At 47.6% G+C, this 71,507-nt stretch overlaps 2 protein-coding genes across 2 annotated transcripts; both read left to right on the top strand.

The window, feature by feature from the left end:
- The first annotated feature begins 34,996 nt into the window (after positions 1-34,996).
- Positions 34,997-39,274, top strand: LOC144095332 (uncharacterized). Its single transcript, XM_077629128.1, has 2 exons — positions 34,997-35,431; positions 38,486-39,274. The coding sequence occupies exons 1-2, from the start codon at positions 35,402-35,404 to the stop codon at positions 39,272-39,274; spliced, it is 819 nt and encodes a 272-aa protein (XP_077485254.1). The 5' UTR covers positions 34,997-35,401.
- A 5,527-nt stretch (positions 39,275-44,801) lies between these two features.
- Positions 44,802-60,597, top strand: LOC144132792 (uncharacterized). Its single transcript, XM_077665451.1, has 6 exons — positions 44,802-45,318; positions 52,389-52,534; positions 54,833-54,887; positions 55,016-55,055; positions 55,580-55,678; positions 60,165-60,597. The coding sequence occupies exons 1-6, from the start codon at positions 44,880-44,882 to the stop codon at positions 60,271-60,273; spliced, it is 888 nt and encodes a 295-aa protein (XP_077521577.1). The 5' UTR covers positions 44,802-44,879; the 3' UTR covers positions 60,274-60,597.
- Positions 60,598-71,507: the final 10,910 nt, after the last annotated feature.

The following is a 71,507-nucleotide window of genomic DNA, read 5'->3' on the forward strand; positions in this document are numbered from 1 at the left end:
GGCTCGTGAGTTTGCCTCTCCGAAGACCAGCAGCCTGACGGCTTTGATCTTAACAAGTAACAGATACTCTACGGGGTCCGGACATTCGCTCCGTATCCTTTGCAGGACCGCATGTCGCCTCCATATATACCCGCCGGAAAGGTCACGCGAAGCACAAGCGACGACGCGCCCCTGTGCGCTCGACTTTTTTTCTACTTGGTTCCGTGGGGACGACTTTCGGCATTGAAAATTGGAGGGCACTGAAAGTGGAGGGCTCCGGAAAATTTCGACCACCTGGGGATCTGTAACGTGCATTGACATCGCACAGCACACGGGCGCCTTAGAGTTTTGCCATTTTATGGAGAAAAACGCTAAGGCGCCCGTGTGCAGTGCGGATGTCAGTGCACGTTAAAGATCCCCAAGTGGTCGAAACTATTCCAGAGCGCTTCACTACGGCACCTGTTTCTTCGTTTCTTCTTTAACTCCCCCTTATCTCTTCCCTTGCAACACCTTTCACGTGTCCGCGGATATATGAGACAGATACTGCGCCGTTTCCTTTTCCCAAAAACAGTTATTATTATTATTATTATTATTATTACAAATTGGTTTCTGGGGAAAATAAATGGTGCTGTTTGTGTATCTTATAACGGCGGACACAGAACCACACCGTAAGGTAAGGGATAAAGGAGGGAGTGAAAGAAGAAAGGAAGAGGTGCCGTAGTGGAGGGCTCCGGAGTAATTTCGACCACCTCGGGATCTTTAACATCCACTGACATCGCACAGCACATGGGCGCCTTCGCGTTTTGCCTCTATAATCCTCCCTAGATCCTCCATAGATCCTATCTACCGCAAGGAATTCGCAACGCAGTTCGATGCTTTCATGACTGAAAAAGTCATCTGAATTCGGGACGTGTGTCTTCTCTGCAGTGGACGACCCTACTATAGGGCGACCCTACTAAGTGCACAGGTGCTTCTGTGAAGGCATGACCGTAGGTGAATATTTTTTTCTTTTCTATATTGACGTAGAAAACGTTCTCTTAAAAGTCTGCGTGCACGCCCAGCACATATACGAGACGTACGGTCGGCTAAATCAAGCTTGTTGCTGCAGCTGCTCCGCTGTCCCATCCTCTAGAAGGCACAAAGGTGCGCTGGCTTCCAGCTTAACTACAAGGGGTACTTAAAATACACATATTACCCCGTTGACAGAAAAGAATCGCTTGTAAAAGAAGGCCTTAGTCTTCTAATGCAGAGGCTGGCAGAGAATCTCACAGCGAAACAAAATTATTATTGGCTGTTGCTTACGCAGTACTTTGAAGGCTGTCGTTTCACAGAGGCTCTATCTCTGTACAGATCGCGAGGCAGTAAAAACAAATGAAACTTGGTTTAGATGAAAGGAAATGGTGCATTAAATGTCTCACAAGTCTTTGTGGGCACACGAACCGCGCCATAAGAGAAGGGATAAAAGAGAGAGGAATAGGGGTAGTAGTGGTAACCCCCACCCACACTTGATACTTGATACCTCTTTTAGTATCTGCTGCGGGTCCTTGGCCCCAAGATATTAAATTTATTTTTGGAATATGGCGGAGTCCTTGGCTTGAAACTCGCTGCCACGGGTCTGCTCGGTATTGCAGTGCCTCCGGGATCGGCCCGGGCCATATTAGCGAGCGCCTTTTCTTTCTACCTTTGCTCTCCTCACGACCGGCTTTGTTGTAAAAAAGTTGGGCTGAGGCTTAGCTAAAGTGTTAAGCCTGGATACCGCGAAGCGAAAAAAGCGTTTAGAAAGGCGTACCTCTCGTGATTCTGGCGTTTCAGCAGCTTGCCTAGCCTTGCGGTTTTCATATCTTCGCTGATTTTGAGCCAACTCCTCCCACGCTACCACTTCTGGGTATTCTTCCCCTCCTTCCATGGAGTAATAAAGCCGGTCGTGGCTCTCCTATCTAACTCTCCTACATTCAGCACAAGGCTGCGAGCGTGGCTCGACTTGATCCAGTAGGCAGACCCGTGCACTTTCCTTTTCTTTCTTCCTATCAGCAACAGCAATAGCAGCAGTAGCTGTGAGAAAGAGAGAAAGGAGAGACTTAGAGAAGAAAGGAAGGAAGAGGGGCCGCAGTGGAGGGCTCCGGAATAAATTCGGCACCCTTTGGAGCTTTAACTGCACTGACATCGCACCGCACACGTGCGCAGCAGTCGAATTGGTCTGCAGTCTGCGAAGCAGGGTGGCTTGCGCTCGGCCGACGTCACGTGGGTAGGCGGGACACGCGTCTTGTCTCCTTGAAGAAGTTGATTTCCGCATATGATGGGGGCCTCGGCGAGAGCATACGTGTTCGTGGGGTCGGCTGCCCGGTTGGTTAGGCCTTGGGCTAAACCGTCCACTCCTTCGTTCCCAGAGTTCGCCGCCTGCGCAGGTACCCATATTAAGCTTACAGTGTGGTCGAGAGTGCAGGTGCGGAGGATGTGTGCGGCAGGGAGACCAATCGAGTTCGTTGAGAAATTTTGAATTGCTCGTTTAGAGTCACTAAGAATCGTGCGTGTGCGTGGATCTGCGATGGCGAGCGCGATCGCGAAGTTTTTGGCAGCGGTGGGGGAGTGAGTGCCCACTCTGACAGCGTTGATGACGGGTGTGGTTGGTGTGGCTACGCAGGCCACGTATGTGTTGGAGCCGCATTTCGCCGCGTCCACGTGCATGGCGTGTTGGTCACTGGAATACGTGTCGTCGTGAGTTGGGGCGCGTATCGTGGCGGCCGGACATGTTTGTGGCCATGGGACCGCATCTTCATATTTGCAGCCTAGGTGGTTGTAGGGAAATGCGTAGACAATCCTGCTAAGATTAAGGAAGGCTTGTGTGACGCGGCAGGGGTCGGTCTCCCGCATGCTTTGGCGGCGAGTGCCAATGCAGCGGATGAGGCTGTTGATCTGGTGGGCGGTGGTTCGGAGGCTTTGGATGGCTTCAGATTTCTGCATGTTGTTCTGCACCAGCATAACTAACACGCGGATGGTCTGCACGGGAGGTATGAGATGGGTTTCGATGTGGAGAGTAATCGGCTCTTGAAGCTCGGGGATGCGTCGGCGAACCCGGCTATCCCGGATGACTAACAGTTCGGATTTGGTAGGAGAGCTAACGAGGCCGTTTGCCTGCACCAAAGAGCTGACGGTGTCGATTGCCCGTTGGAGTGAATTTTGTATCTCCCTGTCCCAGCCGGGGTTGGTCCAAGGGGTGATATGGTCGGTGTATAGAGAGCATTTGATATGGGGTATGGTGTCCAGAATTGAGGGGAGGCCTCGCTTAGTGATCTTGAAGAGGAACGGGGACAAGACAGCTCTCTGTGGTGTGCCCCGGGTACCCGTGGTGATTTTGTCTCTGCAGAGATCTCCAATGTGGAGTTCTGGTGTGGGGTTGTGGAGAAAGTTGGGAATATAGTCGCAGGTAAGGGTGCCTACATTCATCTTGGAGAGGTTTGCCAGTGCATATACGTGGGACACGTTGACGCCGAGAATGGTGCGTGTGGCCCGGATGGGATCCGGGTAGAGAATGTCGTGTTGTATCTTCCACATGATGTCCTGTGTGGACCATTCATCCCGAAAACCAATCATGATGGGGGGTGGAGGACCTCATTGTCTACGTGTGTGTGAAGTGTGTGTAGAATTGTGAGCTCCATAACCTTCCCTGGGCAAGACGTGAGCGAGATGGGGCGGAGGTTGTTCAGCTCGAGTCGTTTGCCTCGTTTGGATGTGAAGATTACCTTGGCATGCTTCCATGAGTCTGGAAAGCGACCTTGATGCCAGTCTAGTTGAAAAGGTCCGCAAGTGTTTCGACCGAATGGTCGTCGAGGTTGCGAAGCATCTTGTTGGTGATGTGGTCGCCGCAGGCGGGCGCGGTAGTCCTGATGCGGTTCAGGGCGGCGCGGACTTCCGACGCCATGATGTCTCTGTCCATGTTAGGGTTCTGATATCCCATATATTCCAACGGGATTGGTATGTGTGTTGAGGTGTTGATGTATCGGTCTTTCAAGGTAACGAGGAGTCCCTCGTTGCTGCCTTCAAACGCGTGGATGACGCGGTTGAGATTCTTGACGGATGCAGACTGGGCGTGTATCAGATCTAGCAAGGGCTTGAGCAGAAACCACGTTTTCTTGCATCCCAAGTGCCCATTGAGGCGGTCGCAAAGTTTCGTGTCATTGCTCCTGACTGAGTTTGACAGAATAGGCTTCGATCTCTTGCTCGAGGTGAGGGGGCGAAGCTTGAAAAGGGGGTTGTGTTTGCATCGGAGCCAGCGAGCGTGGATCGAGACTGTGCTGAGGCTCCCACATCTGCATGAGTTTGGCGTCGGGGGTGGGGCCATACTCCTCCTGGGTGACCACAGAGGTGGCGTTGGCGGCGTCACGGAGCAGTTTCTCTCTCTACGTGTTTAGGTCGTTTATGGAGCTCTGCGGGTGCTGGGCTCACACGTACCGGAAAGTGTCCCAGTTGGTTTGTGAGACAGTGCGACGGACGGGTGGTGGGGGGGGGGGGGGGGGGGCTTGCTGTATGTGGCAGTAAAGGTAGTGCTGAGAACATAGTTACCGCTACCTATGTTCATACCGAGATTTTCCCAGCGCGCGTCTGGGATATTGCGGGCGAAAGTGAGTTCCGGACAGCTGTCTTGCGTTACGCTGTTGCCGAAACAGGTGGGTCGTGCGGGGTCGAGGAGTAGCGTGAGACCCAGTGTCTAGGCTGTCTGCAGAACTTGGCTTCTTTGCGACCACAAGCTCTGCGGGGGCAGCCCCACTCGGCGTGCGGTGCGTTAAAGTCGGCCACTGTAGCTAGCATCTCGCTGCGCGCGGCTGCACAGACCTTGCTAAGAATAGAGGCTATCTTATAGCTGTTGTCACTTGGAGGCTCTGCACATTTAAGATGTTAAGCGGGGATTCGGTTCGACTGCTGGGAAGGACCTGCACGAAAGTTTACGGTACTTCAGCGTAGTCAAGATTGAGCTGATTGGCTTTGCGATTGCGGTGTACCAGGATGCCTGTACTCGGGCGGAGATCCGGCGCAACCGGTTGGTTGTAGGCGGCATAGCTAGTGAGGTTGGTGTTAGTGTTTCGTTTCTTGGAGCGCGATACTGTGGGGTGTGTATGATTGGGCCTGTAGGGTATGCTCCGAGGCTCTCCGCTTTGCCTTGAAGTCCCTGCAGTTCCACTGCCACACCATTAAGGGCGCGCTAGCCATATCATTTCGTGTTGGGTTCGGAGCGCAGCGGAAGCGCTATGGTGGGTTTGAGGATACCGCCAGCACACGCGGGCCCGGCTGCACTCTTGGGCGCGGGTGTCGGACCAGGCGACTAAGTGGGCGTGCGAGGGGGGCGGTGAGGTCTACCATTTGCGGGGGGCCCGTAAGGCGGTCAAGACGGATGGTGAGGGTGTGGATATTGGCTGCCATGGCGGAACAGCCGTCAATGAGACGGTCAATGGTGTGGGTCAGCCATCGGAGGGCCTCCTCTATTTTTGAGATACGAGCGTCAAAGGCATCGAATTAGGCATCATAATCGGAGGTGGAGGGTGGGGGAGCCTTGTGCTTGGTGGATATGGGCTCGTCGGTGTCCATGTAGGAGTCATTTGTGTGAGCGGGGGTGGGATCGCTAGCGATCTGCGGCGGCTGCGGTTTTTGGTGCGCATGCGCGGACTCCACGCTGCGAATTTTGGCATTGGCCTGTGCCATCTGGAGCTGTAGTTGCTTGACCATGTGTGCCAGTTCTCTTACCTGCAGGTTGGCTGGCTGGCTTGTAGCTAGTGGAGGAGTCTTCCATCCGATCTGCTCTGCGGGCTTTATCTCCTGCCTAGTCTGGGAGTTAACCCACGGATGTCGAGAACGTGATGAGGAGCGGCTACGGCTATTGTAGCTGGAGTGGCTGCTTCGCAGTGGCGCGAAAGAGTCATCTCTTGGGTGTCGTTGTTGGTTGCCGCGGCATCGGTAACGGAACTGGCGGCCATGTGAAAAGGTTCTGGAATCAGTGACAGCATTCGAGGATGATTGGGATTATTTGGGCAGGTTGGTGGCCACGAAACGGTATTTGCAGCTCCTGCTGCCGGTGGGATGTGGGCCTTTGGACACGATGCACGTGGCTTGACAGGTGGATTTTTGGCCGGCTGGTTGGGGCTCATGGGCCACGACGCAGCGGCGGCAATTCTGTTGGCGTGGTTTAGGGCACACGTCTGCTCTGTGGCCCAGCTTGCAACAGTTAAGAACATTTACCCGATACATGGGGTACTTGGGCTTTACATTCGAGGCGCTCTCTTACAAGGGGCGCCCGGAGGCGTGTTTCGAACCCGGGAACTCCGGATCAGTAGCCGAATGTCCTAAACACTGAGCCACCACGGCGGATAGCAGAACCCACTTTCTTGAGCTGCGCATGCGATGCAGGCAGGTTCTTTCCCACTTGAGCGGAGGCCAAAATCATGGTCAAAGTCGATATAGGTGGCGTAAACGCCGCTGGTGTCTGTGCTGTATCTGACGTCATGTGTCGAACCTACCACCAGTTATGCTCAAGCACCGTCTATGGCTCAAGGTTTGACCTCTACCTGCATTCAAGGTGAAACTTGCGCCCCCGTTACCTCTAGCTACCTTCAAGGTAGCCGCATTTAATTCCAGCCTAAGTTGAGCTCATCTACGGATGGTATTTAAAATACACATTATGCCACAAGCTTAACGGAATTGCTCGAAAACAAACGCCTTAGTCTTGGTAAAAAGTACTGAAATGAAAAAAAAATATAGGCTGTTGGTTTCGCAGCACTTGGCAGCTTGATGTTTCACACAGGCTCCATCGCTGTCCATAGCCCGAGGAAGTGAAAAAAAATAATGTGTATTAGCTCAGCTTATCCAGGGTACACAAATCGAAACATGTCGGTGTTCACTCTGTTCATTGGCGTTGGCGTTGACAATTTTCTAGATGCTTGGCTTTGATCAAAGCAATTGTGCATAACTGGCTTCCTGGATATGCGGACGCCTCATTCGTGCTTTAATACATGAGATGTGGCCTGAATGCAATAGCGCTGACAGCGTTCTCGCTGACAGGCCACACTTCGGTAATAGCTAGGCCGCAGTGTTCATTTGGTGATTAATCTCTCGCGATCAACCATTAACTGCATGACACCTCCCAGGGTAGCAGGGAGGGCGCGCATCCTACCAAGTCTGCGGAACGCAATCAAGGCAGGCTTTTGCAGTTGGACTCCAACGCCACATACATGAAAGCGAGATAGAGGTCTCCTCTGAACCACGGAGACGTGCTCCAAGGCTCTGACAGTGCGGTCACAGTGCGCCGAAGCCGCCGAACACGTCGGCGGTCAAGTGCAGTTGCAGTGTAGAGGGCCTTGCTTTGACCATGAATAAAGGCGCATCTAGTGAATCCACTCTTCCGATGCAGAAGTCTCCGCGCTTTCGCTGCGTATATCCTGGCCTAACAGAGCTAGGCCATCAGCAATATTTTGTGTTATGGGGAGTAGGATTAAAAATGTAGACGTGCATGGTTGCCGTGACGTGCGAATGACCGTCGTGGGATTCGAGCGCACAACCTTCACGAGACACGAACCGACGACATTCACGTAACTCGAACCCACGACCTTCACGTGACTCAAAACCACGACCTTCACAGGACTTCAACCCATGATCTTTGCGGGACTCGAAACAACTACCTTCATGGGACACGAACCCACGATGATCACGGGACTTCAACTAACGATCTTTGCCGGACTAGGACCCACGTTCTTCATGGCAATTTGTTGGATTTCAATACGTGATATACGCGGGACTCGAGCTAACGATCTTTGCAGGACTTGAGCCCACGACCTTCACAGGACGCCAAGCCACAACCTTCACGGAACTAGAACTCACGGCATTTTCGTGACTCGAACCCCCCACCTTTGTGAGGCTCGAACCCACAGCCTACGTGGGAATGGTATCCACGACATTTTCGGGTCTCGAAACCCCGAACTTCATCGGATTCGATCTCGAGAACTTGACGGCACTCGCACCCACGACCTTTGCGGTACTCTAAGCCTCGATACTGTGGGACTCGAACCATCGGCGTTTGCAGCACTCGAGCTAATGAAAGTCACGGGACGTGAACCCGTGACCTTCACAAGACGAAAACCCACGAATATTTCGCTATCGCTATCGTCATCATTACTGTCATCGCCAATAACGTAACCACTATCATCATTGCTATCACCAACTATCACTATCGCTATTATGATTATATCATCATCATCGGTATCACCAACTATCAGTAAAGACATTAGTAACACAGGCATCATCCCTGCTTACACCTATTTCTAGCACTATCCCTATGATTTGCTATCATCTTAATCACTACCATTGCTATCACATCCTGTAACACTAACACTAAAATCGGATATCATTATCACTATCACTACCGTCACTACCACTCTGTATCTGTTGCACTAACTCTCACTATTAGTTGCTATAATTATCGCGAGAATAGATGGAAACAACTTTTATTAGAAAAAATGGAAAGTAATCTTTCAAGGTGGTCTCCTACTGGTCCAGGAGTCCACGGGCTTGTGCCTCACATATGGCCCGACCCACCAGCCATTTCCGGCCGGCGGGCAGAGCTGTCCGCAAAGCAGCCTCCCAGGAAGAATGAGTGGGATTGAGGAGGGTGTACCGCCTCTGGGGAAGGACATTCCCAAAGGTAGTGGAAAAGTGTGGATCTGGGCACGCCACAGGTGTTACAACGAGGAGGAAAGGTGGGATGAAAGCATGAGAGACGGTAGGGTGAAATAAAGCAGCCCGTCTGAAGCAGCCCGTCTGATAGCAGCCTGTCTGGTGAAATAAAGCAGCTCATGTGATTGGAAGTTCGCGCGAGTTGTTCCTCTTTATAAGTGTGGTATGAGAAATTCCGTTCAGAACTAGACCAGGTTCTTTGACTAGTATCCCCTGTAAAATTATGGAGCATGTAATACATAGCTGCGCCATTGATCTTTTAACCAAAAATAATCTATTAAGTCCCTGCCAGCATGAATTCAGGAAAGGTTTACCGTGCGATTCACAATTGGTAGACTTTGCCGACGATTTGGCCTTGGCAATTGATAAGCAGCAGGTTGTTGACTGTGTTTTCCTAGATTTTCGCAAAGTATTCGATATAGTTGCGCATAGCCTTCTCCTTACCGAATTAGAAGCGAATAAGCTTGACTATATTATTATTAAATGAATTGCCGAATATTTGTCATTACGGAGACAGGCTGTTGTTCCGAACGGTGCTTTTTCCCCCAAAAAAACAGTGACTTCGGGAGTTCCCCAGGGTTCTGTGTTGTGTCTACTGTTGTTTTTGTTATATATTAATGATATCTCAAATGGTATACAGCCTTCCTTTAGAATGTTCGATGATGATTGTGTTGTTTGTAGAGTAATTAGTGGAAATTCTGATTCACAATTCTTGCTAGATGTTTAGATACCATATAAGGTTGGTGTGCGCGTTGGGATATGTCATTATATATAAACAAAACTGTTCACGTCACCTTTACAATAAAACGCGCTTGCCATCCGTTTAGGAATAAAATTGGTGACATTACCTTAGGCACAAGTAAGGAATTTAAATATCTGGGAGTCTATTTTACATGACTTACGGTGGAGCAGGCACGTTAACTATATTCAAAATAAGATGGCATCAGTTTCGAGTTTTTTGAGGAGGAATTTGAGTCATCTTCCAAGTGGCTTAAACACCCAGCTCTACTTCAGCCACGTTCGACCAATACTTGAGTATGCGTGTGTTTGTTGGGATCCTCACACAGCTGAGCTTATAGACGAATTAAAAAAAATCTAGAAGAGGGCAGTCAGATTTGTCTTGGAAATTACAGCCGGAAACTTATCATGACACAAAGCAAACATGAACTTTAATGGCAAGAGCTAAAGGATCGTAGAACAAATGCTAGAATAAAATTTTTTTTCATCACATTTATTACACTAAAACAGGCCTCAACCGCGAAAAGTACATCCAGGCACCAAATTATAAATCGAAGCGACTGGACCATGATTTGAAGGTCAGAGAATTTTCTTGTAGGGGTGACGTCTTGGGTTACTTTCTTTTGTTAGAACTGTGCAAGAATGCAACCGTTTGCCATCAAGCCCTGTGCATATTTCGATGAACAATGCTTTTTACCAAAAAATAAACAAATAAATTAATAAAATTCGAAGAGTTACTTGCACTGGAGAGGTTGCTTTGCCTGCAAACTTCTCGATAGCGCATGCTTTTGTCGCAAAATCTGTTGGACCACAGCGCCGAGGGTAACCACGTTTTCGAAATTCTAAAAGCTGATATGGTTGTTACTTGCGGCGGGCTACACGCCTCTCAATAATTAAGGCAACTTACGGTAATCGTTAAAAAGTTAACTACTTTATATTTGTTAACCAGCCGGCGAGTTAGCTCATTTTAGCTATATTCTGATGTACTACACCAGATACAATGCTATGCTGAAAAAAGCGCTCTTCTAACTCAAACCTTAAATTATTAAGAATCGCGTAAAGTCTTATGTGAAACACCCTGCATAAAAAGATAGAAAAAATAGCCTCTCTGCAAATCCCTCAACGTGCTGTTCACAGATGCTGAACTATATAAAGAAACATACCTACCTAGGATTTGCAGATGGCAACAGCCTTCGGTTTTCCCAATTTGTTTTTCATTACTTATGTAATTATAAATTTTACCCTCAAGCTCATTAGCCTTTCAAGGGCAGATGGGTACTTCACAGGTGCAATACGACCAGCAAGAACACACAAACATGCAGCAATCACCACACAGTCAAAAATTCTCTTCAATAACTTTGCAAAATGCAGTTTGTACCTGATTTCAGCAAATGCCATGGCAAATGTGAATCCAACTGATGCAGCTTTTAAGAGTGAAAGAAACGCGGAAACATTTGGCATGAAAGGACGAGGCCCCGGATTTGTAACGGTTATCAGTGCTTCCTGAAATATACGATGGTGTTATTTGTAGCCTTTCTTTAGGATTGCACTTCCCATAGATATATGAGAAACACGTACTGAAGCTACAGAGCTGCGATCCGAAAGAAGCGGTGATGGTAAACTTGTTTTCAAGGGGCGCTGCACAACTGGTGAGGGGAAGTGTGGAGAGCTTCCGAAGCGGAAACCAGTGATTTTGGTGTCTGCGCTCCATACCACGTGCACCACATTCTCATTTCGAGCGGACCGGAGTTCTGCAAAGTAGCAGCCTTCAAGAACTTCCTGTGGGAGCAAAATATCTGCAGAAATTCGCAGACATGAGGATGGCGTTATTAATTCGAAAGCATTAGATTGCGCAGTCTCAAGGTCGTGTCCGCAAAATGTCTCGGGAAAATGTGGGGCCACACTATGGCTTCACAACTTGAATGAATGTGTGATTGTGCGTGAGTATGTAATTGAGTAATAAATTAATGAGCGATGTAATATGTCGTGATGAAGATTGATAACGTCATGTCGTTAATTGGTTAATGCTAATTCTGATAACAAATTTATGACAACAAAACTGAATTAAGGCCAATATGTTTAGGATGATAACGATGATGGAAGTGATGATGATGAAATGTGATGACGTCCTGCCAAATTCACGCGACAAGATGACGCAAAATTTCAACGCCGACGTCATACCAAAGCTACGGGACAAGATCACTTGCAAAAATTATAGATCACGTGACAAAGTAATGAATTATACTAGTCATGCGACAAGATGAAAAGAAAAATTTCTAGGCCACGTGACAAAGTGACAGAGAGATGACGTCATACGAAAGTCACGTGACAATATTACGCTAACAATTACGAAGTTACGTGACGCAGTCACGTAACAAAGTGATGACGCCATAGCAAAGTCACGTCACAAGATGACTTGCCGAAAAGAATTGTGAGAAAGTAGGTTGCAAGAGTTGAACTAAAACACACAACCCCTACATGGTACAACACTAGTAGCAGTGATCTGCGTGATTTCAATTTCGCACCCACATGCTTTCGCATGTCTCCAGTGCGGGTCGCCGCAGTGCTCTCAAACGTTTTTGACTTTACAATCAATGTGCGTTCCCACAACTGATTAGAGGAGATGTGAACGCCTCAACACTTATATGACGACACCGCTCACAGAAGAAATGTTGTCAATGCTTTAAGTAGAGGCCGCAGTAGACAGACGAAAGATGCTCAAATGCTTATACTAATTAATCTTTAGCATCATGTCGCACACATAATAGCAACCCAAAACCGCATAAAAAATTCTTAGGGCACGTCAGTCTGCTCACGTGCAGGAATGTGAAAGCATGGAATTTCTATAGAACGCTAGTTTTTTCCACGATGGCAGTACGCGTTGTATTTTTTATATTTTTTCGGCTGCTGTTTTTATTTTTATTTTCTATTTTTTATTTCATGTTTTTCTATTTTATTTTCTATTTTATTCCTTTTCTTTGGTTTTATTTTTATTTTCATTCAGTCGTAAGGTTTTTGCTTTTTATTATGTTTTATTTTGATGACGTGATCAGTTCGATTGACAGCTATACTGTGACACTTTTCTGCGAACATCCCCGCTGACGAGACATGGTCCTAAAAGGATTTTGCCTTAATGTAAGACTGAAGCAATGTGGGCTACCGCGGTGGCTCGAGAATAGTCTCGTGGTTTTCAAACCATGGCCAGGCAGACTCTTCCAAAGCAACATATACATTGTGGAGCTCGCGCTCGTCACTTCAGCCGTTGTACCGGGCGACCCGCTCGCAGGTCTCCAGCCAATCCTCAGCGTCTTCGAACACGTCACCGTGAAAAGATGGCGGTGTTCGCGGTGGGTGGCAAAGGATCGGCGCCAGGGGCTGGGTGTCAGTGACCATGGCAGTTGGACTCAACGGGCTAGGCTGGGTCGTCCTTGTTGGCGGGGGAAGGGGCCCAAATTCGGGCGACTCTCCGCGGATACGGCGACTGGGTCGCTGGTGGACAGGTGTGAGGTCCGTAGTGATGTTGGGAAGGGTACCCAGCACTGCTCCGCCAAATGTTACGAGTAATTCGAAGGACAACCTCCGGATGAGAGATGTAAAACTGCGGCGGTCCCGAAACGCGAGCGAGAGAGAGCCATCTTCTATCTCTACGAATGCAGGCGCTTCTACATCTTCTTCAGTGGCACATATCAGTGTATATATATATATATATATATATATATATATATATATATATATAGTATAGAAAGATAAACGTATTTGGTTGCTAGAGGCAAAAATTCAAAGTTGAAAACGCTTCATTTAGCCATAGATTTATTTTGAGTCGACGTTTCGGACAGAGCCTGTCCTTTCTCAAGACTTGAGAAAGGACAGGCTCTGTCCGAAACGTCGACTCAAAATAAATCTATGGCTAAATGAAGCGTTTTCAACATATATATATATATATATATATATATATATATATATATATATATATATATATATATATATGTGAAGTATATTAGTAAGATAAGAGATTAAATAAGATAACATGCCACAAAATTTTGCCTGAGAACTTGGGGAGACGAAAGCTGGATGCCAGGCTTTTGGCGCACTCCCTCACACAGGTCAAGGACACCCGGGCATGACTGAGCGCTAGTGTCCTCCCCGGGGCAGAGAAGGATGCTGAATTCGTCGACAGCATCGTTGTTGAAGGCGAAACATGGTGTTTTCAATACAATCATAAACCAGAGAAGCAAAGCGCCTAATGGCTGACCACAAGCTCTCCGGCGTCAAGACAGGTGCGGTGACAGAAGATCAAAACAAAGACTATCCTGATAACTCTTTTTCGATGCCACACGTGCCATACACCACAAATTCGTACCACAAGGGCAGGCGGTGAATCAGGAGTTTTATATTCGCGCGCTCCAAAACGTGCGTGACGCACTGCGACGCCGCCGCCCTGACTTATGGCCATGTGGACAATGGAGCCTTCTCCACGATAACGCAAGGCCGCACACTGCTCTCATCGTGACAGAAGTTCTCGGCAAGCACAGCATTACTGTACTTCTCCATCCGCCATCCTCGCCTGAAATCTCCCCGTGCGATATTTTCCGGTTTTATCGTGTGAACAGGGGCCTAAATGGTCGTTAGGAGGGGGGGGAGGGGGGGGGAGCGTGGAGGCCATTCAAGGCGCCCTGACAGCCCTGAAAAGAAGCGTTTTCCAACAGTTTTCATCACTTACGCCTAAGCGGTCAGGCCCGTCGGCCAGGAGATTCCCGGGCTGCGGCGCCGTTGACGACAGGGTGTTGATCTTCGGTGGTAAAGGCCTGAAATCCAGCGCAAGGTTCGAGCAGCAGATGGAGTCTGATATAGAGGAGACTTCTGCAGTGCTCGTAGAGGTGCTGACGGATATGCACGTGCTAGGCTTCCCTCCGACGTTGAAGACGATGTGCCTTATGTCTGTCATAGACGCACGCGTGCATGTCGGCCATATGCCGACGGCCATTAAAAAAGAGATCAGAGCCCTGACAAGCTACAGCAGCGCTTCGTTATCTTAGCCTGTGGGCTTAAGCTGCGCACAAGACTGACAGGACTCTTTCGATGAGGCCATAGACTGTGGTGACGGTGATTTACGCGACCGCTGTGCCGACACTCCAGCAAATAATAAAAAAATGCTTTCGAGGTAATCCCCAGGATTCTGGCCCATGCGTCTCGAAAAACCGGTCGCGCCATCTCGCGACAGCCGGCGGCGCGGCGGTGCGTAACTCAAGGGCGATGAAAAATAAAAATTAGTACCTCGTCGCGCATAAAAGTTAGAGATTAGCTCTCTCGCCTGGATGTTAAATGCTTCTTAAAGTTTTTTTTAGAAGAGTTTCACCAATGTAGCTTACATCCTGCGTTTACCATGCGCAATGGGCTACGATATAATGGGGCCTTTGGCGAAGTCCTGAAAAATACCCCACTTGACCTCACTTTAGTGCTCACCACAGCACTAATTTACAAAATATCGACAAGCTTTCGGAGCTTCTGGTACCGTAATGTCCTACCTTTAAAGAAATATAATGCATTTTACATTTTAATGAAGCAAAAGTTTTCCTGCACTGTTTTCCTATTGATCATGCATCTTCAGCATGGGCAAGACACGTGGGGCGCCCTCTCTCGGTGTGTTGGCAAGGCACACGTGCCTGCTCACGGCCACCTGGATGGGCGCGAGCGTGATCGAGGTGGCCGTGCCCTGCTACTGTGCCCCTGCTACAGTTCCCTGCTCTGGTAGGTTGCTTTGGGAGGTTGAGCCGAGCCATACGAGCGCGCACTTCTATCAAAGGTACCTAGTCCATCGGAGTGAGGCTATGACCATGGGCTGCTACATAAAATGGTACAAGAAAGCGCGCGCCTTCTATTAGGTATATAGAGTAAATTTTAAGTATAATCTTTGGCTTGACAAGTACATCTTTTATTAAGCGCGTAGTGACCACACGGGCATATCTGATAGTGGTATTACGTGCACATTAACAATGCGAAGCAATGAAACTGCCAGCTACTTTTGTTGAAGCAGTGAAATGCGTAATTCCCGGGCGCTAATAGTTAGAGCTCACTCACCAATACTTTTATATGGATTTTGCACTGTGCAATAAAAATATTAAAATCGTGTATTAATGACTACATTTTAACACTCATATGATTAGCCTTAATAACAGACCGCTCATCGAAAGTTTTGTCGATGTGGTGAAAGTTCAGCACGGATGAGTTGAAGTGAATGTTGTAAGTGCTGCACTATAAAAGGCAGCAAACCTGATGTTGCGTTTTATGGCACTAGGTGATTTGCCCAATGTACCAATTAGTAGTGTGGTAGTTCACAGCATTTTTTTTAAGGTTGGTAAAGTGCCGCTCTTGATTCGATCGTTCGCCGTCGATAAGGCTTTACCATTGCTGTAATCCATGCTAGTTTCGGCAATTATGTCAACGGTGTACGTAAACTACGAACCGCTAACGAAGACTTCATAGAATGGCATGCTGGGAACTATTCTGAAGAGTGCCATCTGTTACGTGGAGGGAAAGCTGGTGCCCCGTCTATGGGAGTTTGAGTGGAGCTTCATCGAGACCACCTCAGCCACCATGGGCGCTCTAAGTATCATGGGACGGAGAGCTACCGACGGCAGAACCACAACTTTTGGCCAAGAAATAATGAAAAAATAAACGTTGTTTGATAAAAAGAATGCATTAACATTCAGTATCCTGTCTGTAAATTGCAACAAACGAGAGGAAAAGCATGTGAATGAAAAGTTTGCCTAAAATAAGCGATCGCGAGCTCCCGTATTGGCCAAATATTGCAGACCACAAAAACTAATAATTCGTGCTTAACAGACGGATGTTTAAAAATAAATATATTTGCAAAAATGCTGTTGTTTGAACACTTTAGGAGGTTTTTTTAATGACACTTTGGAAACCAAAAACCTTTTATTGGCGTCGTGTGGTGCTCCGTTTTCCCTACTATGGCTTTTGCGCACTATGTTTGCGCCATAGTCGTCTGCGCCGTGGACGGAACGGGGCACCTCAGTAATGCCACTCTGTGTTCCTGAAAAAAACCGACTCTCCCACACAAAGTAGCTCAGCGCCCGGTGATGCTTTGCGCGCCCATGGAGGTTCAGGTGTAGCGCCGCCAGCTTTCCCCCTAGTTAATAGTAAGAAACTCTATGCGCCAAAGTCGTCTGCGCCATGTACGGAACGGGGCATCTCAGTAATGCCACTCTGTGTTCCTGAAAAAAAAAACGTCTGTGATGCTTTGCGTGCCCATGGAGGTTCAGGTGCAGCGCCGCCAGCTTTCCCTCTAGTTAATAGTAAAAACTTTATGCGCCAAAGTCGTCTGCGCCGTGAACGGAACGGAACATCTCAGTAACGCTACTCTGTGTTCAGGAAAAAAACCGACTGTCTCGCACCAAGAAGAACATCGCCCCATGACGCTTTGAGTGCCCATGGTGGCTGAGGTGCAGCGCCGCCAGCTTTCCCTCTAGTATACCCCTTGTTAATAGTAAGGAACTGTATTAATAGTAATAGTAGTAGTTAATAGTATGAAATTCTATGTCTGACAGTCAATCAGAGAGGGAACCCTGCGCCGATAGGCGAATGTGAATATCGAGAATAGGGCCCCAAACATGGAGGAAGGAAATGCCCCAAGCCTACGCATTGTGTAGGCACCTCTTATTTTAAAGGCCAACTGCGAGGTTTTTTGAACACTTTGAACAGATAACCTTAGCACATCCCTTGAGCCACCTGGCTCTGGTACAAAAATGCTCGACTGGTAGCCCAGTGTAGCTCTCGCTACAAAACCATTGTTGGATGGATGGATGGATGGATGGATGGATGGATGGATGGATAAGGCTTATCCCTTTAAATCGAGTTGTGGTTCAAGCCACCTAGCCATGACTTGTGAACTTTTACTCCAATTGTCTTGATTTTAGCCACCAATCAGATAACCTTCGCTCGGTTACTTCTACCCGCTTCAAATCTACTTTTTCTTCACTGTTTTCAACCCCAATGCTTTGAATAAATAGCCCCGCTGCTTTCCACTGAAGGGTGAAGCCCTTTACAGAAAACTATCAAGTGCCCAGCCGTTTCCCCCTCCTCTCTACAAGCCCCGCACAAGGTGCCTATCTCGTGGTCCGCAAAACTCCCAAACAACAAAGAGCTTCCCCTACAATTATCATAGATATTTTCTTTCTCGATTTCCTGCTTAAAGATCCTGTATGTTCTCAGTGTCGTTTTCATCAGCATCCCATTTTTCCACAGAGCTCTCACTGTTTCTTTAACTTTTTTCTTGTGTCTTCGGCTGACGGCACTCGTGGAGTTTTCCACGCACTCGTGCGGTGCCCCACGTTCGGCTGGATGCCACTCGTGCAGTGCCGTACGTTCGGCTGGGACGAGCACGGCTCGAGCGCGCGCCATCGTGGAGACTGATGCAGCAGCCGGTGAAACGCGGTGCAATACCGTCGTGCAGCGCGCGCTAGCAGAGGTCGCGGGCAGACGACGCTGTTGGCGCAGACAAATTCACTACACAGTGGCCGATGGGAAGCATCGACGATGAGAAAAAACAGACCAAGCTTCACAAGTGGGCATATTTGAAAGAAATGATGAATATTGTAGCAGCTGCAATGCATTTTATTTATTCACGCTGCAATCAAACAGCCTCAGGCCTGCGAGCCATATGTGCCTTTTTGCAGTATTTTTAGTACAGCGAACGGCGGATGCGGTTCATCCGGCATGCCTGCACTTCATGACATCGTACTTTTTGCCAACGTGAGCATAGGTTAAAGATATATATATATAAATACATCGACCATGTAGGGAGCTCTGATTGGATTGAGAATCGTAGGCGGATATTTTCGGAAGTTACTCTTGCTGCTCTGCAGCGTATGCATCGAAACCGGCAAGCATAACGCCGCGGTGTTGTGTCCGACAAACCTGCACAAGCACAATCGCAGCATTTCACGAGCATGCTCGTGGTTCCCGCATTTCCCACCGTTTCTATGAACGCCGGTCCTGCGCGCTGTTACTGAAGGAGTTGTTGGCAACCATACAAATTGCTTACTGTAGTCGTTGGCGTCGGCCGCTCGTAAGAATGGCCTCTGAGATATATAAAAGTCCCGGAAGCCACGGTGAACAGAGCGCAGAAAGAGCAACGGCACTCTGCGAATGTTTCGCACGCTCGGCTGAGATGCAAGTGGACGTGGCACTCGTGTAGTATTTGACGTCACTTCCTAAGCCCCGTCTTGAAGGCAATGGGGCTCGGCCGAAGACCCTATTAACCGCGCTGGATGGATGGATGAATGGATGGATGGATAGATGGATGGATGGATGGATGGATGGATGGATGGATGGATGGATGGATGGATGGATGGATGGATGGATGGATGGATGGATGGATGGATGGATGGATGGATGGATGGATGGATGGATGGGTGGATGGGTGGGTGAATGGATGGATGGATGGATGGATGGATGGATGGATGGATGGAAGGATGGATGGATGGATGGATGGATGGATGGATGGATGGATGGATGGATGGATGGATGGACGGACGGATGGATGGATGGATGGATGGACGGATGGATGGATGGATGGATGAATGGATGGATGGATGGATGGATGGATGGATGGATGGATGGATGGATGGATGGATGGGTGGATGGGTGGATCGATGGATGGTTGGATGGACGGATACGGCTGAACCCTTTAAATCGGGCGGTGGCTCAAGCCACCTAGCCATGACTTATGAAATTTTACTCTTGTCTTGATTTTAGCCACCAATCAGATAACCTTCGCTTGGTTATTTCTACCCGCTTAAAATCTACTTTCCCTTCACTGTCCTTATTAACCCCCAATGCCTTGGATAAATCAGTCCCGCTGCTTTCCACTGTAGGGCGAAGCCCTTTACAGAAAAGCATCAAGTGTTCAGCCGTTTCCTCTTCCTCTCCGCACGCAACGCACAACTATCAAAACTGCGTGCAGCGCCACCGCCCCACCGCCGCATGTACTAGGAGCGCGGACACCCATCTCCATAGGGAAGGCACTATAATAGGGAGGAGCACGGAGACGACAGGTATTGGGCAGGTATTGCGGCTAAATCCATTACATCTACATCTACCGCAAAGCGCGCGCGCGGTGGGAGTCGGGCCGTGTAATTTACTTGTGAGCTCAGGAATTCGTTGTCTCGTTTGCGCCGCACGCTTCTTCATGGTGAGCACCTTCTTCCATAATACAGTCGCAGTTACGCTGTCACGCCGGTTATACTGCAGAAGAGCAAGGTTCCAGGCTAGTTGGTAATGCATTGTACTGAGAAAGAACTTCCCATGGTGACAGCCAAAATGGCAAAGCCGATTACTAAAAGCAAAGCTCCCCCCGCCGATCACAATCACGAGGATGGATGGATGGATGGATGAATGAATGGATGGAAGGTAGGAGCGTCCCCTTTGAAACGGGGCAGTGGTTGTTTCCACTATGCTCAGTTTTTTTCCCTTTATTTTTGTTTACTCTGCTGTAAGTTGTTAATACAATTCGCCATTTCCTTTAAAAAAACGTCTTCTTGCACTTTAAAATCTATGTCACCTCTCTGCTTTTGTGCCACCAATCCTCTAATCGATTTTTGCTAATTTCCACCGCAGATTTATTTACATGACTATTGTTATCTCTAAACCCTAAGGCCTCAGGAAGAGTGACTGTGCCTGCGTCGACATCGGGATGGATACCATCGCATTTTAGGATGAGGTGCTCTATTGTTTCCTCAGATTTACCACACACAGCACATGTGTCATCTTCGTTAAATTTTTTTCAGTAGCTGCGCGTTCTAAGACACCCTGACCTAGCTTCAAAGAGGAGGGCACTGCCTCTTGAGTTATCATAAAACGTTTCTTTCCTGATCTGCCTTTTCCATCATCGATCTAGTTCTACACTCTGCTTCTTTTCTATTGAAGCTATCCAATTTTTACCTTCGACGTTTTTAACCTGTCGTTTAAAGCTCTTTCTTTCTCCTTCCTCGTTTCTGGCAAACTTACTGGCCAGCTTTCTAGTTCGTTTCCGCCACTGTGTGCCAAAGCTCTTTCTGTACAGGTATTTAAATACCTTAGCTGCCCACCTGTTATCATCCAATTTCCTCAGGCGTTCTTCGTATAGTACTTTACTCTGAGCTTCCCGTGCTTCGAACGTTGCCCAGCCCATATCCCCCTGTACTGCTTCATTTGTGGTTTTCCCGTGGGCACCTAGTGCTAATCTTCCGACAGTTCTCTGATTTACTTCTAATCGCGACTGAACTGCAGCCCTTAAGCATAGAACTGTATTCCCGGAAGTAAGCCCCGGCACCATTATTCCTTTCCAAATACCTCTGAGGACTTCATACTTGTTGTACCCCCACAATGCCCTATGTTTCATTATCCCAGCATCTCTTCGCCCTTTTGCTATGAGAGACTGTTCGTGCTTTTCCGTGTACATATGCCCGTTGTTTACCCATATCCCGAGATATTTGTATTAGGCCACTCGGGGTATTTCATGGCCTTCTATTGTAAGCTTCTGATCAGTTGTGCCGTTGAAAACCATCACACCTGACTTAGTTGCGCTAAATCTGAAGCCTAGACTGTCTCCTTCGTCACCACAGCAATTCACGAAAGCTTGCAAATCTTCCTGGCTTTCTGCTAACAGTACAATATTATTCGCATACATTAAACCCGGTAGTCGTTGCTCAACAACATTTCCGCCTAATGTGTATGACAGAACATAACCTAGATTTTTTCCTTGTAGCCTTCTTTCCATACTTATCATATAAAACATGAACAGCAGTGGTAATAGAGGACAACCTTGCCTTAATCCTTTGTGTATCTGGATATTTGTTGTACTCTTATTTCCTTTCCATGTTTTTTCAACTTCATTTTGTCGATATATTTCCTGTAGAAAATTAATTGCCTCATGACTGACACCTTCACCTTTTAATATGTTCCACAGGAGTTCCCTGTTCACGTTGTCGTATGCACCGCTTATGTCCAAGAAGGCTAAATACAGAGGTCTGTTTTCCGCCTTAGCTATTTCTATGCACTGGGTAAGCACGAACAGGCAATCATCTAAGCGCCTACCACTTCTGAACCCGTTTTGAAGTTCTCCGAGTATTCTATTACTCTTACCCATGACTGCATTTTTATTTTCACTGCCTGCATCGCCAGCCTGTATGTAACTGATGTTATCGTAATCGGTCGGAAGGATTTTATGTTCGTCTTATTGCCTTTTTCTTTATAAATAAAATTCATTTTACTCTATTTCCTGCTGGTCGGAATTTGCTGATTCGCTATGACTGCCTCCAATACTTTTATCAGGGTTTCCTTGCCTCTTGGGCCAAGTTCATTAATTAGCTTGATTGGAATTTCGTTGATCCCTGCTAACGTACATCTTGGAATATTTGCTTCGGCCTTTTTCCAGTTAAAATTCGTCAGTTCCACGCTGTTTTCTAATGTGCGTTCCTGTGTTGCTCCCTCATTTGGGGTGATTACTCTATCGTCTTTCTTAAATGACTCAGCTATAATTGATGAAATGTAGTTCACAGCGTCATCTCCCTCTAAACATTTTCCTTCCGCATCGTGAGTTTGTTCCTTCTTTCTGTGATTCGCTTTGCCCAGCCAGCTTATATGGTTCCATAATTTTCTTGGCCCCCATTTAGTTGCATCGCGAACTTCAGCCAGCCAGCGATCAGAGGACTGCTTTATTTTAGCCTGGACGAGGACCTGCACTTGCTGTTTCTTTTGTCGATAAGATTCCCATTTTCGGCCCATTTCCTCTTCAGATAACTGCGCCCTCTTTCCTTTTCTGTGTTCCCGTGATGCCAACCGTCGTTGTTCGATGGCCTCTCGAATTTCCTTATTCCACCAACTTCGTGGCTTCCTCTTTCCTCTCCAGCGGTTTACTCCTTTTACTTGTTTTTTTTTACTAATGAGGAGTTCTAACTTATTATAATCCCACTTTTCCATGGAATGTGTCTCTATTGCTTCCTCTATGCACGCCGCTATTTGCGCGATTTGTTCGTCATTTAATTTTCCGCACCCTTTTTGACTCCCCTTCATTTCTCTTTTGAACAGGGCTCCAAACTGTAGATTAATACGCTCATGATCACTACCGAGGCTGTACTTCCCCTCTTCGTCTTTTTCCATCATTGCGAGCTTGCTATACATCCCCTGCGAGATTAAGCACTAGCCAGTGGTCGTTTGCCTGTTAAGGGATTCCTACGTGATTTGTCCCTCACACTTAGTTTCTCTATTTACAATAACTAGGTTGCGTCGCTCACACAAGTCTAGCACCAACTTCCCGTTATAATCTGTGTATCCATCCAGATCCTCGATGTGGCCATTCATGTCCCCCAATAGAATAATATTGGCGCCTTCTCCAAACTGCTTTATATCGTCATTGAGACACAACTAGATCCGTGTTCTCTTGCCTGCATTTGTCCCCTGTCCCTAAATAAACAACTCCTAGCCATGTCTTTTTACCGGCAATTGTACCCGATACCCAGACATGTTCTTTGCAAGTTGACTTTATTCTTTGCCAATTTGTTCCTTGATGTATCAGCATACCTACTCCTCCTCCCTTCCTCTCCGTTGTTCTGTTGCTCCCTTCCCAGACGTAGGCGTCAATAAATAATGGGTCTACTAGATCCCTGAGATGTTTCTCGCATAGCGCGTATACACCTATTTCTTCGTCCTTCAACTGCTGTTCTATCTCTAACCACTTCGCTCTCTTTCTACCGCCTTGCATGTTTATGTACCTGATCCTAGTGTTAAATTTCTTTTTGGTAGCTTTCTTCCTGGGCCTGTTAGTGGCCATTTTATTGGCGTCAGCCTTCATTGCTACACTTTCTACTTTGCTTCTACCTACCCCTATGCCCTGAGCCGCAGTGGACCCCCTAGAAAAGCTACTGCCCGGCCTGCCAGGCGCCACCCGATATCGGCTCCTAGCCTTCTATTAAAGTGGATGGCATCTCGTGTAAAGCCTCCGACAAAGCCTGCTCTATGCAGTTCCCTGTTTATGTCTGCCACTTCAAAGCCTTTCTCCTGGCTTAACTTCCATATCTCCCGATTAACAGCCACAACGTCCTTGGAAATTTCTCAGTTCCGTCCTTGCACTTCCGGCACTGTGCACACCATGATCTGGACTTGCTGTGCTATCGCCCTTAAATCGTCAACTCCCTCCGCTAATCTTTCCACTACTTTTGCAGCTTCACCATTCAAGACATCATTTAGTCCCGCCGCTAGCACTACCAAATTGCGCTCTTCAACATTCTTAGAAAGTTCGTTTTTTGTTTCTCTCAGTACTGCGTCCATTTTCCTGCCTGGGAATGCCCCGAATGCTGCCCGCTTATCTCCCTTTACACGCTCCATTATAGTTCTTTTTCATCTACTCATATTTGAGTCACCACCGATAAGTACTTGGGCACTCGCTTCCTCCATCCTAACTTCCGGTTTATTATGCCGCCTCGTATCTGTGGCTGCGACCTCATTCTTGGAAGTTATCTTGTTCCCCTTCTCTCCATCTCCAACAGACTTCCTAGCTACCACGTGTACGTAGCTGTTCCTGTCTGAACCCGCCTGACCTAACTCCTTATCGCTGTCCATGCCTGCGCAGGGGCAGGCCCCATCATCGTGGCTGGCGCTGCATGCCCGCCAATGTCGCTTCGCTTGGCGGTGTCAGCCATTTTTGCGTTCAACAATTCACTAAGCTGCTCTTGGAGTTTGCGCTTCTCTGCTCTCTCTACCTGCAGCTCTTTTTCTAGGGCATCCATACGTAGCGCTAGGCTGGTGTTTGCTTCGTCAGCCCTGTCCAGGCGTGCACCTAATACGCAGCATTTGCACATAAAATCCGCGCCTTCGGCTTCCTCTACAGATTCGAACCGCGTTTCTTTCAGATTCACCAACGTCTCACACTCCTTGCATTTAACCTTCAGTTGTTTGACCATCTTAGCAGCACTCTATTATTTCTACCACAAAATGCTAGAAAACAAAACACTTGCAACCACGTGCTAAAATAAAATTCTGCCTACCGCTAAAGCCAATCACCTAGAAAGAAATACGAACTACCTGTCTTCTACTAACTAAAGGAATACTAACTACCTGGCTCACAAGTGAGCCCTGCAGATCTATAGCTGTCAGCCGGAAAAGGTCCGGCCGTTAGGTCACTGACCTGCTCTTTCGCGAGCACTTCACCTAACTAGCCCAGATCTAAACCTAGCCTAAACCTAAGCTCTCAAAATAATAAAGGAAATAACTCATCGACTTGTAGTCACGCGCTCTCGCAGTCGTCCGTCCGTCTGGTCCCGGTCACCACGCGTAATCCGAAGAGCACCGAGACAAGCGTCCGTACCGCACGGCTGTCAACTGTCAGGATTGTTAAAGCCCCTTGATAATTTGAAAGTAGCGACACTCTCCTCCGCGCCGCGCTTTCCTCGATTCTCCTCGCGCGGCAGCTGTGAGCTCTGCGCACGACACGCTTTTTCTCCTTGGCGCCCGCCGGCCGACCGCAGCAGTAAGCGAAGCGCGTTTTTTTTGGGCCAGGTCTGCGCTCCAGGAGTGCACAAAATCTTTGAAAAATTGCAAGAAAAACATTGAGAATGCCGAAAGTAACGTTCATGAAGAGAATGGTTTCTTCTTAGAACTGTGGAATGGAGAATACTGACGTAAACAAAGCCTTCAGGCGAGCTCGGTACTGCAGACATTTAAGTCACATGATGAGGTGTTTTAGTTTGTGCTCCTGGTTTAGTACTGCCTTTGACTTTTTCTGTGTTTGTTTTTTTTAGAGCGTGAACTCTGTCGCCGCAGTAAAACTTCGGAAAACGACCCGGGCTGGTGCTCTGAATTTCAAGATCAGAGAAGGTCAAAGCGGGACTTATTCTGTTTCGCTACTGTCAAGCTGTGAGTCTAGGCATAGTATATGTCACGTGGTAAACCGTCAGTTTGGATCACTGGTTAATTATATACTTATTATGACTAATTACTGCAAGCCAAATTAATTGAAATTTAGTAAATTGCAATTAAAACCCAAATTTGCGCTGCAGCATCGAGTCATATACAGTTGGAAAACTTAGGCCAACTGTAATGGTACCGTGCTAGTCAGCGATCCACATTAATCTGCGTTAATTAGTTAATTTGCTACAAAACCAAACAATGAGCTAGACGATGAAGTCGTATACCTTGCAACAGGAACAGCGCAGCACGAGACAAAGAAGGGACAGGAGAGACACGACGCTTTGTCTCGTGCTGCGCTGTTCCTGCCGCAAAATCATGCACCAACCAGCCCAACTTTCCACCTTGCTAAACTCATATACCGTTGGAAAGCTTAGGATGAATGCAAATGCTCTGACTTAGTTTACGATACATATTAATTAGCGTTATTGAGCTATATGCAATCAAAACCACTTTTTGCATTGTAGTATCGAGTCATATACCTTTCGAAAGCTTAGGTTCAGTTCAAATGAGGTGTGCTAGTTATCGACCCGAATTAATAGTGCTGAATATTTAACTGCAGTTAAATCCTAACTTTCCACTATAGATGCAAAACTAAGGGCAAGCGTAAATGCGTTATGCTAGCTGGCCAAACTTACAGAAAATCCTCACAAAAACAGAGCTAACGTTCTAACTAGGCGTAACACGAACTGGTTCGAAATGTTTTTCTTTGCTTTTGCATTTAATTGCGCACTTACAATGCGATCAAAGAGCGCGGACAACCATTCATCGAACATTATTAGGCACTGGTGCTAAGGAAGCATAAGAATATACTCGGTATACCTATGAGAGAACGCATTGTTATCTCTAGGCAAGATGAACGCCTCTCGATAATGTAATATTATACTTTGCACTGAAATTTTGTTCAAGTATGTAGTAGGGGATCTAAAGCTGGTATTTTGATTAGGCATCATCTAAAATGTATCATTAAAGAAAATTAGAGCATGGTCAGCAGGATGATTTATTTTCGCGCACGCAAAAGAACCTTGATTGACAAGATACACGTAACAGACAGCAGTATCACAGAATATTCAGCATCCACGCTAGTGTAGATATATGTGCTATGCAGTATTGATGAAAGTTGAGAAAAACATGCTCAAGGAAATACAACAGTGGTGTATGTCATAGCCCAAATCAACGTCACTTTGTACATCTATGCAGCAGTTTCATGCAAGCGAAAGTTAATGGACAATAGGATCTTAGGTTAAAAGACTGTCTGTTAAAAATTGCCTATTTGTTGTTAAAAAGACGACGCTACAGGTGCGAGAACTAGCTAGCATTTTTTGAGCCCAGTCGCTATTTCCAGAGAAGATGCAATGCGCGGTTGATTTAGAGATTCGTTCCGTTCTGGCCTCACATGAAAAATGACCTAAAAACGAAGCAGCAAACAACCCTCGAATGATGCCTTCCAACCAACGGTGTCAGCTATTTTTTATGACGTCGTGGTTAATCCTTAAAATGAGTTGCCGGGCGAGTTGGTATTTCATGCTTGCATTCACAGCGCAAAGACGAACACGGACACGAGGGGAGACACCACAAAGCACCGACCTCAACAACGTGAAAATCCCCCAACGAGAATATATATGGTATCATTAATACCGCATAACCATCATCAGGCCGCTTGCTGCTGTTGTACGAGGAACAGCACACCATAACGCTTGCACGTTGCAATAAAAGCACGGCGCTGTAATATTCACTCGCCGAGCGTAGGAAAAAATGGAGCGGAGGAAAAATTAAAACACAAGCAAAACACAGGACCCACGTGTTTCCAAGGGCAACGGCAGGGAGACCAATCGTCGCTCAGGAAATCGGGCGAAGAGCCGACCCTCAGGAAAGGGGGGAGATGGGGCGAGGAGAAGGCAAGGAGGTCGCGGGGCGGCGGAAAATTTCAATGGTTGGCGGTACTTTCATATTATATAGGGGTTTTAAGGATTGTGGCCTACTACCGCCCTCTCTTGACAACTTATAAAAGCGCAGAGAGCGACGACTTCATAAGTTTTTTTAATGCAGCGGCATGTGTCGATAGTGTTGCTTGTAGCAGAATGCGCAGGGCCATAGAGAAACATACTTACGCAAAGAGCGGACACTGCCGTAGGGCCCTGTGATCGAGCTACTACACTGCCGCCAGTGCCCCGAGCGGGTTGTCGGACCGCTAATTTTGTCCTCCGAGATTTTAGGCCCGTGCTTCAGCTCTGATTTAGTTTCCGTTTACATAGCTGTGCTTTTGATTCTGGTTTTTCCTTTGGCTATTAAAATATTCAACTACATCGCCTGAGTGGAGCACAAGGGCTTTAATATTTCATTTCTAAGCATGCCATACATATAGACGTAATGAATGCTAGGATAGCAGACTTTTACTGGAAATACCACCAAGCTTCTCGAGGAACCTACGCAAGCTGAATTAGTTCATGCAGGTTGGAATAATGCAATCAGAGCTGTCCTTGCTGTAATTTTGTGCCGTAATTACGCCGCCTCTTGCAGTTGCAAACATAGAAGGGAGTGGTTTCACACAAAGAGTTTATTTTTTCTTGTTTACAGTTTGAACTGTACAGAAAAAAAATACCTACTCGATCACACATACTTTATAGAATACATCATTATACAAAGAGCAACAAGAAACAAGTTATGGTAAAGCCGGCGGCACCATGCCACGAACAAAAAATATTGCACATACGTCAGCGGGTTTGTCATCTAAAACATCACCCGTGCGAACAACACAACAGGAGTTGTCAACAGCTAGACACAACTAAGGGGTTAAAAAGGCACGTATAGCACGCTCGATTCATGCGCATAAGGAGCTTTGAGTGATAGGTTCATAGCCTGTCCAGAAATACAAGCACAACATATTCAATACATCATTGTAACCCAATGGTAAGCTTGCACTTTTCATAAAAGTCGATTATTGCGATTTTTTGCCCAAGATGTAGACACCAAGCAAAAAAATGCACCTTTAGTGAGCTGACAATCCCAGCATCTTGTAGGCTGAACAGTAGGAATAGCCGTCCTCAGCGAAGTCATCCCGGGGTCCATGAAGTCATATGCGGTGAAATGGTCCCCGCAGATCCGGTACGCGACGTACAGCGGGGTCGGCGTCTTTTCTAAGAGGTCGCCCCCTCTTGGCATACTCGATCTAAGCCTTCGACCTGAAACAATTATGGCGCAGTATAACGAGTAATTATTCGCTTTACTGGCTGACTAAAAAAAAAACATGCGCATAGTAGCCCGTTCTAACAAGAGATTGCCAGAACTTTTATATTTTCTTTAAAGTACACAGAAAAGGCGTCCATAGCCTGCTGTCACAAGGAATGCGGAAGAACTTTGTCCCCGGCTTCCTTTGTCTTCGCCCGTTGTTCCCACACCATGAAACGCAGCAGTAGCTCCCGTAATTTAATCCACTCCGTGTTATTGTAGTGCGGACTTGCGTATGTACTGTAAAGATTGTTGCAGTCATCAAACGGCAAAGTGATATATATCGCAGCAAAAAAGATAGAAAAGAAACATAAACTCCCTAATGAGTTATAATATGTTTCCAGGCAAGCATGTTAACATGTCGTTCATGAAAAATGCTGTCTAACTAGCTTCAATCCCTTGCGGAAGCGAGCTGACGTAAACTGATTTTTTGTTTATAAAGCATTGATTGCTGTCAATGGTTGCCTCTGGTTTTCTTCCAGACCGTACCTATATGCGGTAAGGACCAGTGAAAAACTTTCAATTTAAAGTGATCGCACACTGTCGTAATAATTGCGTAGATCGTAATATCCGCAATGATTTTCTTATACCCCTTCACGTGGACACTTTCGATTGTGATCGAGCCCTCGACCGGGATCAGACTTTCAATAGCGATGGAAAATGATCGCTGATATAGCGGTCCAAAGATCGGGAGTAAGAACATCCCTAGCGCAGCGGATGCCTCTAAGTAGGTGCGAAACACCCAACGATGTTTGCCAAGTTGGCAGAAAAAATTCCTTGTATATTACTTTTTCCAGAAAAAAATATTTCAATTTCGTCTCATGGCTAAAAACCATACCTATCAATGCCGATCACCTGAAATTCTCTGAAACACATCATGTCGGCGGTATTGCCACAGATATGAGAAATTATGCCTGAATAAAACGCATTAGCATTTGTTCTACTGCAGTCTAAAACAACATTTCTTCTTGACATTTTAGGCGTCTTTCTTTTGCTGTTCGTTTCCGGGCACTTTATGACACACACAAAAAACACATAGTAGGTTTCGAACGCAATCGGCCAGCTTGATTCCGATGCTCCGATGGCAGTCAACTACTCCTGATAGCGGCTCAAACGCAATGGGGCAGCTTGATTTCGGTGCTCCGATGGCAGTCAACTATTCCCAAACGCGGCTAAAACGCGATCGGGGTATATAGAAGCCCGATTAAGATCTCACCGAGCACGATCAAACTGCCCGCTTCTCGTGTGGCAAACGTATTTTCACGTGGTCGATTTCAAATGTGCATTACACTGTTCGACCCACGCCATATAAAAGGTTTGTGTTATGATACGGGTGAGCCATCGATAAATTCTGTGTTTTAAGCCGAACGTGTCGCGAGTGACTTTTGGAAAATTACGCTTTCGATGTAATGCACATGCTCTTCCGGAAAAGGCAGTACAAGCAGAAACCGATGCCTCACGGCTCATATTATGTTCTACACGTACAAAATGCGTTCCCGCAGCATAACAAACGACTTGCTACAATGTTCTTAGCTCAAGAAGCATCCTAATTAATCCTGAAGGCAAAAGAAAACAACTTACCGAAAAAACGAGGCGACGCGCTGAAAAGCGCGGTGAGTTGGCCGCAACCGGCGGCACATGACCGGCGCACCACCAACTTCCATGTGGAGGTGGAACGCTTGGATGCAACCCGGTGTACGTGTGATAAGCTGTCGACCTTTGAAGTAGAGTGGAAGCAAAGATTTGCCGCCCGGCGGGTGGTCAGACCCTTTTTTCTCTCGGCCGCGAAACGGCCAGTGTCCGCTCTTTACGAAGTATGTTTCTCTATGGCAGGGCATTAAGCGTGATGAAGAAGAAAAAATGTCGCGAGAAAATTCTGCGGCCCCTTTGCTTTGTGGCGCTGCATCTGAACATGTCAATTCTTTCTTCAAATTCATTCATTCATTACACGCCGCCCTTTCAAGAAAAGTCCCGAGTCACCGGGCAGAGGCGAAACCAGAATTATTGTGACAAAGGAAAATCATTCGTTGAAAAAAAAACTGCTCTGTCGGATTATAAAAGCGTAATTCGACTACCATATGATTTGCGACAACTAGTATAGGTAAGCAGTCACGTGTACTGAGAAGCATGCAAGGAGAAAAAAAAAATTGGTGGGCACTAAAGTTGCGCCTTAAGGGTATGACGCGATAGCGTAATGGGTTAATTCCCATATATGTAGACTGTTATTCTCTACTTTACATTCACAAATCCCCGGGAGTCCTCGCAACCTCCTGGCGCAGTGGTACAGCGATTAATCGATGCTCCAGTATAACCTGTGATGGCAGGTGCTCCCAGCAGTGGGCCTCGTGCGACTCAGGATGGTCTTCCCGAGCGACCAATCATTAATTAAACTGCCACCTGCCACGATTGGCAGTTTGCTCGCTATCCGGTGGGCAGGTTGTGATGACGCCGCAATGTTACGTGACCTAGCTAAGCACCCCCCCCCCCTCCGACCTTCTTGGTGGCTGTCTGGGGACCATCTGCCAGATATATGCTCGTGATTATTCGCTCACAGCGCCGCCGCCGACACCGGATTTTCTGAGGAACGGGGCCGTTAACACTCTCACGTTGAAATGTAAGCATGATGACCTAGCCCTAGCGCCTTTGAAGAAAAAAAGCTGAAGATCTGCAGCATGGGAGTGGAATATCAAGCCCACCATTACGCGTCGTATCTCATAGATCACCTGTTGATTCGGGGTGCTAAATCCTTTTCACGAACCTCGTAAAAACCGGTTTTCTGGGCTGTGGGGAGAACGTGGGAAAGCTTAATGCTCAACTCTGTCCTGTGCTACGAGCACAGTCCAGTGCCCAATACGGCGGCACCCATCGACCTCTTTTAGAAAAGGTCTGTACCATACCATACCATACCATACCAAATCCATAGCTTGAAGCCTGGTCTAGTGATTCGAGCAGAGGATGAGGGGGAATAAATAGGGAGAGAGAGAAAGCGGCTGACGGCCTGTTGTACACATCGTTTTATACAACGAAGTGTCTAAAGATACGTCTGATGTTCCCAGTCGATTTTGAATAAAGGCACGGGTGACGTCGCTGTAGGCTCGTCTAAAGTCACGTCCAGCGTACGATGGTCATGCTGCTTGCTATATGTGCGCAGAGCTGGGCATTCCCGACTTTCGAAGCGCTGCAGAGAGAAGTTGGCTCATTCTTACATCTGCAAATTCCCCAAAACGACATAGGTCGGCGTCTTCATCCCTGGTTGCGCGGAGCCAGCACCGCGGTCTCTCGCACCAGGTTGCACGTAAGCGAGGGCGGCTGCCCGTTTGCCCCATCAGTGGGAGCCATTGACGCAGCTGGATTGCCTCAGCGGCAACCTGTGCTACCTATGCACTGAAAGGTACAAGAAGGGAACAAAATTTTTTTGTCAACTGAGAATTGAACAGTCTGCTACAGTGTGACCACTCTGCAAACTTCTCGTAGGAGTCGCGGAGTCACTTATCTTTTAAAAGCGGGAAGTACTTCGACAAGCGCAACTTATATACACCGTACTCGCCGAGGATTGATTGTACTTCATTTCGAAGACTGGCGGTGGCCACGCATTGCATGCAGTAAGGACTTCCACTTCATGAATTTTTTCACGCAAATACCCGCATGTTGCATTTGTCATCGTGAACACGATCGTCGTTTACGGGTAGGACAGGTTTTCTCTTCCTAATTTATGCTTTCTTTCGAAAAACCATTAAGCGCAGCGCCAGGACTTTGTGAGAGAAGGCACTTTGATCACTGCTCATAAGTCATTGCCCATAAGATCATCAGCCTCTGACTATAGGATGTCACAGTGATGGGAAACAAGTTTCAGGTCTTGAGAAGTGTCTTGTTAACATGTGTTCTGGCCACAGTGAGTGGGTAGCGTGAGTTCGTTGGCGACGGTGAGTTTGGCTTTGACAATGTACTGCCATAGGTGTCTTCCCCTAGCATCTAAGCGATGATATCCCCAGCTGCTATGCATGGCGTTAAATTCTCCGTCAACAGTAACGCGATCCTGGGGATATATCCTTGAGAAGTGTTCCAAAAAGATAGATCCACTCGATATGTCGAAGTTCCGAACGGTCTGGCAGAAAACCGAAAAAACCAATTAAGGCTTCCTTGTCACCATCTATGGTAAGGTGCGCTCTCTCCACCTCCTGCGTCTGCGTGCACCACGCGGAAGTATTAAGCTTGGTGTTGGCAGCGCGCGAGGGAACAAGAACGCATGCCTGTCCATTGGCTACTGGATCCGTAGATCGCGATCCTGGCCCGGGACGTCAGTGCTCTATGGAATTGGCGCAGTAAGATTTGTACCCTATTAGATAGGGCCTATTAGTGTCAATCTCTTGAAGTAGGATAGCTAGAGGAGGCGTCGGCGTAATGGACAGTCTCCTCTGAAGTTCTTGTTTGCGACGGATTTCGCGGCAGTCCCACTGAGAGAACCATATAGGAGAGTCCGAAGCAAAAATATCATCAAATTTCGTGCTAATACCCGCCATTATTAAATTTGAAGGAGCGCGAAAGTGAAGATGATATGTGCCCGATTCCGGGCTCTTGAATCAGAGGAGCCTGTGGCATTCCTTGGAGTGGAAGCATACGCTTGATCACCTCGGCAGTGACCAGTTCGATAATGTGCTTGAGCTGGTCTTCATCTAGGTGCACTGTGCGCTTGAGCTCATTCGCAAGATGCGTTTCTGCGTCGTGTTATGTAGAACGGAGAGAAGGAGCATAAGCCCGATGTATGCATTCTTGCTTTGGTGCCGTCGCGGGATGCTCGAAAGTTGTTAGGGATGAAAGAACGGCATTCCTGAGACTAATGCCCTCAGATTGTGTGGAGCGCTTTTGTGCGCCTTGTCTTTTAGTTTTATGTTCTCTGCCTCGTGTTTTTGGTAACGGCTGACTTTGTATTTGGGGGAAGTCCTCACTGACAAGCACAAATGGCTCTGAGGCTGGTTGCCGTGTGCTGGCAGTGCTCTTAATTGTGCCCAGTCAACAACAACGTTTGGTTGCCACGTAGAAGCTCGGCTTGTTGCTTGCGCTCCTTTCGTCGTGACACTCGGATACAGCGGGAAGTGCTGTTCCTCAGGGTTTTGGTAGCCTGTCGCCGAGCAGGGCACTTCGGATCTGTGGCTATGTGGTGACCTTTGCAACTTCGGCATAGTGTTCCTGTCGGACAGACCTCGAGGTTGCCACTTGCGCGGCGACCGCGGAACGAGCATCGACGTTGGTCGACTAGTGGACGCGGATTTGTCCTGTGCCCGATTTTGTGACCGGTCTCACAAATTACAGATTTCGGGTGATAAGGCGCTACCGGTAGGAGTATATATGCTCTATAGATTAATTTTGCGGGGAAGTCTGGAGCTCTGAAACGCGATGACAGCTGCTCTGTTCTTGCCCATGGGCCTGGAGTTACTCATATTGCATTAGCAGCACGTGAGGTTGGCCCTAAGCTTTTGGCTTGTTAACCCGGTGGCACGGTATATGGAACCGCGGATCTGGCCGAGGCGAATGGTTTCATAAACCTGCATAGAAGGCGCCTTTCCAGAAATTAAGAGACACTGTAGACCAAGAAGCTATGATCCCTGTCATGCGTATGCGATATGTCGACTGCAAACTGATTGCTTCTTTGAAGAGGCCGTACTTGAAGGTCTGAGGGAAAATGAATCTTTTGAAGCTCATCGGCAATGGCTCCGTGCAGCCAGTGTGCGCAGTTGTCCAGGAGAAGTTAGCTTAAATATCACAGCGCATTTAACACTGACTGGATCGGCAGCCGTAGCTTTGTTCTTTCGTTTAACAGGCTGCCAATCATCCTCCTCAGAAAGGTCGTTATCAGCACAGTGATTGATTCTGCCTAATGTGGTGACCGTGGGCGCCGAGGCAGAGCCCCGCGATCGAAAATGAGCACCCGCGTAGCGAGCATTTATAGCTGTCTACGAGCGGCAAAGTTTTAAGCCGTGTCGTTTGTTCTTCAAAGGCAGCGTTTTCTTGAGCGATCTGGGAAGTGCCTAACCCCATCATAGGTTGGTTGGCAAATTTCGAAAACCTAGAAGTGCAAGATCCTACCTGACAAGGGTTAGTTCCAGGCATGTTTTCCGTGCAAAGAACAGAGAAGGGATTGGACACAGGTATCGCCGCAGTCACTTGGCTGGAATCTTCATCCGTCATGCTTGCGTCGCCGTCAAGCAGAGCGATAGATTGCACCGCGTTATCTGTGCCGCTGCAGAGCGATGTTGGCGCGGCGAAGTTGCCGGGGCTGTCCGGGGGCCATTGTTGGCGGCCTCGGCGGTAGGCGTATCTGAGATGGTTTACTGGGGTAGTCTTCGAAACGGAAGCATTCAACTGTTGACCACGGGTGGCGAAGAACATGGTGGTGGCCCATTCATTTTTGGGTGTGTAGTTAAAATAAGCCTACACCGTGTTTGTGGAAGACAGCTGGGTCCGGCTGATAAATTCGTCTTGACGGATTTCACGTCACAGCGCTAACAGACAGGCCGGACTGTGCATGTGTTTGCCTTCGCCTCTCTCGTCCAGTCTGTTAGCGCTGTGACGTCGTACCCGTCAATACCATCATTCCATGCTGTCTTCGAATGATGTCAGTTAGCACCACGATAGTTGTCGGCTGGCAGTAGTACGGGACACTGAGGAGCCAAAGCTCCTCCTGCTTGCCTTTGCACGCACATCGAAAATAGCGCTTCTGCTGCTATCTTGTCTGCGCCGCCTTTGGCTCAGCCGAGCGGCCGCAGATTTCCAGACTACCATGCCGGAACCAATTGTGCCGCCGCCCCAAGTGAGTGAAGTTTTTTCCCTAGCCACCAACAGCGTGTCGAACATTTTTGTCGTTTGATATGATAGGATTTTCGCTTTTTTGGGTGCCTTCACTATGTGTTCTTACACTAGTTCTTCGAAACAGTAGCAGGTGTAATGTATACTTAGCGCCACCGAAAGCTTTGGAGCGTGAATTAATCTGCAGCGTCGCTCAGTGCAAAACAGCAGGTGGTCGAAACTAATACATCTTTACTACGGCGCCGCAGCTGCAGGCACCGTGTAAAAGGCACAGGTGTAGCTCTGGCGCAGAAAAAGGCAATAATTTTCCCATGCCGCTCCAATCATTATGCGACTGGAGCCAGCGCTTGAGCGTCAAAATCTCGTCTTGCGACCTACTATGCAGTGCAGCATTTTATGCTCTCAGGGTGCACATCGATATTGCTTCATGGGCCAAGTGTTCCTTTTCTGCATTTTTCTTTGAGTGAAGCGCGCAGAAGGTATTCACACAACACAAAGGACGGCACATACACACTAGTGCCAGTGTACAACGTTGCTTCCTTTGCTGTGTGCGCTTAACTCAAAGGAAGATGAAGTTCCCAGTATCCGAAATGTGCGCTCTTGCCACGAAGGAACACATGAGAAACAGGTTAGTGGCTGCGTTGCGCGATATTTTCTTCGTGGTTATCCAGTTCTATAGCAGTTCTAGCTTCACTCGTGTCGTTGAAGCGGATTATACTGCGCACACGCTTTGAATACGCTGACAGCGGATTGGCAGCTTTAGGCCAATGGGCTACTCTATCCTCCCGCCGTCCTCCGTTGCTTGAGCGGTTATGCTTGCTATAGAGATAACCTGCTGAAAATAGCGCTGGATGACACTGGGCCCACATACCGTGACGCAACAGCGCGGCGGAGCAGTGGCACAGCGGCAGAAGTATTAAGTGCTCGCACTCGCAAGGGTTTCCTCTGCGTTGGGCGGCCGAGTTCCCTGAAGGGCGATACTTCGGAAAGCGGTTATTTATTTATTTATTTCTGCGATATCAATGTAGTTCCCGTTCTACAGAAAATCCAGCATCGGATTTAGAGCGCAAAAGCAGATGGCCCACCTTCTACCTAGGTCACGTGACCTTGTGACGTCACCACCTGCCCACCGTGACAGGTAGTTAATACCGGTCGGGCGGTCGGGAGTGGTTGCTGGCAAAGAACAACATGGGTATCAACAGAACCACCGGTGATGCTTTCAGTCGCAGTCGTGACCTAGTGGTCTGTGCCTCCGCTTCGGCTGCGGAAGGTGGTTGGTTCGAAACCCACCGCCGGCCACCCACCGGTAAAAATGGGTACAAGCCACCACCGGCGCGGCGACCGGTTTCTTCAGGGGTGTGTGCTTGGAGGAGGCTCTACAAACCCCGCTGCGCCCTTTTGGGTGGTGGTGGTGGTAGTGGTTTTCTTCATTAAAATAATAGTAAAAAGGTAGGAGAAGATTTTTTCTAGCCCGGCATCTGCCATCGATTGAAGCACCTGAGCTGGGGCAGCGGAAATAAAGAATAGCAGTCATAATACAGAAATGAAATGAAAGAGGTGAGGGGACAGGAAGAGAGGATGGGGGAGAAGTAGTATACACAAACTATTTACACAATAAGAAATGTGTACAGGTAGTGCGCGTCATTAGTTCATGTTGGAGGAATTAAATCACACACGGCCACAGCACTGTGTTGGCTACAACTGGAGTGGGGCGTCCAGTTATTAATAGTTCAACGTAGAACTCGCGGAGCGTTCGGTCACTGAGTGTAACTACCTGACGGAGAACAGACGGGACGTCGGGTGCAAACCCAGTTTCGAACACTCAGCCTGCAAAGGTGGTTCGTGTTTCACTGCAAAGTGAAGAGTTTGACTCAAAGCTTATACGCTCTAACCAGCGTCAAGTTCAACACTGCTGTAAGCGATGCTTTGTCAGAAGCGTCAACTTGAGTATCACTGCGGTCTTGGGCATGTCCGGTTTTTCCGGCTGTGTGTCCGGAGTCGTCCATGACTCAACAGATCCTATCTATCGCGATGAATTCGCAACGCAATTTGATGCTTTCATGACGTTAAGTCATCTCAGTTCGGGACATATATATACTTCACCGCAGTGGGCGACCCTACTTATAGGTTGTCGCTTCGGAGCTCTAGTGCAGAATGGAGGAAAGCCCAGTATCTCCACTAGTTGTAAAGTGGATTTTATTCCGAGGGTTGGTTGGTAGAACGGCGATACCGGTACCAACCAGACGTCACTCGGGCTACGAGCTCGTCTTCGTCTGCCTCGTTTCTGGGCCCCATGCACTGACGCCGGTCTATTCCATTACACACGAATAAGTTATTTTGAGCTTTCTAGATTTAAGTAGTTGGACTCTTATTAAGAATGTCCCGTTATAGTGTCGCAATTTGGAGTGAGAGAGACCAGTTCAAGTGTGTACTGATGTAGATGCCGAGGTATTATTGACAACCTATCTTAAAGGAATGTTACTGTTGTATTACGGTGGCGGAGTTTTGCGGACACATCCATGAATTTTTCTTTTTTAGCGCTCTGCTGCAAGTTTCAACCACACAAGGTGATTGGGCATAGCGTTGTCGAAGCCTTGACTGAAACTTTAGCTTGATGTGTGCTTGGACAAATATTAACTACCACATTTTAAGTCTCATAATTGTTAGTGCGTCATGTTGCAGTACTGAACCTAATGATAAATGAAAGTAGTAACGCAACCTACGCAATCCAGACATTTCGTACTGACATCCTTGAATCCAAGCTAGGCTAAGCAAATCAGGGTACTTTTTTTCTGAAAACGCGGGACCTAATTACACATCTGCAGCGTCTTTGCACGTTACTCAGTGTGTGCTTATCATCCTTTATCACGATCTTAACGCCAACTTCTCATAGTGAACGTGCAGCGCCTCTGAATGTAGCTTCCCCTTCGCATGACGTTCTCATCACTAAGTGTTCACCACGTACACTTACCAACAGCCACAAATTTCAGTTTTACGATACCTTCGTAAACGTGAGGAACAATAGAGAAAAGCTGTGATTCTTATGTTGTGTCTTCAGGTTCAATGCCGAACTACCAACGCTGCTGCCTTCGAGTTCAGCCGACTGCTCCACGAAACGGACGCCAGCGTGTTCGACTCCCCGGAGAGCGCACTGAAGATCTTCCAACGCGGCGACGAGCTGTTCCGCGGCACCAACGATGACGTCCCTCCGCTTACGGCCCCTTGTAACGGCGACGGCGAACGCACTCGGTGCTGGGCACTCAACTACCAGCGAATGTTGAACCGGATGTTGAACGAACGTGGTGTCGAATTGTTCGAGATGCACGAGAGCGCGCTTCTGTGCCAAACTATAAGCTGCACCGACGTTCCCCAAGGTACTGACGATGCTATGATCCCCACTGTTCTCTTGTGGTTACTTCGCCAGCATCAGTGCATTCGAAGCGTCATCGTGAATGCGTCTATTATGGCGCCTCACCCCCTCAAGAAGTTTTGGAGCCTCCTGCTACTAAGCGAATTAGTTAAGAGTGTCGAGCTTCGGGATGTCGAGGAAAACAGTTTCTCCATTCACCGCGTGTTCCATGAACACGCGGAACGACTAACCGTACTAGTCCTGATGGGTTTCAACCTGTCTGTGGCGGACGCAACTCACCTTGCAGCTCTCGTGGCCCGCAACAAAGGTCTGAAGAAGTTAGCTCTCGTGGACCTTTACATAGACGCAGCCTCGATGGAGGAGATTGTCGCTAGCATCGAAGGTCACGATGGACTCGACGAGTTAGAATTGACGGCTCTTCGAAGGACGGCTGACGGCAAAAGTATTGCCCGCTTGCTCGAAGCTCACTTCGCTTAGGTGTGGAATGTGACTGGGAACCGTTCTTGGATCCTCTTGTAACAAACATCGATCTGGTTGAACTTGCGATTGTTTCCCGCTCCACACTGGCTTTCTCCCTGCATCGCCTTGTGCGTGCTGTGAGCATTAGCGAGACTCTGGAGAGCCTCGAGCTTGATTTAGACACTTCCTGGGCGATAGACGACGACCGGATCTGGGAAGAACTTGCAGCCATTGTGGGGCAAGCACGCGCTCTACGGATGCTTCGAATCACGGGGTCCAATATGACGAATGTCGCTCTGGAACACTTGAAGAATGTGATTGCGAGAAACCAGTGTCTTCGGGACCTTCACTTTCATAGGTGCCAGATCTCTTGCCACGGTGCTATGGAACTGTTGGGGGGCCTAAGGTGTAACTCGACGCTACAGTTATTGGACCTCGCGGAACTAAGCGGAAGGAAAGGCGAGTATCGAGAGCTGCTACAGTTTATGGTCGACAACAGATTGTGTGACAGGGTCTCAGTCTGCTATATGGGCTGTCAGGCTTGGTTGCTAGGAAAAGCCATCACAAACAATGGCGTTCGATTCCGAAATTTTAAATTCTGTTGCGCCTACGGCCCGGAAGCGGACATCGTCTTCGGGGTTCTTCCTTGCCTCAAGGACACCTTGACCGAACTGTCTATCGACTGTAACGAAGTTATGTATGATACAGGCACCCAGGCTCTAGCCAAACTGTTCAGAGACAGCTTGATTTTAGAGAACGTCAAGCTCGACTTTCCTTCAACTCCGGACACATCACTGGTTTTGCTCCAGGGTCTTGCAGAGTCTCGCTCAGTCTCGTCTCTGACCCTGAGTGGTTGGATGATCGGCGGGACGGACGATGTCGTGCCCATTGCTTTTGAAGACTTACTCCGCGTCAACTCAAGTATCGTGCAACTGACTGTCGTGCAAGGAGACTTGGGCGAGCTGAAAGTGTTCCTGAAACGCCTGGCAGCGGGCCTGGCCGAGAATCATAGCATCTCTGAATTGAACATTTTGCACGGCCCAGATTGTCTCGAAGTGTGTGACGCGACCATAAAGCAATCGCTCCGCGTGAACCGTACGATGGCCTGCTTGGCGGCTGACTTGCTTCTGGGCGCGAAGCTCAGCAGAGCAGCTGCCTATTCGCTTGGGTGTGTAATTTCGTGCAATTCAATGAAGACGATTCTGCGTTCCCATACCAGCCTAAGTGACGATGTCATCAATGAGAAACTTGTGGGAACCCTTTCTGCTATTCGGAGCGAAATTTTGCAGGTGGAGCGCCTGTACAAGTCCGAGGCCCGCCGCTATAAGCCACCTCATTATAGCGAGGGCCAGCACTGCGACTTCGAGGTTGAGCTCCTCAGTGATATAGAGAAATATTTGAACTTATGGAATGTTTCTCTTAGCGAGTGACAGTCTGAACTCTGCTGCATGCTCGAAGGATACGTTCGTGAACGCTTCACTGCGTACGCTACTCTCCTTGTACCTCTTTGCCTGATTTTTATACCTGTGTATTCTTCTGTGCTATGGCCATTTCCCTTTTAAACACGGACAAGTGGCCTATATCTTTTCGCCCGCCATTGTCCTGCGACTTTGACAGCAAGTAAAATTACGAAGATTTTCCTTTTGGTGCGATTTTCACTTTGGCGAACCACAAAACTTACCAGACGTTTCAAGGAAGCCCACCACTAATTTTAAAAATAGGGTTTTGAGGTAAAGAGATGCTTTTTGCGGCGTAGTAATACCACTGTTGGCGGACCTCAGAAACCAATAAAATTATGTTAACTTATAAAGTGATTAACTAAATTCTTAATTACCAATAACTATTATCGAAAAGCGCCTGATTTCAACGAGATTTGTAGGCGACCGTTGGTAATAGCCATATTACATTTTACAATTTCGCAAACGCGATTATCCTTGCCGCTGTGGCTCAACTAATTTGTGCCATTTCTCGCGCCATTCCAAAACAGCGCGCCAGCGGAGAGTGCAGAGTGACATCCGGCAAATCAGGTTACTCCGCGCCCAACCCGCTACGTGACAAGAGAGCGTTAGCGTACCGGAGACTTATGCCGATTTACGTACGGCAGCTGCGCATGCGCAGTGGCAACAGTGCAGCCAGGTAGGACCTCTGTGCGTGCGCAACAGGCGTACGTAAAACCGGTGTACCTCTCCGCTTGGACGTCTCCGGTATGCTAAACATCTCTAAAATTGGCCTTGCCCGCAGTGAGGCAGCGAAGGGGCAAGGACCGGGGAGCGCTGCAACGCGGAACGGGCAGAGATAATAATAATAATAATAATAATAATAATAATAATAATTGGTTTTGGGGGAAAGGAAATGGCGCTGTATCTGTCTCATATATCGTTGGACACCTGAACCGCGCCGTAAGGGAAGGGATGAAGGAGGGAGTGAAAGAAGAAAGGAAGAGAGAGGTGCCGTAGTGGAGGGCTCCGGAATAATTTCGACCACCTGGGGATCTTTAACGTGCGCTGACATCGCACAGCACACGGGCGCCTTAGCGTTTTTCCTCCATAAAAACGCAGCCGCCGCGGTCGGGTTCGAACCCGGGAACTCCGGATCAGTAGTAGAGCGCCCTAACCGCTGAGCCACCGCGGCGGGGCGACAGAGATAGTTCAAAAACCAATTCCAGACGTCGTTCAAAACATTCAACTCAAACAACCCACAACCATCACACAGCACAACAGTGATGACGTCTCTACACAATTCCTTATAGGGCTAAAGGGTCGTCACGTCATTCTGCCGCCATTATGTAGTGGCTCTGAAGAAACGAAATTGCGCTCAAAAGAAAAATGGTCGAGCAGGGATTCGAACCGCTGCCCCATGAAAGCAGGAAGGGACAGCGTGTGCCAAGGCGCTAGCTCTCTTCTTCTAGGAAACTACCGTTCGACTTGATTAAAGGTAGGCCTTGGAACCCTTACAAAAATTTGTGACAAGTTTCTGACAAAATGTCAATGATTTCAGCCGTCACACTCATTGGGTATTTCTGACGACTTCTGAGTTCAGTTTCTAATGCATTGCTGATTAATATTGGCCACCGAGCTTCGGATAAAGACGTGATGTATTTTTTTCCTGTTGAGATTCACATTAATTTCTTTTCCATACATGCTGAATTCATGATGCATTTCTGAGTGGTTTATGATGCATTGAAATTAGTGTTGGCAAAAAAAACTGGGAATTAATTTTTTTAACGGCTCATTAACATTAAACCGCAACCGCTTGGGTGGAGCTCCCCGCCTCGGTGGCTCAGTGGTTAGGGCGCTCGACTACTGATTTGGCGTTCCCGGGTTCGAACCCGACCGCGGCGGCTGCGTTTTTATGGAGGAAAAACACTAAGGCGCCCGTGTGCTGTGCAATGTCAGTGCACGTCCAGAAGCTATCTTTACTTGCCGAGTGCGGATTAGCTTTCGGGCTGATTTCTGGTTGTAGTTTCAATTTTATTTTGTGTGGTATTTTTTTATTAATTACTGAAAAAGATACCGTGCGCTCTAAAAATCTCGGCCATAAGACGAGCATTGAGTGCCAGTGGTGTTCTATAGTACTTCTCCAACAGCCGTAATTCGCTGGTACTTCTGTATAGTGCGTCACACCATCAGGGGAGCTTTCTGATTGGCAGAAATGTTCCGTATAAGTCTGGCAGGGAAGAATGCGCACAACCTGCTTCAAACTTGCCGCGCACGGGTCCGGAGCGGCGCGTAGTCATGACGACAACTGTGTTGACATCCGGCTGTCACTGCTGCCTCCCCGAGTGCTCCATGGCGCCGCCCGTGTACCGCTGTCCCATCTGCCAGGCTGCCAGCAAGAGCTTCCGTTCGCTGTTGCATTACGTGCAGTGGTGGCACGGCTTCTGTCACGACTCGCCGCCCGCCCCGGAGCATCGCGGCGAAAGCAACGTAAGCGGAAGATTCGCTTCGCTTCCCGCTTGCACAGAGCCAATAGCCCTGGGGGTGCCTTGCATTGACGCGCCGGCCAGAAGGCACGTGCCTCGTGAGCTGTAACTCGTAGTTGAAAGGGAATAATAGCCTCCGTCATTTTGCACTGGTATCGCGTAGTAATGAACACCGCACTGAGCAAGCATGAAGAGATTGGCAGTGCGTACTTCATTCATGTGTTTATGATCGCGCCTTTCGTCACGTCGAATTCTACGGGTTAGCCGAAGACAAGCAGGCATGCCGAGGTGTGCATGGCACGCCTCGTTGCAGTGGTAGAGAAAGCACGTGTCGCGACTCTGCTTTATTAACAACGGGCAGCTTTTAAAGTCCCACCAACAGCTTGGATGAGCCACTTCTTGTAGTGTGGTCGATATCTGCAAGTACCACAGGTTGAATTTAAAGACCATTTCAACCCGCGCCCACCCCCTCCCTCCTCCTACCCTCTTTTTTGTTTTTCTTAATTGTAGCTCCTTTGCAGCTTTTGGTTCTCTGGGCTATGCGCTAGAATGTCGGAGGTTTCTGTAGTTATTTCGCAGTTGGTCTGGTGCCATAGAGCGGTGAAGCATCTGATATTTTTCCAGCTTGCGCCGATTACAACAAAATACCATGCAGACTTTTTTTCAACCGCTCAGAGATCTAACAGATGTAATGCACCAAATTTATTCTTCTGTTCTCTCCGCGGAGGTATAGAGCTGTACAAACGGAACCAATATTTTCAATTTTTACGAACTTCTGACATTTTCGACGAAACACTGAAAACAGAAATCAAAATTCTACTTCCAACGGCCATTAGACTATAGCTTCCTGCATATAATCAAAGCGCATCATTCGAATAGGTTTTGTGGGTGCCTTATGAAAGCTTATCATTGCACTTCGCGCATGTGAGTGGGGGATCAAATTACGGCTCGCCTGCATTTCTTGACAAGCCGAGGTCAAGTTTGCCAGTATGCAGGCTGGACCTTGGAGATCATTGTGCACGGAAATTCGGTGAGGGAAAGCAAAATCTGTGCTGAAGCAAGGACAAGACTTACCGGTATAATTTGTAGCGGCTTCAGGCAATCCTTTATTTGCTTCTGGGCAGCTACGCAACCTGCTCATCGAAGTTTTGTGATGCACATCTGACAGCTGCCACCATGCACTACGCCTCATGACTTAGATCTTCCACGAATACGCGAAACTCAGCCGCCGTGTAAAGCAGACACCTGTGCTCATCTTGACCCAACATTTCGCTTTCCAGTTCTTCTGTCGCTGAGCACCATGTTAACAACGCGTTTGCTAACAGGTTAGGTTGAAGGATTTCAGTGAGAATACAGGAAACGTTTCAGTTTAAAATTGTTGGGTGATAATTGAGTTGTTACAGTACAGCAGTTATAATCCGGTGCAGCCTTTCACCACGAGGCCTGTCGTGGGTCGTACGTTGTAAAAAAAAAGGCCGCCACATGACGACTGGTAAAAGCGCACGCCGCTGAAGCATTAAGCACCTCTTCACTCTCTTGCTGCCTAAAGGGCTTTTGTTTTCAATGTTCTATTTCTATTTTTTATGCTTTACATTTCAGGGCGTTCCAAATTACTATCTTGTGAGGAAACGAGACGCTTACTTGCGTGAACAGGGCAAGCTACGTGCCAAGATTGACTTCTTTCATCGCACTGAAGCTAGAATGAAGTTGGACCGTGAAGCGCTGTCATATCAGATGTACGCCGCCGACACTTCGCCGCCGCACATCTACCCGCGAGAAAGACCACCTGCAGCCACCGTCTACCAAGAGTTCTGTCCGCTCACGGTTCCCAAAGAGGGGCAGCACCCTGTTCATACTGTTACTGACTCTAGCAATGTTGGATCTCGGGACAAAGTAGAAGCTGCTGTTCAAGCCGCTGAAATCCGCAGACACCAAAGCAATGAGCTGTTTAACTTCCCCAAGGACGCGTATTGTCCAGCCAAGGACATGACAGGCTCTTATGACTCGAGCCACGGCGACGAAGTCATCGAACGAGCCACACAGACAAAACCACGCCCGAGGCGCCTTGCGGGAAAGCCTCGAGTGAAGTTCGCGCTCAACGCCCGGGACACAGCGCCCTCGAAGTCAGCGGACCTCGCCGGTGAGAACCTTGTGCACTTTTCAGCACCCGTCGCATTCGTGCTTCCCCTTTTGTTATGAGGCCCGCATATATTGCACTGCGGTACCAGCGAATACTGGGGAGGAATCGGAACACATGATTGAGGAATTAAACATGCAAAGCAGAACGGTGGGACTATACTTCGTCTCAGGAGTAGCTTGCAGCAGCAGTGTAGGTACTACGGCCACCTGAACCAATCAGGATGTCGCGCGCTCTATAATTGTGCTCCTCCGCGGCCGTATTCACCGACAGGTGCCTCTATCTCTGTGGAAAAAAAAAAGGACAGACGATTACGATAGTCGGTAATGCGAGGTTTGAGTTTAACTCTTCACACGGTGGCGTGTTACGCTCCTAGGCGCCCTCCGGCACCTTTCCGGGGCAGCCACCTTCCAGGGGCCTTTAGCTCTGCTGCTTACGCCTACGAGTACGACGCGCAACGCAGGAAAGGGCGCCTAAGAGCTGCCCTCTAAAAAGAGTACCAGTAGTCAGCTGCTTTATCTTCACAGCAAGTGGCGCTTGGTGTCTGTGTCAATTTTAACGGGGGCGTTAAGTATAGCCCGTGTCGTATAAAAGTTGTCGTCGGCGTCCGTTGTCGACACCGCCGTCGACGTCATTGACCATGAGCGAAGAATCCCCACAGAAGCAGCCTAGGTGAGCCACCTAGGTCACGTGATCTTCCGAATTCATTACAACCAGCACAGCGGATTGTGAGCATACTGCCCATCGTGGCAGGTGTCATTTAAATTAATGATTGTTCGCGAGAGGTCGCTCGGGACGAGTAACAGCGGTCGCACAAGTGCAACCGCTGGCAGCATCTGCCATCGCAGGGCAGTGGCGCATCGCTTGATAACTCTGCCCCACTGCGCCGGAAGTGGTACGAGGACTCCCAGAGAATGTAAAGTAGAGGATGACCAATTGTGGGCGCTATAGACGTAGCCCCACGTTTGTTGCAGATGGCTTGAGACGCGATGGACGGCGGCCAGCGAACACGTCCTCTCTGTCCGAGTACCTTAAAGGTGTCCAACACCTCCTCTTCTTTTCCAGCGTCACTCCATGTGTTCGCTATCATAATCATCATCAGCATCAGCAGCAGCAGCCTGACTACGCCCCCTGCAGGGCCTCTCCCATGTCTCGCCATTTAACCCTGTCCTTTGCAGCTGCGGCCACCGTATCCCCACAAACTTCTTAATCTAATCCGCCAACCTTTCTGCCGTTCCATACTGCTCTTGCCTTGTCTTGGAATCCACTCCGTTACCCTTACCGTTACCCTCCGTTACAAGACCAGCGGTTATCTCGCATTAGCAGTACATGACCAGCCCAAGCCCATTTCTTCCTCTTGCTTTCGACTAGGATATTAAACCCTGTTTTATCTTTCACCCACTTTTCCCTCTTCCGGTCTCTTAATGTTACACCTATCATTTTTTTTCCATAGCTCGCTGCGTTGTCCATAACTTGAGCTGAATCCTATTCGTTAGCCCCTACATTTCTGTCCCATAGGTGAGCCTCGTAAGATAGAGCTGTTGTATAATTTTCTCTTGAGGGATATTGGTAAACTACTACTCATGATCTTAGAGAACCTGCCAAATGCTCTCCACCCCAATCTTATTCTTCTAGTTATTCCTTCTCTCACTCTCGATCAGCGGTCCCCACCTGCCCTATGTATTCCTTTATCACTTCCAGCACCTTGCTACCAATTGTGAACCGCTATTTCCTTGCGAGATTCTTGAACATTACTTTGGTTTCCTGCATGTTAATTTTTAGACCTACCGTTCTGCTCTGCCTGTCTAAGTCACTATCATGCTTTGAAGTTCATCTCCTGAGTGGTTTAGCAAAGCAATGTCATCACCGAATCGCAGATTACTTAGGTATTGTCCATTAACTCTTACCCCAAAATTTTCCCAATCCAGGCTTCGGAATATCTTCAGTAAACAGGCGGTGAATAGCATTGGCGAGATAGTGTCTCCCTGCCTGAGAACATTTCATTATTTGAATTTTATTGTTGACTTTACAAAGCGTTATGGTAGCTGTGCCATCGTTATAAATATCTTCGTATTTTCATATAAGACTCTTCTGCACCCTGATTCCGTAATGCCTGCGTGACTGCTAAGGTTTGCACCGAGTCAACTGCTGTCTCGTAATCAATGAAGGTTATAAGTAGGGATTGGTTATATCCTGTGTATTTCTCGAACAGCTGATTGACTGTGTGAATATGGTCATTGTCAAGTACTGTTTACGAAAGCCTGCCTGATCATTTGGTTGACTTGATCATTTGGTCGATAGAGTCAGGTTGCCCTGACTGTATTGGCGATCACTTTAGTAAATACCCTTTACGCAACAGACACTAAGCTGTTCTGTCAGCAATTTTTCAAGTCCTTGACGTCTTCTTTCTTATTAATTCAGGTAATGTTAGCGTTCTTCAAAATTTTTGGCACGCTCGAGGTGATAAGTCGTTTCATATACAGTGTGGTTAGTTCTCGCACAATCTCCCCACCTTCCTTCAACACATCTGCTGTTAGCTGACCCTCCCCAGCTGCTTTCCCCCTTTGGTAGGCGCTACAACCCATTAATTCTATCGCGTCATATCGTTAATGCGGAGATTAGGTACCCCTTAATTCTTTTCCCGATGCAATGCAATTTGAAGATTTTCAAGGCTAACTGCTTCGCTTACTTCAGGACGCCAGGAAGCCATGCACTTTCGACAGACGGCGCGGACGGACGGACGACCGACTCGGCGAACGCCATGTTTGCGAATGGCTGAGCACCACTCCGCAGCAGGGTGTAGGACCTGAATCGAACCGAAACCCGAAACCGGAACCGAATCCGCATTTTTTCCCGAAACTGGAACCGAACTTAACCCATATTTTTTCTCCATCTTAGAACTGAACGATTCAAAGGAACCGTTCCGAACAGTTTCGATACTCGGTTCAGCGCCACCGTTCTCGCAACGCGAAATACTTTTTTTAAAGACGAAATGACATGCGCTAACGCATAGGATTAGACACTCAAGGCTGTCGACGCTAGGCAGAGAGAAAATGGCCCCCAATGCGCCGCAACAAAATTGTGGGAAGTCAGGTGTCTAAGAAAGTAACCTAATTGGCGCTTCTGTAATGTCCTTTCGGCAATTCTAATACATTTTACGTCAAACTGATGTGAAATCTTTCGTGTATTGCATTCACATGTTTGCACATATATTCAATCAAATTTTTAGCACTGCTCTATCTCATAAAGCTCTGAGTGAGAATATAGCTTCTCTTTATTTGCATCATGCACCATAAATGTGTGAAATACAGGTGCAACGACTCAACCACGTCGTGCAACACTTAATTTCGGGGGCATTCGTTGCCTTATGCAGCAGATACAAAATAAGGCGCGCCACGATGGCTCAGTGGCTGGGGCTCTCGGGTGCTGACCAGAAGGTCGCGGCTTCGACCCCGGCCGCGGCGGTCCCATTTCGGTTGTGGCGAAGTTTAAAAACGCGCGAGGGCTGTGCGTGAGCAAAGTGAGCTGAAGAAACCCATGTGGTCTAAGTCCTCCAGTACAGCGTCCCTCATAACCCCCGTGTCACTTCGACACGCTGAACCCCAGATAGTACTACTGCTGTTACGAAGTAAAGACTGAGTACATTTCTGGATTTTTTTTTTCTGAATCCGGGCATTCTTTGTTGCAAGCGACGGAAATGTGCAACGAAAGACGGGCTTTCAGCAGCGATAGAGATACTAAAGAGAAACAAATTAAATGGCGATTACACAAAGGTATAATGCGGGGGATGCAAGCGCCAGCTGGCACATGCGATAATGATTAATTAGAGAAAGGTGCCTTTGCAATAAAATTTAGCTGCGAAGAAATTATTTCATGTTATGCCGACGTGCAGAAATGATTCTGCCTATAAAAAAAATAGTTTCCAAGCGCTTGTGGGCGGCTTCGGCACGCTATTGTCGAACTGCTTAATATGGAATTCTCTGTCGGCCGGCTTATATCTGCCTTTCGCTTTCGGACTTCGGGTTCTTGGTGTCTGATGGTTTATGGGGGTTTGACGTCCCAAAGCGACTCAGGCTATGAGAGATGCCGTAGTGAAGGGCTCCGGAAATTTCGACCACCCGGGGTTCTTTAACGTGCACTGGCATCGTACAGCACACGGGCCTCTAGAATCTCGCCTCCATCGAAATACGACCGCCGCGGCCGGGATCGAACCCGCGTCTTTCGGGCCAGCAGCCGAGCGCCATAACGACTCAGCCACCGCGGCGGCTTCTTGGTGTCTGAGGCAAGCGGCTTATGCTTATTGGCACTCTTTTCTAGAACGCCTGGGCGACGGCACGCGTGGAGCATTCACAGCCCGCCTCGGCTGCATTGAATCAGGTGTTTTGAGCACCAGTTCTCGGCGAACAATGGAAAAATTGTCTGAAAACCGCGGTGAACTTGAAGCAGAACATGAGGAAAAAAAAGGTGCACATTGAGCGGAATTCAGTTCAGTTCAGTTAATTAACTTAAAGCTTCCCGTAGGGGCATTACATAAAAGGTGGGCTTTTTTTCATCTCGTGACAAGTAATCTTTGAATAACATGGTCATTTAAAAGCTGTAAAAACGAAGATGTGCACGTGGTAGCAGCGATGTCTGGGGAAGGCCATTCCAGTCTGGCGGTTCGGAAGAAAAATGAAGCAGTGAATGTAGTCGTTCGAGCTCGTGAGCTCGTGGGAATAATTACGTAGTTACTTTGAGTTGCTAGGTATGTGCGAATAGTACTTTTCCAAACCAAATCGAATATGAACAGCGTAGCCAAAAACTGAATCGAATACAAATAGATTAATGATAGGCCCGAATTCAGTACGAATCAAATATTAGTACTAATATTCGTTAATACCTGTGCTAATACTCGTACAGAACGAACAATTGTGCGAAACAGTGAAGCGCCAGTGGTGGCACTGCTGTCTGGTACTATAAGTTTAAAACTTATCAAGTTAAAATTATAGCTGCTAAAGACGCAACAATAATCTATATGATTCATCTAAGACCCTTTTCGCGAACGTTTCACTCCAGAAAAGCCGAGCACCAAGCCTGAGGAAACCTTGTGCCCATTAGAAAAGCGGCGGGTACCCGGCGCTACTAGAGCCGCACCTTAGAAAACGAGACTGGGTGCATCTACGTATGAACCATGGCCTCGGATATCGAGTATCAAGGCAGAATTTTGCTGAATTTGCCCAAATTTTTCCGCCTGATCCAGCTTTAGAGAATATATACAAGCATTGTGAAAGCCGCCACGTAAATGGACCGCGTCGTAGCGCTGAAACCTTCATTCCGGATGAAGGTTGACTGATAGTGTGGCTCTTCATCTCGTTCATACTTTTCGCGGAAGGATGGTGCGTGGCGTCGGCTTGAGCCGTTTCTGGAACAGTCGTCAAAGAAAAATACCGCGGGCCTTATTCGAACTTCCTGCCGATTATTCGAAAACTTTTCTATAAGTTCGAACTTATACTCGATTCATATCGAATAATTCTCAAAATAAATTATTCGATTCGTTTTAGTAATCGAATAGAAAGATATTCGATTCACTGTTCGAAATTTTCGAATATTCTCACACCTCTACTAAAGATAAATTTTGGAGATGTGCCGATGGGGCGATTGGCAATTCGGTTGTGGGGCGGTGAAAAGGTGTCTGTCTGTAGCTGACGATACAGGACAGGTTCCTCTCTCAATAGGCACCCTGCACATGCCAGGCGCCTCCACCGTCGACTTGCGGTCAGAGCCACTGCCCAACCAGTTCTACGTAAGTGATGCTGTGAAAAGGCAACTGATTGCTCATTAGAGTGACGCTGCTCTCCAATAAAAGGCAAAACGTATCGGGGGCGGTAGAGAAGACCAAGTCTGCGGAGACAGGGTGGTCGCAGCTGGCGCAGTTGTAAATCTTTGGAGGAGGCCTTCGTCATGCAGGGGACGTAGTTCAGGGGTATGTATGATTATGGTGGTGGTGGTGGCGATGATATTAAATCACAGCCACGTCCAAACAGCAATTTGCAAGGGTCAGGATGACCACAATAGCTGCATTGCACTTTTACAGCGGTATTCGAAGAATTGTATTGGGAATAAAACAGGTACAAGAGTAAACGTGGAACACCTCAGCAGCATCCAATTCGGTTAAGAAATTCACTGCTAATTAACGAAGGGAAGAACCACTGAGCATGATTGAAGACCTAAGGAGGCAAAGTATACCAGTAGGATGGAAGTTAATGGTTAAACGTTAGGGAAAAGTCCGAAAGCTTACTTAGGCAGTACTAGAAGTAGACTTCTTAGGGTGCAGCCGCGCTCCTGGACTCCAAGTCGTAGTCGGCGTCGGCGTAGTCGTCGGCGTAACGCATTTCCCAAATAACGAAACGAAACCTGGAAGGTGTCTGCAACAGGAAGATCCCAAAGGGTGGTTACCAGCGTAACGCACCACCCTACAGGTCGTGGGTCACCCTTTCACCTGCCAGGTAGTAGCAGAGCGAAACGTCACCTGTCACGGCGAAAGCTGAGGAATGGACAGCTGGAGGGGGGCTGCACGGGAAGGTGGGTGGCAAGACTAAAATACGTGAAGACCAGAGCTAAAACATCGTAATATTGGCTATCGTAATCATCTATCATAAATTTTTTTCCTGCAGTGGACTGAGCTAAGCAAACGCTTATGGTGATGAATGAATCTGTCTGGATATAAAGTGATCCATTCTGGCGCAATCTATCTGCACTTGCACGAGCCTTCCGCGATTAAAATTTGAAAAATATTATAAAAAGGGCACCTTGCATAAAAGACAACCTTTTCTAATTGACCGAGTAAGGCACACTTCGTGGCCAAACGTATGCACACGTTTTGGACTGACTTCACAGACGGGGTTGTCGACTACAGACTTCCGAGCAGTGTCGGGAATGCTTGCAATAGCTTAAAACGAAGTGACTTTATTACAACCAAGTTATCGGGTTCAGCCCTTCGCTATCCTTTGCGACTGAAATTCAGTCATTTACTCTTAATCGTCTTCAATTTAAGTGCAAATATGAAGTTCTGTAGCATTGGTTCCCTCCTGCAGAAAATGTCCTCGAAACAATCGTCCAGTTCCTGTCAACCGAGGACCTTCTGATTTGTCGCCGAGTGTGCTGGGCATGGAAGCGCATCGTCGAGAGGCCTCAGCATTGGCTTCGTATCGACCTCAACCATACCAGTGTTTCTGCGGAGGTAAGCACTGCCTCTTCCGGCCATTGCATTAATCCTTCATAGCATATCCTCCCCTATACCAAAGCAAGAACTCTGCTCCAGCTTTTTGTTCGCTCAGTATAACGAAATCATTTCATTAAAATCACTTCTGTCTTAAAATTAGGCTGCTGTTCACCGAACTGCACGCCACTTATGGGAAATTATTTGAAATGTACATAAGGCGGAGATCGCTTATTATGTGAGGTTACTTGCCGAAACTGACGAAAGACCGGAAGCTCGTGCGGAAAAGAGCAGATGGCCAATTGCTTCCCGTCATTTCTCAATCATGTGAGACTAAACAACGTGGCAAAGATCACGCCGCGGTGCTATGCCAGCTTCTCCAGTCCATACTGCTTTGCCACAGGTTAAACACTGGGATAGAGAGAGGCCGGATAGCATTCCGATGGCGGGAGGGTGAGCATGATTTTCCCCCAGTAGAACTCGAGAAGTAATGCATGCTGAACAACTGAAGCAAGAACACATTAATGAGACAAGAAATGAAGGCAAAGAGGGCTGTGGTGAAAAAAAAATGCTCGGGGATAAAAATGCGCAAGGGACAACTTCCCAGTTTGTGTATGGACCGCACCCACAGCCAGGCGTGGTGCCAGTAATCAGCGGGCAGAGGCCCTGCACTACCCTGCACAATTAGCAGACACTATCGTCATCTTTCCCTTTGCATCGAAACGAAAAAGCCTTCTCATTTCTTATCACGATTTATTCTAGTGAATGTCTCTGTTAAAATACGTATTGCTGGAGCGCATCAGCCCCATCGCTACAGTAAAGCAGCAAGTTGCGCTTGTTGGGGATGGCTCAAGACTGGACGAACGTCACTGCGCTATAGGATAACCACGTACGTATGTCCTGCTCTTTTCGGGGTTATCTTCGTCTTATAGCGCAGTAACGTTATTGCAGCCATGAGCCATCAGCAAAATTTTTCTAAGGGCTCTCATCGAAAACCGCTAACAAATAAGCTTACCACCCGACTCAACAACTGCAATCGTTATAAGGAGGGTTTCTTGTCCTTGTGTTCAAAGGAGTGGATTCTTCAGATGAAGTCTAGTACTTTCACCTATATACAGGGTGTTTCACCTAAGACTTTGCACTGTATTTAAAAATAGTTTTTTTTTAGTAAGAGCACTAGCTTCGGTATGACATTGTCAGCGGTGCAGTACATTAGAATAGAGCTAAGGCGTGCTAACTAAGAGGTTGGCTAATTAATGTTGAATAGTTAACCTTTTAACTATTACCGTTAAGCTCCTTAATTACTGAGAGGCGTGTATACCACCATAAGCCATATCCGTATTACTTTTTGGAATTTCGAAAACGCGGTTACCCTCGGCGCTCTGAGCCAACAATTTCGGGCTACATCGAGCCGAAATAGAATGGAAAATTCCTCCAAGGTGGCTTCTCTTGTCCTATGACGTCACCACGCTTGTACTTGCGAGATTGGCCTGTGGTGGCTATACTTGTATTTTGATTCTTGCTATTTTCTACCTTACAAGAGCTTTGTTTTCAGTAAGAGCGGCGTTTTTGTGATCAAGAGCTGCTATTCTATCGATACAAGCCAACTTCAATTTCTCCTCAGTGTCCCTTTAAAGCCTATTTTAAAGATTTGCCTAACGTCTCAGGTAAAACACCCTCTATAATCCCCTCAAAGGGAGGCGCGCGAACACCATAACAGGAAGAGTGGGAGATAAAGTTGTCGTTCAAGTTTAATTTGGTTTTGTGGAATTTAACTTCCCAAAGGGACGCAGGCTATGAGGGACGCCGTAGTGGAGAGCTTAGGATAATTTGGACCACCTGGGCTCCTTTAACGTTCATTGAGATCGCGCAGTGCACGCGCCTGTAGCATTTCGCCTCCATCGAAATGCAGTCGTGGTGGCTGGGATCGAATGCGCGTCTTTCGGGTCAGCAGCCAAGCACCATATTTACTGAGCCACCGCAGCGGCCTTTCAAGTTTATTTTTAACAGCTGCCACTAGAGTTTCTCAAGCAAGCCTATCAAGTGTTACAATCTTCATATCAAGAAAGTCATTAATTGCTTGACCAGACAAATATGAAGAAGCGAGGTCAAATTCCACTTGAACTGTTGAGAAGCAGATCTTTATAACTATGAATGTATACACCTCTGCTCTCCCCCCCTCCCCTTCTACCTGTCTTTTTTCTGCCTTATCGAAATACAGCGTAACCTGCAAGTTCATGGACTTTCAGGGGATTCTTTACTGATTAAAAATGCAGCGCAAAAGACATTAGGACCGCTGGCGCTTTCTCTCCATTGCAGCTTTTCAGCAAAATGGCAGCCTGGTGCTCGGCCACTGAAAGCCTGTCCCTGCAAGGTAAGGCTGATTTCGCTGGCGGAAGGGACAGGCGGAATGAATCCAATTCACAACCATTCCGTAGCCGCAGCCGAGGCCAGTGGGATTGGAACACACACTCGCTCACCTCTAGTCGCTTTCTTTTTCAGCTCTCGAAGCGACGGCTGACGCCAACAAGCGTGTGCCTGGGTATGTCACGTGCGTATCGGACATTTAAGACTTGCGTCCTGCAAGAAATTATGTTGTGACAGCCGAAATGAATTCGATTACAATTATTAAATTACTATTACTATTCACTACTATATTAAATGAATATAATTTAATAATAAGTTGTGTTCTGACATCTGTTTTAAATCGTTCAACATGCACATTTCATGCGTAATGTCCGCATGTTGCGAAAATTCCCTGGTCAGAGCGCGCATGTCTGGAAGGGGCATGGTACCGTGCGACGACAAAATAATAGCTGCAACTCGACGGCTTCCCACTGATGGCAAGGAGAGGTCCTGCGAATTTATGCAGCCGTTTCATGAAGACATGCATGCATTCCTGCTCTTGACAGAGGTAGCTTGGTCTGGGAACTTGCAACAAAGGGTTGCACACACACACGCACACTTATCCATACCACGCAGAACGTTCGAATTCGCTCAAAACAGCACGATTTTCAGTCTTGGTCCCCTGAGCGAATGGCATGTGGTTCACTGCTTTCTCTGCAGGGCTCATCTGGAACACGGTTTAGAGAAACTGCTGATGGCTTGCTCGAAAACGTTGAAAGTGCTTACAGTGGTCGGCTCTGACAATCTGCTGACGCACAGGTAAGTTCTTGGTGCAGAAAACTGGTATGCCTTCATACTGCAGTGAGTGACGCGACATCCCGCAATCGCGTCAAAGAATCTGCTGTAGGAATTGTGTGAGGTTAATGCCGTACTGCTTGTTCTACTTGGCAAGGGGGATTTGTATCAAGTTGATTTGGTTAACAACACTTGTGATGTCTTGCACATGCAGAAGTTAGAGAAGTGCACGTCAGGAGTAACATGCAGTTTCTGCGACTTAAAAAACTGCAACTAACGGGTAGATGCATCAATGAGTGGTTGACAAAATGCAGTAAACCTGCTGACAGCTGCAACGAAAAAGAAACACTTGTGACAAACAATTGTAGCGGAGAGGAAATATTCTTTCGAACGACCACCTGCAGCAAGTTTGTCCTTGAGCCAAAACACTGTACATTCGCCGCTTCCGCTATAGTGTAGGGTTTAGACCTTTCCCAAGAACATTCCGCTCGAATATTCCGCGCATCGACACTAAGCGCTAAAAGCATCGTTATTTTTCCTATCTTCGCAGACTGGAAACGCCATAGTAAGGTTTTTAACTACTAAAGTTTTGCGCAAAAGCAGATCACGCCATAGAGCAGACGGGAAACCGCCATACCGTCTTTTAGTTTTACATCGATAGCTGTTAATGAGATGCACCCCCGTACTCACGATGTTGCAGTAGACGTCCGCACCGCAGGTGAATTTTGTACGAAGGGCGCCTACTTTGGGCCATTGCTATCCCCGCTCATTATTTCTCACGGCGTCAGCTCGATGCCGCGAGAGAAAACTCTGACCTTCCCCCGCCAGTTAGAGGGACCGTTACTCACGTGTTCCTGAGCCATGTACAGACTCGATCACACTTGTCTAGAGCGCTCGGGCGGTGCCGTCCGGCGGAAATAAAGCGAAATTCTAAAGTAGGTGTTCACTTTCACTGATAATACTTGCGCTGGAGAGCAGCCTAATAGGCATTTTTTATTTTATTTTTTATTTATGACATACAGCACTCCGTGAGGCCCAAGCAGGAGTGGATTACAGAATGAAATCACAAATTGTGCAGAAATACCAAAATGCAAACAGAATACAAGGCAGCGGGAAAAGACATGAAAAGGCAAAAGCAAGCTAACACAACAAGCAGAAAAAACCTAACAATATTCACTTATCAGGTCAAGAGACCGTACACACGAAGCTGGTAAGCTGTTCCAATCACTGATGGTTTGCGGAAAGAAAGAGTGCTGAAATAAGTTAGTCTTTGCAAAGTACGGGGTCAGAGGAAGAGGGTGGAAGTGTCGAGTTCGTCTGGTGAACCACACAGGCACCAGCACCTTACCGGCAGCTGCAATAAGATTTTACTTAATTTCCTCCGAAGCACACCGCTCGAGCGCTCTAGACAAGTGTGATCGACTCTGTAAGTCACGTGGGCCAAGTGACCCCACGTAGCCGTGTCGTTTCTTGAGTGGGTGAAATGAAGGCGGTAGAAGGTGGGCTGCGGTAACTGCTGCCACTTCTTGCCTGGAGGAAAGGGGGACAGTGTGGGGAGTCTCAGCGTTAAAGAAACATGGACCAAATAGCCAACGCACACGTCGAATACGCGCCGCTTGTGTTTCCTCTGCAGAGCGCGGCCCTTAGGCGCCCGTTCCTGGCTTGCGCGTCGTGGTAGTTGGTGCAACCGACAGAGCTATGGAAAAGCAGAGAGCACGGCGAAGGATGAAAGGCGGGCGATAACGAAGGGAGGGGCGAGAATGCGGGTTCACGTGTGGAAAAGAAAACCGTTCATGGCTCAATTTCTTGCTGGCTGTTTTATCCCACGGTCCTCAATTTAAAAATCTCTTTCCGGACAAATATTAAGAGCTGGTGCCAGCAATTATACAAAAACGAGAGAACGAGATACAGACCCACGCATGAGCCATACGTGGCAGAAAAAGGCAAACAAGCATTCGCTTTAGTCACGAATCGCAGCGAGGAATGCATGTCTTTCTTTTATTTATTTGCCTTGAAATATTAGCCCTGATTATAACTCGGGCCCAAAGCAAAAAGTTTCTGAAACTGACATGACTCTAATGCGTGTATTTGTTTTGAGAAAATGAAATATTTATTCGTGAGAATACACAAAAATCTTTTCACTTTCGTATATCTCTATGCGATTAAATTGGAACAGAATTCCACTTTTGCGAACTGCAAGAAAAATTTGGCTCTGCTGGATCGGCAGCTTGCGCAAAGGTATAAGAACGAAGGAACGATAGCAGTCCTCCTTGCAGACGACGAGGACGGAGCAGCATTAACGGCAGAAGTTGTATTGAGGAATACAAAAGTAATTAAGAAAAATAGTGCCTCAACCCGTTCCACTTGCGAGCAGCAGCCCACTGCAATAACAAAGGAATATGTCCCTGAGGGCAAACGGTATTTCGCACACCCAGCGGTGGAAATGAGGAAAGCTGTGTATACTCGGGGTGTGCGAATATTCTAAATTTTGGAGTGGCGAATACAATATCCATCTATTTGATTCGCTGGACGAATAAAATAGGGCATGTTCAAAATTTTTGAATCGAATGTGTCCTCAAGTTTTCGAATAGATTTCGAATAATTGACACAAAGTTCGAATAGGCCTCGCCGTAGTATTTCTGTAATTTGTGGGGTTTAATGTCCCGAAGCGACACACGGTCTATGAAGGATCCCGTATAGTGTAAGGCTCCGGATTAATTTATACCAGCTGGGGCGATTTAGCCTGCGCTGACATCGCAGAGCAAACGGGCGCCTTTTGCGTTCTGCCTCCATTGGAAAATGGCCGCCTCGGCCAGGATTGAACCCAGGTCCTCAGGCTCAATGGTCGAGCGCCATAACCACTGAGCCACACAGCGGTGTGTCCGTATATGTTTTTTTTTTACCATTGTTTAAAAAACAGGGCTAACTCCGGCGCCGCATAGCATGCTGGCGCGATTAGTCTGTGCAGGAGGGAGGGTTCTGCGCCGAGACGCGGTTCATTCGTGAATCATCGTTCATAATGCCTTCAAGATTAGGCGTCAGGAACGGGCTCAGGCAGTTTTAGCATGGCCTCCCTTCGTAACCGATGTCGAAGGCTATGGCTCAAACACTTCTCCCTCTCATCAACTGAGACCTGGCGCTATTTTGGTCGCCGTAGTCATCAGTGGGAAAAGTTGTTGATTCTTTAAGCAGCTGTAGCTTTAAATCTAGGACTTAGAGAGCCGCCGCTATAGCGCTTTACTGTTTCGCATGGATATCCGTTCGTACCATCAGCGTCCAATGAAACGCGAACAAAACAACTGAAACGCGAGCACAAACAATCAAAATTATTAGCGGCTGGAAAGGAGATATACGCGTGGTCTATTAACACTTCCAAAGAGTGATCTTTACGCTTTCGATGCGAAAATCAGCAGCTCTAGTATTCAACCTCGCTAGTACAGATTTGCAGTTTGTGTTTCAATTCTTTTGTTCGCGTCTCATTTGACGCTGATAATATATTTATTCGGTCATTAAGCAGCGAATAACCATACAAACATTCCATTAAAATTGAATATTCTTGCAGTATTCAGTTTGTATTTGATTCGGTCTCGATAAAGTACTATTCGCACAGCGCTAATGTTTACTATAGCGACCCACAGCAGAGAGAGCGGGCCTGGGGATGATCCCCAGATCTACCCTGCAATGTAGCGGGTATGGAATGGGATTTGAGGAATGAAACGTTGGTCGCCAGGCTTGGGTTATGGTAGTTTTCGTTGGATTGGGGACAACTTGGGATTTGGAAATTGATCCGAATAGAGTCGAGCTCCTTTCAGACCCCCGCAGAAGGCGAGCACTCGTTCTTCGCCTAATAGCGGCCCTCGGCCTTCAAGAGTGCCTCCACACCACGGAATGCTCGCCGGAGCCTTCGACGCTCCGAGAAAGGGTACCCTACAAAGGCAGGTTTATGGGGTACCCAAGCCCAAGCCAGGTTCGTGCACCCAGACCTTCCTCCACTGCTAGAGACCCGTACTCACACGGGGGACCCCTTTAGCGGTTCCAAGACCCAGCATGAACAGTGGTACTGCCCAAAATGCCCAGGATGGCACCGCTCTCTGCTAGGAGTCACTTTTAGGTCCTCATTTCTCTCCCACACCTAATAATAAGGACGCCCTTTTGGAATCGGTTCACTAAAAGGATGACGTTTTGCTACCTAGGATATATATGGTCCACGTGAGATTTTCTCCGGGCTTCCTAGCCGTTACTCGGTGTTTACATCTTTGACGTTCCCAAGTTTCGGGGCTTACTGACCCTCGGGGCTCACTACTAGACCTGTCCTTTTCGACAGTTCCAGCCAAAGCTTAGTTTCTCAGAACCTAGACTTGGCTCGCCCAGCCGCAAGGCACCGCGAGCTCTTCGAAATCGGAAATTATCATACCGCGGCTTGGTTGTACGCCCTTCGTACTGAGAGGGTGATCCTTCGGCATGAAAAAATTTGAGTTTTTTCAATTTTTGCTGTATTTTGATATGCTAGATTCGCACGAGCCCTGTGTGGACCCATCCAGACTAGCCAACAACCCCTGGCTGCATCCCGCTCACAAGGCCAAAGAGAGAGCGCCGCCAAATCTCCTGTGGATTCGTAACCCCAACAGGATGAGCCGCGGCTGAGACTGGCCCAACCACTGACGTTAATTGCTGACGGAAGGGAAGCCGAAACCGCCTGAACTCAGTCTCCATGAAGCGTCGAATCTGTTAAAAAGCATTATTGATCATTTTTTTCCAATCGGTTATGCAGAACGTTCAGTGGCAGCGAAAGTAAAGGCCGCAAGTTTTATATTGCCACGGATCTTTGCACTGTTGTTCGCGCTCAAAGCCGCCGGCACTCGGATTTATCATTTGCTTCTGACGCAAGATGCGACCTGACTTATCTCGAATGTTTGTAGTCATTCATATTTTTGTGGGTGCAGGCCAGCCCAATAAAGAGTTTCTTTTGGAAGCCGTTTTAGCCGATTTCTTGACTGCCAGACGGCCGTCTCCACTACGTGACAATGTCGGTCCTCTTTTAACTTATCCACGAATAGGTTATTAGAAAAATTGCTGCTTGTGTCACTGATGTGTGCTTAAGATGGTAATTACGTACACAATAGTTTGTGAACCTTAAATGCTGGAGACACTTGGGGGCGTTTGGGAGGCATCCGCATGATTTGACGCCTTTCCGCAAACACTCTCCAGCGTCCTAGAAAAGGAGAACTACATGTTCGTTGGCATGAAGTAGCGTAGTCGTTAGCACGCTCGGCTGCCGAACGGAAGGATGGTGGTTCGGATCTCATCGTGCATAAAGATTTTTATTCTTATCAATTTGAAGAGCGTAACGGACGGACGGACGGACGCGAGTATGAGCCATTAAAGGCTATCGCCTTAACTGAGCGGTTGGGCAGTGAGTGCACTTCTGGGGGCCTTTTACTGAATCTTAACGGGTACCACGTTGCCGTCTTGCATGCACGGTCCTGTGGCTGGCGAGCGCGTGCCCATTCCTCGAGGCGGTGGCCTACGTAACTGCGTCCCACGTGACTCTCCCGGAGGCACTGTGGTCCCTGGGAGCAGGATGCAGACGCATCAAGGCGCTCATCGTATCGCCCTTAGACCCGCAGTGAGTGCGACACGGTGCCGACACGGAGACCAGAACACGCGCTGGTGTTTTGGTTTCCCGACGACGTTGAAGGATACGCTATACGACAACGTCACTACTACTTGCACAGCTAGTTCGACTTCTTCAATCGACGAATAACATTAAACGGAAGATAACCGCGCTTCAACACAACCGCCAACTTTGTGTCTGTGCGTTGATACAGCACTAACATTTGTAGAACGTCGATGTGTCATTGTAAGGTGTTGTGATGCCCACTGTGAGGTGAACTGTACTGTTAGCACTCCTACTTTGATTTCTACCTTTACTTGGTATTTGCATTTTATTCGTCATGCTTTCTGTCAACAACAGAAGGCGCAGAACAATCTCCATAGATTTTTGAAAAAAAAAATAGCTGTGTGGTATCGCGAAGCGTTATCAATGCCGCGTGACACGTCGCCTCAGTCACGCAAATCTCCGTTTTCCCTTGCCCACTGTGATAATGTGGCTTATTAGAGCGCGTTGCGCCAACCACAGGCGCGCATTTTCTTCGTTTCCGTTATCACGGAATACAGCCGTCCCGTCTGAAGTATGCTGCCTCCGTTGTCTACCTTCAAACTCGACAATGTGCCATTCACACGACTCTGGTCACCACATCTGGCGGGCCCAATGCAATGCCCAAGCGCGTGGTGGTGGTGGTAGTGTTTTTTTAATAAAATAATAGTAAAAAGGAAGAACAATACACAATAAGACACAATAAGAAATGTGTCCAATTTGTGCGCGTGATTAGCTCATTTTAGAGGAATTAAAACCCACGCGCACAACACTGTGTAGGCTACAATTGGAGTGCGGCGTCCAGTTATTAATCGTTCAAGGTAGAACTCGCAGAGCGTTCCGTCACTGCGTGTAACTACCTGAAATCAAAACTGAAATAAAAAATGAAATAAAAATGAAATAAAATTTGCTTTTGGAGGAAAGTAAATGACGCAGTATCTGTCTCACAAGCGCGCGGCCTGGACTGACATTATCGCCCGCAGGGCGTTGGCCGCTGTGTGCGAGGCCATTCTAGGGTGGCTGCATGGCACCCGCTATCGTCGGCCGCTGTAAACACATCGGGCTGCATGGTCTTGGACCCAGCGGCCAACGTTCGCGGCGATAATGTCAGTCCAGGCCACGAGCTCGGACACGAAGAGGAACTACAGGGCCTATCTACTTCAGTTTGTCGGATAATTAGGTAATTACCGCATTAACTAACTGCTTAATATTTACGTCTCACCCATATGTTGATACTATAAGATTTAAGGGTATCGTCGGCCAACTCCAGGCTGTTGTTTTATTTTTATTTTACCGGCTCCATAGCCTCTGTGTGATTTGAGGCGGTTGTCTTCATCTTCCGCAAGCTCGCTTGCCCGCACGTTTCTCGCGCTTGAAGCCGTCACAAACTCGAGTCACGCTGCCAGAGCAGAAGAGAGGTGTCAGCACGTGTTCACAGTGCTGACTGTATCCTCAGAAATTCAAAAATGGATGACGCGCTCACCTTTTCTGGATAGGAAAATGAATAAAGTTGCGCCCTATTACGTCCACTTCACATGCAGTAGTTCCATTAGAAAGTTAGGGACTAATTATTCATTAGTGCCCATCTGGGCGCAGCCATACGGCGACAAAGTAAAGCTGCGCATCTTTCTCAGAATATTTGCAGTTGAAGAAAAATTAGTCCTGATATCCCAGGACCAAAGCCTGTCCGCGGCAGCCGCTTTACCGACCATTTGTCTGCTAGCAGCCCTGATTGGTGTAGCTGCTAGCTTTCCGAGAAAGCAGTATAGCTTTTCTTTATTTTCTTTAGCATCGCTCCGGTGGAAGATATATGAGTAATTACTCCCAAAGGGAAGACTACTCCACCCAAGCGAATTCCCCTGAACACACTGTACATCGTAGTTGAACGAGTTCTTCAAAATAGCTTAATCGGGCAGATAAATTTCTTAATTGATTCTTTCGCTTATACGATCTAATCTCCGCCAAAACTCTACTTCGATAAATGTCCTTCAACTTTGCGACAGGAATATATAATGCTGCGAGGCTTTGTCATGTTTGTTGTTTTCAATTTTCTCGGCCTGCTTGCCGTCGCCAGTACGTGAAAATATTAGTGTACAGTCGAACCCCGATATATGAAACTCGAAGGGGATCGCAAAATGGATCGATATATCAATATATAGAAAAAACGACCAAATGCAAGCTCATCTGTAACCTACAGGCAAGAATACTTTGCACCCACGCTAGTGACGGGCTCTTTGTAGCGACTTGCCGCCTGCCGGCGGCATGCTGGCAGCGCCCCGCTCGCTAGGCGTTGGTGAGCCTAATTGGCTTCGCATCCAAGCTGCAGATGGCGTTTATTAGGAACTAGGCGCTGCCTATCGAATTTTGTTACCAGTACACAATAAATAGAGTAACCACTCATCAAAATTAATGTGCAGTTGGCTTCCGCACGTCTTCGGCAGCGAAGTACGCCAGGTGAGGGCCACCGTTAGGCTTCATTAAGGTCGGCTTCCCCCCATCACAGCGATGCGGCGTGGAAAATGAGTGCAGGAGATGGAAGGCCACCCTCAACCCAATCCACATTCACCTGGTCACACGGTTTTACAGCGCTAGCGCTGCCAGCAAGTGCACGAGGCCGTGCAGCTAACCAGTCTCTGCGCGCAAGAAGTGTTCAAAGTGTGCCTTTAGGACAAGCGCGACACTTGCAGGGGCGTGGCGCGTAGTTAGATATACGAAATGGCCGGCGAAATTGTAGTTCGATATACTGCGTGACTTCCCTATCATTATATGCGGGATTTTTAAGAAAATAATGTGTGCGCTCTATTGGTGCAAATCTTTGCAATAGTTATTTCTTCAATCGTCAAAGCTGCCGGCACGCGTCTTTATCGCTTTGTGATGCAAGACGTGGCCAGACTTGTCTCGAATGATCGCAGACGGGCGGAACAGATCCTACATTGTTTAGGACTGTCGTGGTTACTGTGCACGTTTGCCTCGAAAGTTCGTTATGAGCCCTAAATTTAGCCCGGCCGAGCGAGGCGGGCACGCTTGTTGCTATCGCCACCGCCGAGTCCGTCATTTCTTTGTGGGCGCGAGTCAGCCCAATAAACTTTGTTTTGGAAGCCATTTTCGCTGCCTTCCTGAAGGATGGACTGCCGTCACCACCGAGTGACCCTGTATAGACGATAATTAGAAATATCCGGATTCGACTTTAACACCTTGAAGAGCCATGTGTATTGACGTTCTTATAAACTTGATCCGCCTCTATCGTATCTTGTTTTCTGTTTTCGCGCCTTATGCGCGTAGGTAACCACTGCTTGCGGCGATGTTCTACATGCAGAAAAAGGCAAGGCTACGCTGGCCATCGGGTCTGCCAGATGTTGTGAAAGTGCTGGCCTCAGCTGCAGGTCGCGTGCGTCGGCGGAAGGAGCCTTACGTTGGCCAGCGTCTGCTGCGTTCGTAAGCCCATTAATTTCGATTGTTTCTGACAAGGAAAACAAAGTAACATTTAGAAAAGAAATCAAGCTACCCTTGCGCAAACAATTCCATGTCAACGAGCAAACGCACAAACCGGCAGTCATACCTCTTTTAATTCGAAAACTTTCCATATGGCATAAACTAGGGCTGGCGGTATATTAGAGATAGTCGTGTAGTCTGTTCTCCTGCACGAACATGGGAAAGCTGCGGCTGTTATTTTGTCAGCAAGCCTCTCTTATGGCTGTAAGTCGAATTTCATGCAATATTCGTATACTTGAAGCATTTGTGTCTGCACACGTGCACAGCAGGTGAACCTCTGTCAGTTGGCAGCTGATATATCTATGTTGGCTCTCAAGCGGCCTTTTTGGTTAAAAGTCCCCTACGGCCAAATTTTAAAATTATTCTTGCTGCTCTCCCTGAACGCATACTCCACAGCACAACCTCTTGCTCTGCGCTTGCGCAGAAGGCCGTCTCCAGCGGCTGCTGCGACGACGAGTTCACAATGGCAGAGCGAACAATCTCTGCCGCACAGTAGGGTTCCTTACTATTACCTAGAGGGAAAGCTGGTGCCCCGCCTATGGTAGTTTGCATGGAGCTTCATCAAGCCCACCTCAGCCACCATGGGCGCTCTAAGTATCATGGGACGGAGAGCTACCGACTGCAGAACCACAACTTTTGGCCAAATAATAATGAAAAAAAAAACATTGTTCGATAATCAACAATGCCCTAACATTCAATACCCCCTGTATAAATTGCAACTCGTTCATGATTAAACTGCACGAAAGAAACAGGGACAAAGGCAGGAAAACACGTACACACGCAGAGCGCACTAAACACGTACACACACAGATCTCACTGTGCTCTGCGTGTGTACGTGTTTTCCTGCCTTTGTCCCTGTTTCTTTCGCGCTGTTTAATCATGAACGAGAAGCACCAACTAGCCCGCCAGAAAACCCTTCTTAAATTGCAACCAACGAGCGGAAAAGTATCTAAGTGTAAAGTTTGCCTAAAATAAGAGATGGCTTGCTCTCCTATTGGCCAAGTGTGCACCACGCAAACCAATATTTAGAGCTTAACAGGCGCACTTTTAAAAAGAAATGTTTAAAAAAATGTTATGGCTTAAGCAATTTAAGAGGTTTTAAATGACATTTCGAGCTTAACAGGCGCACTTTTAAAAAGAAATGTTTAAAAAAATGTTATGGCTTAAGCAATTTAAGAGGTTTTAAATGACATTTCGGAAAACAGAATCCTTTTATTGGCGTCGCTGCTGTTGCGTTTTCGCTGCTATGACTTTTTCGCATTACGTTCGCACCGAAGTCGTCTGCGTGCGGGGCGCGTCGTGGACGGAATGGGGCATTTTAGTAACGCCACTCTGTGTTCCCGAAAAAATCCGACTGTTCCGCACCAAGTAGCTCACCGGCCCATTTTGCTTTGAGCGTCCATGGTGGCTGAGGTGCAGCGCCGCTAGTTTTTCCTCTATAGTTGATAGTAAGAAACTCTGTGCTGCACTTCAGCTGCACTGCAGACAATGGGTTGTTGCCAGACCAGCCACTTGCTTTTTGTTTTCCAATTTGGACTAAAATATTTCTATTAATAGGCGCGTATTCCTGACACCAGACGCGTACAAGTGGCTGAGCCAAGGATCGGCTAGGAACGGCACGAAAATTAGATGGCTCCCTTCAGCGCTTCCTTGAGTTAAGGGAGAAAGGAGGTCTCTTCATATGAGGTGCAAAGGAGTGCTCTGAAATTTATGTGAAGTGAACTAACTTGCTCCTGTAAAACTGTTAGCCTCGAGCTATGAAGCTCTACGGAAGAGCTCAAGGAAAGCGTCTCTGGGTTTTTTCAGAGAACGGACACGAAACGCTACACATTGGAAGAGATTCTTCGTCCTTTCTGAAGCGACGACGATCATTCGCCCCCGGAAACAATGTTTGGCCAGCGAAAACATTAACTGCGGGACGAGGCAGCCCTGTGCGAAGCAACGTGCGTCAATACGTGTACGGCTTGATCACATTTTTTGCACGAAGAACGCTGTTATAAGCGCGTCGTCGATGTTTTAATTCTTATCAAAGCCTGCTGCAGAAGCGGGTAAAAATAAAACTGCCAGACATTGCACAAATAGTAGCAATACGTGCTATAAATGATGACTGGGCTACGCTTACCCATCGCATGCTACATGCTACATATAACCGACCTGTTTAGAAAGCTTAATCGGTTGTAGCGGTTGTCTAAGAAGAAACGAGCTACTAATTATCTCAGCTCCCATTCCATATGTGAGAGCATTCTTGCAAGTTGACTTTGTGAACCTCCTTCCCAACTTAGTGGTGCCTTCTAATTCCACCTAACGCCCATCTTTCTTTACTTGGGCGTTTGTTGACAGTTCACTTTTATAATGAGCATAAATATACGCTTTTTGAAAGGACACTGAAGAAAGAATTTGCTTTGAATTATCACAGCGTGCGATAGCTGATGGCTGCTCAACGTACGAGCCATACGAGACGATTTTTCCGCTTGTACTTCACAGCCTTTGGAAAACGCGTTTGTTGGACCGGAATGCTGAGCTCGTCGTTTTCCCCAGAGCTAATTCTGGCCAGACGGTGCTCCACTGAAGGACACTTACGATGAAAGTGAATTTCCGCCGGATTGGTTTCTCTTATTGATGTGTTGTCTTTACCTGCCACCCTTCTAGCTGTGTTAGTGGTGTTTTCTGTCAAGTCGCTGCAGCGCGGCCACTAGCTGGCTACTAGCTGACTACTTTGTAAACAACCTGTGTATATAAGGTTGTTTCACTTAAGAGTTTCCACAATATCTAAAAGTAGGCTTTATGAGTTATGAGAGCGCTTTTTTCAGCATAGCGTTGTCTGCGGTACAGTACATCAGAATACATATAGCTAAGATGTGCTAACTAGCAGGCTGGTTAACTGATATTCAACAGTTAACTTTTTAGCTATTACTGTTAGGCTCCTTAATTACTGAAAGGCGTGTAGCATATCGTAAGTAATATCCATATCATTCTTTTAGGATTTCGAAAACGCGGTTTGCTCGGAGCTGTGGTCCAACAAATTTTGCCTCTTTAAATTAGTTATACGTGACCTGGAGAAGTTGCTTTGCCAGCAAGCTTCTCAAAATGACATGTATTTTGGCGCGATGCAGCCAAAATTTGTTGGACCACAGCGCCGTGGGTAAGCGCGTTTTCGAAATTATAAAAACTGATGTGGATTTACTTACGGTTGGCTACACACGGCTCTAGATAATTTAAGGAGCCTAAAGGTAATAGTTAAAAAGTTAACTATTCAGCATTAGTTGACCAGCCTGCTAGTTAGACATTCTAGCTGTATTCTGATGTACTACTCCGCTGACAACAATACATGCCGAAAAAAGCGCTCTTCTATCTCAAAAAGTTGATTTTTAAAAATTGTGTAAAGTCTTCGGAATAAATTCTAGATTGGGTAGAAAGAACAGTTGTAGCAGTGGTCTGTAGAGGGTAATTTGCCCGGCTCCCATCCGAAGCGGCAGTGGTTCAGTTCCCAACTAGGGCACGATTTTTATTTTTATCTGGTGTTGCTCGCCTCTGACGTCATTAGTCTTGAGAAGGACTAATGGCTGTGACAACGCTGCCTCCAAAAGGACGAACTTTTCGTCCAGTAAGGCTAAAAAACGCTTAAAATGTAGACTGAAGCGCAACTCTCAATTCTTATGCTGAGCTAAAATTGGTCCCTTATTAAAATTTACCCCATCTTGCGGGATTCCCTTAAAGAATTGACCAACACTGTTCCAACTTCGAGTTATTGATGAGTTTGCTCTCGCCCTACCACTTGCTAGCCATCCCGGTACGCTCAGTTCGTAGAGCGACTGATCCGGTGAAGCGGTGGACCCGGGTTCGAACGCAGGACCAGGACGAATTTGTCTTCAACTACGAAGTTTCTGTGGAAGCTGTATAGATTTTTTTTTTTGGAGCCGTAGCTTGGCTTAAGTGGGTGCCAATGAGTAAGTACTCCCTTATTACAAGGATATATTTTCCCGTTTACACTGCATTGTCTCGATGGAAACAGGACAGTTTTAGGCAGCTTTTTGTTTTATCTCTGTGCACCCGCCGCTGTGGCTCAGGGAACTTGGGTTTCGGCTGTTAGTCCTACGGGATCGAATTCCCGCCATGGCGGACGCATTTCGATGTAGGCGAAATGCATAAACAACCATGTGGTGTCAGTGCGTGTTAAAGAACCCCCGGTGGTTGAAATCAATCAGGAGTCCCTCTGGGCTGCTGCCCGCATGAGAGATGAATCCGGAGCAGGGACGGAGAAGTCGAGCACCGCCTCCCCACACCCATCCATCGGAATGCCGCTTAAGAAGAACAGTGAGCATCGTATAATTTACTTTGTTGTCTCCTAGCACTCAAGCCCACATTCACGGAAGAAGCCTTTTGTCTTTATGGTCCTCTGGTCAACAGGGGTTGGCCACCTGACACGGCGGACAGCTCACTCCGCAGGCTCACGTGACCAAGGTGGCAGGTTGACCACCTGATTTTCGCTCTCAATGCCTCCGACGGCGACAACGCGGCACCTTCTGCGGAACGGGAGTCGCGGCTGATGTCCAAGCATATAAAGATTGTAATAAACATTGTGTCACATATGTACTGTACTTCATTCCCGCCATGCAAAGACACACAATTCACTCGATGTAGCATTTTAATCACATAGTAATACCATGAATAACAAAGCGTAACCAAGGTAAACAATGCAAAGCAATGACCACACTGTGCTAGCGCACCGAATTCGCATTTGGCCTAACTGCTCAAATCAACCTTCATTTTTTTATCCTGCGTACAGAACATCATGTTTCGAAGCAAACTATTTCTAAGGAGACAAATTTCGGGATTTTCGTTTTGTTAACACATTAGTGTTTGTAGCACTTCAAATTGACTTCATTTAAAACAGTTTGCACATTTCGTAAGATGTGCGTGTATTTACTCGCTCCTGGTAAATCCCGTGACGAGCTTACGGTTTACCCTTTCATGCGAGGATCTTTGTGTCAGTTTCGATACTTGGATTTTTTATTTGTTGCAGCTGCACCGTGATGATCGTGAACGTAATGCCCTCGTAGGCCCGTGAGCGTAAGCTGCCCTTCTGTCCTATTTTTTTGAGTTCCTTCTGTATCTGTCGCAGTCCGGTCCTGTGTGAACCTGGTGTCTTTAGAGATCGACAGAGGGCGTGAAATTGACGAGGCGTCCGCTGAAGCAATGGTGAAAGCTGGCCTGCAACGAGTCGAGCACCTGTACTTCACACACACCGTTATATCGCACAGAGCTGTCGTGATTCTGCAAGGTAATATGCCACGGCTGAAGTATACGGTTTTCAGTCATGAATTGCTCCTCAGCACTGTCTTGAAACATATAACTTATGTTAGAGAAAGAAAAGCCTCATTTGCGGTTCAAATAACATGTTCTCCTACGTGTATATGCGCTGCAATAGTACTGTGACTCGATGCAAACAGCGATATGTCACCACAGCTCCTGTTAAAAATGTGTGGCTATTCGCTGGTCCTCTTTGTTGGAACAATGCCATGTGTGTACACAGAACTCAATTTATTTCTGCCCGGAGACTTTGTATTTTTCCACAGCGCTTGTGCCGATAGAAAAAACCGGATTGACGCTTAACAAAAAAGGGCCTGCGGAGACGACAAAGCGGAAATGCGGTTTTTCCGCAGCGATGTGGAAATCAGTTGCCGATCCAGCCCTTCTCATTAAATGAGTAACACTGCGGTCTAAGTGTATATAAAGCTAGAAATAGGAGTGGAAATGGGCGGGGAGCGTCTCCTACGGAAAATGAACAGGGAATGTGCGTGAAAAAAAATTGTGCTGTGGCGTCAAGATGAGTGGAACTGTAAGGCTGTCGGGCAGAAGTTCTGGCAGAAAACTACACTACGAAGGCATACCTGACATACGCTATGGGTCCTTGTGTGACCTCTAATTTTGCTTCCTGCAGGTGCTTGCCCAAGAATGAAAGAAACCAGCATCATACTGCACGGACGAGACTTTGGCTGTGCGTCGGCATTGAACGACTGTGTGGCTGGCTTAAAGGTGTGCACAAAACCGGCACATTTTGCTGTGCATGCTAAAGATTTCACCACTGCAAGAATTAGTGCAACGATATCGCTTGCCACGTTTCAGATGCTGCAGCGAACGAAGCCGTTCGACACTGTCCTCAAACTAGTGCTCAGCGATGAATAGGGCGGCCTCGTCGGATATAACGCCTGAAGCGAATGACTTGGATGTTCAAAACGTGTACGCATTTTGCATGCACGTGTAAAAACTTTTTTTTCTTTCACCCGCTGAAGACACGGATGCCCTCTGGTTGATGCAAATACGTGCATCGATGAGGGCTTCATTATGCCGGGCTATGCTAGTGAGGTCCTGTCTGGCCAGTCCGGTCACGAGGTCGGCCGCCTGCAGCCAGGTGCCGATATGGCACAGAGAGCGCCATGACGCGGCAGTGAATGTCCGACATGCACCAGGTCGAAGGCCTGTAAGCTTTCGCTGGCGCAGCGCAGAATGCGCAGAAAACAAGCATCAGGCGCAACTGCAGTTCATCCCAGTAGAGGTCGTTGGATGCCTCGGCCACGTACGAGACGCCTTGAAGCGCATTGGGTCGCGTTTGCACTCACGCTCCGCTGACTCAACTGCCACAGCCCCGAATGTGGGGCCTCGAAACAGCCTTCGTTGATTGAGCTGCTTCGTCATCTTGGAAGC

This window comes from Amblyomma americanum, chromosome 1 (assembly GCF_052857255.1).
Source record: "Amblyomma americanum isolate KBUSLIRL-KWMA chromosome 1, ASM5285725v1, whole genome shotgun sequence".
Lineage (NCBI taxonomy): Eukaryota > Metazoa > Arthropoda > Arachnida > Ixodida > Ixodidae > Amblyomma > Amblyomma americanum.

Coding starts and splice junctions, on each gene's coding strand:
- LOC144095332 (XM_077629128.1), top strand. CDS start 35,402: ATGCCGGAACCAATTGTGCCGCCGCCCCAA. Junction 35,432..38,485: donor CAATTGTGCCGCCGCCCCAA/GTGAGTGAAGTT, acceptor TTGTGTCTTCAG/GTTCAATGCCGAACTACCAA.
- LOC144132792 (XM_077665451.1), top strand. CDS start 44,880: ATGAAGTTGGACCGTGAAGCGCTGTCATATCAGATGTACGCCGCCGAC. Junction 52,535..54,832: donor ATACCAGTGTTTCTGCGGAG/GTAAGCACTGCC, acceptor TCTCCATTGCAG/CTTTTCAGCAAAATGGCAGC. Junction 55,679..60,164: donor GACAATCTGCTGACGCACAG/GTAAGTTCTTGG, acceptor TTGATATGCTAG/ATTCGCACGAGCCCTGTGTG.